At 36.0% G+C, this 72,089-nt stretch overlaps 2 pseudogenes; one reads left to right on the plus strand and one right to left on the minus strand.

Moving 5' to 3' along the window:
- Nucleotides 1-27,497: 27,497 nt before the first annotated feature.
- On the minus strand, nucleotides 27,498-29,519 carry LOC132363740 (cytoskeleton-associated protein 2-like; annotated as a pseudogene).
- Nucleotides 29,520-52,108: 22,589 nt separating this feature from the next.
- Nucleotides 52,109-52,921, plus strand: LOC132363742 (nucleophosmin-like; annotated as a pseudogene).
- Nucleotides 52,922-72,089: the final 19,168 nt, after the last annotated feature.

The following is a 72,089-nucleotide window of genomic DNA, read 5'->3' on the forward strand; positions in this document are numbered from 1 at the left end:
TAAGATGCTTTTTAAAACACCTGAAGACAAATATCCAGCAGGGTGTTAGATATATGATTCTGGAGTTGCAGGGCATGTTTGGATCTTGAGGTACAGATGTGGAAGTCATAGCAAACAAGTTCTATTTAAGCTGAAGCTTAAAAAAATGTCACCTAGAGAGCCCAGGACATTTAGTGGTTGAGGAGGAGAAAAGGAACTAGCAAAGGAGACTGCAATGAAGCACCTAACAATGCAGGCACTCAGTTACAAGCACATGGCGTCCTAGACATTAAGAGATGAGAGAGTTTTGTGAAGAAAAGTGAGCAGCTATGTTGAAAGCAATGGAAAGGTCTGGTTAAGGAAAGAATGGTGACCACTGCATACTTTTTTTTGTGACCCTGACAAGATTTTTCTCTGGGATAGAAGGGATGGAAACTTGATTGGACTGATGTAGAAGATCATATGACATGACTCTTTATTTGTCAAGAAAATTTACAATGGACTGGGAAGGAATGGAACAGTGGTAGGAAGATGATTCAGGTCAAGGTCATGGAAGGTTTTATTTGATTTGTTTTAAAAACCCAATATTAGTGCTTGTTTGTATGCTGGTGGTAATATTCCATCAAGAACTGAGAATTGGTTGATGCAGGAGAGGGAGTGTTTGAGGAAAGTCTTTGAGAAGACATGGGATGCCCCAAGTGGAGGAATATAATACATATTTAATACTGTACTTCATTTTGGGATACATAGCATTATGCTAAGAGAATGTATTGATGTCATTGTGCTCTATGCTTTAATACTCAATTTAGAACTAAAAAAAATAAAACTCAGCAAAATAAGATTTCAATCAAGTTAAGATTTGGTTAACATTCTCTGATTTCTTTTTTGGTTTGGAACACACAATTTCCCCTGTTTTGTCTATCCTTCAGGAATATCTTGCCTTCATTAAATAACTACTATAAAGTTAAAATGAAAAGAATGCATTTTCTAAAGGTTATACTATTTGAGGTTGTATTTATTGAAGGAAGAAAACATATAAACAATTTTATCCTGTTGGAAAACAGTTTCACCTGAGCCACAAATAAGACTGTGGAAACAAAAGACAGAATCTGAGAATTTGGTTGCAGGGTCTTCTGTTCAAAAGAATACAGTTCTTGAAAAATCTGCCGCCACAGTAACAGCCATTCCCAGTCCTATGATCTACAGAGCACAGGACCCTGTTAGGTGTCACAAAATTGCACACCAGTCACTAGGGAAAGGTTGAATTTCTATAGTCAGTTCTTGAACAGCCACTAACAATCATTCGGAGCTAATGACATTCTTCATCTAATGTGGTGAATGGAGCTATTGAAATATTTAAGGGCCAGAGCAAGAAGTGAAGAAAAAAGCGGTGGCTTCAAAATCCCTTGAAACAAAGGATGTCTTACAAATGAGAAGAAAACTTGAGATTGTGAAAGCCTGAGGTCAGGTCTCAGGGAAAAAGAAAGTGAAAAAAGCAGATTATTTTCCCAAATACTGGCATTTAAGCTGCTAGTACTTCCACGGGGGTGACCACCAAGGTCGTGAGAGGATCTCCTACTCTTGCTGGTAGATCTGCGGAGCTTGGGCTATCCCCTCACTCCTTCTCCTACCTCCTTCCAACATAGATAACAACACTAAAACAGGTGTATCAGCGAGGATCCTTTAGGTGCAAGTCACTGAATAAACTAAAAGTGGCTTCAACTATGAGAATAATTCGCTACCTCGCATAACAGGAAGTCCCAAGGTCGGCTCTATCAGAGTTGGTTACCTCCTCAGCTCCATGATGTGAGGGCTCCTGGTCACTCTCTCTGGGAGTCTCTTCACTTTCCCCTTTTGGGCACAAAAAGAATACAAGTAGCTCCTAACACAGAGGCCTCACGTGGCAGTGTCAAAGGCAGGAACAAGCAAGTCCCTATTTTATTTCTCCTTTTTTAATTATGAGGAAAACAATCCCAGAGGCCTCTCACTAGACTTTCCTCTTTGTCTTGTTTTTCTAATACATGACCATGTGTAACAAATCACTGATAAGGGAAATGAAATTATGATGGCTGGCATAGACTGATGAGCATCTACCCCTGGGGGTAGGGAAGCCCCTTAAAGATACACAAAAACCTAGTTCCTAAATAGAGCTGGGTTTCTGCCAGCAGAGCAGAGAGGATCACTGTGACCGCTGAGAAGAGGGGGCAGTGCAGGCACAGTGATGAGCAGAGTGGCCGGTGCCCAAATGCATTTAGTAAATATTAGCTGCTATTGTTGTCCTATCAAGCCGCGCTTCTGGGAAACACAATGGAAGACCCCAGCCTCACACCCCAGACTACGTACTCTGACCTCCGTCCAATCTGGCATCAAATAGTACAGTTAACCCTTAGCTGTAGATTTACTTTCTTTCCTTGACTGTAAATCCTTTTCCCTTGTCGTCCTGTTTGTCTCAAAAAGTAGTAGCTAATGAGTTGTCTGCCTCCAGCCTCATCGATTTTCAAAAATTTTGCATATTGTAGCCAAACTGATCTTTCTAAAGGCAGATCTAATCATGTCACCATCTTCCTTAAGAGCTTATGACAGTTCCTCATTGCATTACATCTGAAGGTTGAACTCTTCAGGATCATGTCCATGTAGTTGTTCTTCAGTGCAGGTGGAGGGAGGCTCCTCTGTCCTTCAGCTCTGCCCTATGGAACATGCAGTCCCCTTGGTGCAGGAGGAGAGAAACAGAAGACTCCCAAGTAGGGTCTCCATTGTCCACAAAGAGTGAGGTGCCCAGCCCATCCGAAAGGGGCTGAGAAGCACCATCTTGCATTCACCCAGAAGGGGAGGAGGACATACTTTTAGGGAACACTATTGTAATAGATCCAGAGATGTGCCTCCCAGATCCCCCTTCAAGGAAGGGCTTGCTGCCCAGTTTCAGAGAATTTGTCTGTCTCAGCAGCTGAGAGCTGCCTTGTCTGAGGTCACGACTTTCCTGGGGTAGCCCACTTGTAACTGAGTGAGGCAGAGGGATAAAGACATGGCCGTTTTGGCCCATGCACATAACTCCGAGAGGCGCTGCTCACTCGAGGACTCCCAGCTGGGGTGGCCAGGGCTTCCTTGTGCTTGCTTCACAGTTGACTTCTTCCTCTTCTCTATCTTGTTTCACTGTTTCTTTCATATGTTTTGATCCTTTATGAACATCTTGTACCCCATACTCTACATGGTATCTGCTTCTGGAAATTACAACCTGCAACAACTAGTAATTTCTAGCAGAAAGTCCTTTAACCCTCAACTCTTTTTTCTGCCTCAAAGATCATTACCTAACTTGAATATTTTTCGCTCCAGATTTATAGAAATAGAGTTCCCTGAGTGCATCACGAAAATTTTGCAGATAAAAATGCAATTTATTAAGTACTTAAGTACTCTTTTTTGTTTTGTTTTTCTTTTCCACTCTCTCATTCTCTCTAAGGCTGCCCATGAGTAGATAGGTGCTTAGAAGAAAAATCATCTGCCCAGACCCAATAGTTGTTAAACCAAGGAGTTCACCGATCCTCCTTTGCCCTTTATAACTTTACAGCCTGTTTCCTTTATAACTAGTTTAAACCACCACTGCCTGGAGCACCCTTTCCCTCTTCCCTTTGAGGGGCTCACTGCTACTCAGCTCAGCATCAGTACCTCCAAAAAACTTCCAAAGTTATCCCCTATCTTTGCATAGGCTGTCATCCTGTGTTGCTCTGTTAGCTAATACCGCAAACATTTATCCCCATCTTGGTACCTATCAATACTGTATTATAATCATCTTTGCCTGTCTAGCATCTCTAATGGCTGACCAGTGCCTGGTACATCTTTCTTTACCTACTTCTCAAAAGGGTTTTGAGTGATTCAGTGTCAGCACATAGTAGGTACTGAAAAGCATTTACTGAATGAATTTAATAATGCTCTTTTTTCCTCCAGCTTTGCACTAACTCTGTCATCCTAGGAGATTGAGTTAAAAGAGGAAAAAATAGTGCTAGAATGTATTGCAACAAACATCTGTGAGTCTAAAGGAATTTGGTTCATTAATATTTCTTTTCCAGTTCTGATAGTTGGCTATGCTCGTGGCTGACTACACAGTGTGACGTAGCACCGATAAGTTGGGAAGGGCAGAGGTGTCTAGTGAATGGAGAACTCTTCCTAGACAGAACTATTTTCTGTTCTTTTTTTTTTTTTTTCACAAGTCCACGTTCAACATCTATGACATGCAAGACCCCTCAGGTATTACTATCTCAGTCAGTTTAGATAATCACATTCAAGATGTATGTGTGTAACAGGAATTATGATATGAGTATTCACATTCTGGTTCCCTTCCCTGCCCCCCAATTCTATCCCCATTAATTTTATTTGCAATTAAGCAGACGAGGGGAGAAATATTCTGAGCAAAATGTTCCGTGAGGTAAGATGAAGGTGAGTGTGGGAAGAGGATGGGAGTGTAAATATTCATATTGATATTTTGTGGCCATTGTATGTATTTCTGCATATGGTAGTCAATTTCTGGCTTGTGAAGTAAGTTGATTAAATATTTCCTGCGAGTTTAATAATCAGCATTTGCAGGAGGAAGAATAGGGGTGATCTGCAAACTCCATGGTGAGAAAAAGTGAAATGAGGGATGAAAATGCAACCTACAGGGGGATCACTTTATATTCCATGACAACTGTGTCATTGTGCGAGTTACTCTCAAAATATGAAGTGAGAGGAAAACGTAAGGGCAGAGTATCTAAAAACTGTGATTGGATAGAAGGATGAAATATTGCCTGATTAAAAATGTATCAGGGTTAGAGGATAGGAAGGAATAGGCATTAGTCAAAAAGAACAGGAATACTATCTATTAGAAGGAATAAATATACACAAAATTAAAAGCTGTATGGAGCTTATGGTCATTTAGAAGACACTGATAATAAACACTGAACTTGGTAGATATTCACTAACCTTTTCTATTAGGGATCTCCCAAGTCTCCATGATTCAGTATCTGAAGGATTAGTGCCTGGTATGATTCAGGGCACCTCCAGGACTCTGAATTAATGCTGTCACTAGTGTTCTTCCTGATTGATGAGTGTCATACTGATCATCACCTCTGATGTGCATGAATATTTAAACATAGCTTCTCTCTGTAAGCAGCAAAAACCTCAGAAATTTTATTAAATTAAATTTTAATAGAATAAATCAATTTTAGTGTCCTTTCAGTGAATTCGGGGTTACTAAAGTAGGAGGTGATTAAATTCGTTAAATTCTCTTGGCAACTGCCTGCTGCTACCAGGTCTCATTCCTTTAAGGCACAGGGCTGTGGCCTTATCTTCACAGCGGCTCATTCAACAGATCCCAGATGTCTTCCTCTGGTTTATTTTGGGAGCTTCACCCTGTAAAATGAGTTTAGTCCATCATCTCCCCTTATCCGGCTGAAGCACATTCTGTCAAGGGATTCTACTTTTCCTGAGGTACTTAGCGCCTACTGACAATAATCATTTTTCTTCTGAACAGATAAAGAGAGAGAAAGAAGGCAAAAGAGCATGAAAAATACTTTTTACTGATTTTAAACTAAAGAACAAATGACATTGTCCACCTTATACAATCAAAATAGCTCTGCTTTTAAAAATAAGTTTCTCAAACTTGATGAGCAGCTGATTCTGATGATTTCAATTGTAGTAGAGCACGGTTTACTGAGGGTTTGGAAAAATGATCAACTAATAACATTAAGTCGTACAGGGAATTGGTAGGTATTACATTCTTTTATAATAAAAGTGTTCATAACATAAATGTTTTTCTCTGGTCAAGGAATACTTACTAATGGAGAAATACTTAACCCTTGATAATTACTAAGTTAAAAAAAAAAACGTTGACAATTAAAAATCCATTAACAATCCTAAGTCTACACTGCTATCTAGGTGTACTTCAGAGAGTATTATTGTTTGGATAACAAAAGAAAATTATGCAAGTGGAAAAAAATTGAACCACTCTACAAAAGAACCATGTTGGGAGATTATAATATCCTTCATGGAATAGTACTTTATTAAAGACCAGAAAAAATCTTTTATTAATGGTTGCATCCAAAAAGCTGCCATTAATCTATGACACTGATGCCAATGAGAGCATCATCTTCCAGGTAAAAAGTTCATTTAACTGAATAAAAAGGGAACATTTTCTAGCATTTTTATTTCATTTCTTATTGCTATGTGCTTTGAATAAAACGATCTCCTTTATTTTTCATAGAAAATGAAAAATACATGTACATTACCTATGCAATACAAATAAATACATATTTTATTGATTTCATTTTCTTAATTGTTAAATATACAAATATAAAGACATGACATGATTTGTGTTTATCTAATAATTAGTGATGTTAAGCATCTTTTCATGTACCTCTTGACATTCTGTATGTCTTCCTTGGTGAAATGTCTCTTTAGGTCTTCCACCCACGTTTAACTGGATTGTTTGTTTTTTGATACTGAGCTCCATGAGCTGTTTGTATATTTTGGAGATTAATCCTTTTTCAGTTGTTTCATTTGCAAATATTTTCTCCCATTCTGAGGGTTGTCTTTTCATCTTGTTTATGGTTTCCTTTGCTGTGCAAAAGCTTTTAAGATTAATTAAGTCCCACTTGTATATTTTTGTTTTTATTTCCATTACTGTAGGAGGTGGGTCAAAAAAGATCTTGCTGTGGTTTATGTCAAAGGGTGTTTTTCCTATGTCTTCCTCTAAAAGCTTGAATGTGTCTGGTCTTACATTTAAGTCTTTAATCCTTTGGAGTTTATTTCTGTGTATGGTGTTAGGGAGTGTTCTAATTTCATTGTTTTACATGTAGCTGTCCAGTTTTGCCATCACCACTTATTGAAGAGGCTGTCTTTTCTCCACTGTATGTTCTTGCCTCCTTTGTCATAAATTAGGTGCCCATATGTGTGTGGGTTTATCTCTGGGCATTCTATCCTGTACCACTGATCTATATTTCTGTTTTTGTGCCAGTGCTATACTGTCTTGATTACTGTAGCTTTGTGGTATAGTTTGAAATCAGGGAGCCTGATTCCTCCAACTCAGTTTTTCTTTCTCAAGACTGCTTTGGCTATTCGGGGTCTTTTGTGTTTCCACACAAATTGTAAGATTTTTTTGTTCTAATTCTGTGAAGAATGCCATTGGTAGTTTCATAGGGATTGCATTGAATCTGTAGATTGCTTTGCATAGTATAGTCATTTTCACAATATTGATTCTTCCAATCAAAGAACATGGTATATTTCTCCATCTGTTTATGCCATCTTTGATTTCTTTCATCAGTGTTTTATAGTTTTCTGAGTACAAGTCTTTTGACTCCTTAGGCAGGTTTATTCCTAGGTATTTTATTCTTTTTGTTGCAGTGGTAAATGGGAGTGTTTCCTTAATTTCTCTTTCTGATTTTTTGTTGTTGGTGTATAGGAATCACCTCATGCTGGTCAGAATGGCCATTATCAAAAAATCTAGAAACAATAAATGCTGGAAAGGGTGTGGTGAAAAGGGAATCCTCATGCACTGTTGGTGGGAATGTAAATTGATACAACCACTATGGAAAACAGTATGGAGATTCTTTTAAAAACTAAAAATAGAACTACCATATGACCCAGCAATCCCACTACTGGGCATAAATCCTGAGAAAACCATAATTCAAAAAGAGACATGTACCACAATGTTCACTGCAGCACTATTTACAGTAGCCAGCACATGGAAGCAACCTAAGTGTCCATTGACAGATGAATGGATAAAGAAGATATGGCACATATATACAATGGAATATTACTCAGCCATAAAAAGAAATGAAATTGAGTTATTTGTAGTGAGGTGGATGGACCTAGAGTCTGTCATACAGAGTGAAGGAAGTCAGAAAGAGAAAAACAAATACCATATACTAACACATATATATGGAATCTAAAAGAAAAAAAAAAAAGGTACTGATGAACCTAGTTGGAGGGCAGGAATAAAGAGGGAGACATAGAGAATGGACTTGAGGACATGGGGTGGGAGGGCGAAGCTGGGGCGAAGTGAGGGTAGCATTGACATATATACACTACCAAATGTAAAATAGTTGGCTAGTGGGAAGCAGCAGCATAGCACAGGGAGATCGGCTCGGTGCTTTGCGATGACCTAGAGGGGTGGGATAGGGAGGATGGGAGGGAGGCTCAAGAGGGAGGGGATATGGGAACATATGTAAGTATATGGCTGATTCGCTTTGTTGTGCAACAGAAACTAACACAGTATTGTGAAGCAATTATACTCCAATAAAGATCTATTAAAAAAATTTATACGATATTATGAATAACTTTATGCTAACAAATTTGGAAAGTTATGGAATGGACAGATACAATTTAGCAAAACTAACACACACACACAAAAAAAAAAAAAAAAAAAAACACATGAGAACCTACTTTGTCCTGAACAGTATTTAATAACTATGTCCTATAAATGGGTGTGACCAAGAGAGTTCCATGTTGTGACAAGGTGGGCAAGGTGAAGATTACAAATAACATTTAGTCAATTGTGGGCCTGCAGAAGCCAGTGCTCAGGTGAATGTCAAAGTCAGGCCACGTTTCCCAGCTGTGACGACAGCCTTTCTACTCCATTTTTGGACACTCTTCACATTTTTAAAAGTACACCCACCAGGTGCCCCTCGCTCCCTCCTGAATTTTCTCTTTCCCTTTTGTCTTTCTTTCTACCTTTCCTTCCATCTGGCTTTCCCTCCAATTCTCTCTCCTTCAAACTAGTATCCAGCACCTGCTCTGAGTTCAACCACATTCTGACCTGGAGAGGTACAAAGGTGAATAAGTCAGCCAATTATTGTTTCCAGGGGCCTTTATTTTTGCCTCTCTTCTCATTTTAGACTTAACATTTGCTTTCCCATCTATCACAATAGGGCTTCAAACTATTGAAGTTTCTGTAACTGTCTCCTTCCAAATCAAAAAGTTACTCCTTTCTTCTTCCATTGGATCATGTCAGAATATCTCCCATTTATATGCAAGGGATGCTAATGGAATAAGGATGTCCCTCACAGACAAATTTTCATATTTTCAACATCCTGGGTTGTGTTTATGCTTAAAAGATGTATCGACCTGTAAGAACTGTGGGCTGTAGGTGAGACATATTTTTGAAGATGTAGGTCTTGAGAAAAGGGTTTGTGAATGTTGTTCAGAGTTGAGCTCATGGAGAGGGAGGGTTTGGGAAGCAGTTAGTCCTCTGGTCCATTCCCAGCTTGGCCATTTACTAGTTATGTGAAGCTGAGACCCTTGGTTTCCTCATCAGAATTCAGTAATGGGAATTAAGTCAGATGCAATTTGTAAGGTGTTATGAGTTAATGTCTGTGTTATAATTCTTAAGCTATTCCTACCCTAAATTTCTTCTCTTTATGTACGTGTCTAAAACCTCATTAATGAGGAGTTGAATCCTTAGCATATATTATTATTATTTCTAGATGCTTCTCATTTTATGCCAGTGTGTATGGCTTAAAAGCAGTGTGATGTGCTTGAGTTGGCTGATTCTACCTCTGAAAACCTGACTGTGAGCCTTTCTTCCCAAATTCACCTTGCAGTGTCATTAAATTGATAGCTTGAAATAGGTCATATTGGGAAAATTTACAGCATGGAAATGAACAAACCCTACAATAAAAGGCTCTGTTTTCTTCTGGAGGGGAAAAAAAAAATTGTTAACCCTTTACTAGCACGATAGTGCCAAGAGTCCAGGCAGAGATTGAGAGAAAAGCCTTTTTTCTTTTTCCAAATAACAAAATAGGATACTACATGTCCCAAATTCTCATTTCCCTATGACTGTGCTTCTGCTAGGAAGGGAACGTATTTCCAAATTCTCTCCAAACCCAACTCTACCTTCTGACCAAGGTGGCCTTAATGTTCTCTCCTGCCTTTTGTTTCCACAGTTGAGTTCAATTTATCTCCATGACTGCAGTAGTCTTGACCCCTAAGCAATAGTCTTGAATGAAGTCTTTCTTGCTTGTTTAACTCCATCAGTGCAGTTTTTCTTTGACACTGCCCCGATTCCAATCTTTTGGCAATATCAATCTGTAGTCACACCTTCTTAAAGCATATATTTCATGCTCCAAACATCAGGTGACTCTGAGCTGTCAAATTCTTTGACCATTTATTAGATAGTCTGCCTTATCTTGTCTCTATGATAGAAAAAAAGGCAAGTTGTCTGATATTTACAGAGAATCCCAGGTAAATTTTATTGGCATCATTTATTTTATTTTATTTTTTAAAATATTCTCTTTCTATTTATTTCTTTGTTTTGAATTTTATTTTATGTTATTTTTATACAGCAGGTTATCATTAGTTATCTATTTTATACATGTTAGTGTATGTATGTCAATCCCAATCTCCCAATTCATCCCACCACCACCACTGCCCTCTGCCCCTCTGCTTTCCCCCCTTGGTGTCCATATATTTGTTCTCTACATCTGTGTCTCTATTTCTGCCTTGCAAACCGGTTCATCTGTACCATTTTTCTAGATTCCACATATATGCATTAATATACAATACTTGTTTTCCTCTTTCTGATTTACTTCACTCTGTATGACAGTCTCTAGGTCCATCCACTTCACTTCAAATGACCCAGTTTCATTCTTTTTATGGCTGAGTAATATTCCATTGTATATATTTACCACATCTTCTTTATCCATTCATCTGTTAATGGGCATTTAGGTTGGCTTCATGACCTGTCTATTGTAAATAGGGCTGCAATGAACATTGGGGTGCATGTGTCTTTTTGAATTATGGTTTTCTTTGGGTATATGTCCAATAGTGGGATTGCTGGGTCATATGGTAATTCTATTTTTAGTTTTTTAAGGAACCTCCGTACTGTTCTCCATAGTGGCTGTATCAATTTACGTTCCCACCAACAGTGCAAGAGGGTTTCCTTTCCTCCACACCCTCTCCAGCATTTGTTGTTTGTAGATTTTCTGATGATGCCCATTCTAACTGGTGTGAGGTGATACCTCATTGTAGTTTTGATTTGCATTTCTCTAATAATTAGTGATGTTGAGCAGCTTTTCATGTGCCTCTTGGCCATCTCTATGTCTTCTTTGGGGAAATGTCTATTTAGTTCTTCTGCCCATTTTTTGATTGAGTTGTTTTTTTTTTTTAATATTGAGCTGCATGAGCTGTTTATTTATTTTGGAGATTAATCCTTTGTTGATTCATTTGCAAATATTTTCTCCCATTCTGAGGGTTGTCTTTTCGTCTTGTTTATAGTTTTCTTTGCTGTGCAAAAGCTTTTAACTTTCATTAGGTCCCATTGTTTGTTTTTGGTTTTATTTCTATTACTCTAGGAGGTGGGTCAAAAAAGACCTTGCTGTGACTTATGTCAAAGAGTGTTCCTCCTATGTTTTCCTCTAAGAATATTATAGTGTCTGGCCTTACATTTAGGTCTTTAATCCATTTAGAGTTTATTTTTGTGTATGGTGTTAGGGAGTATTCTAATTTCATTCTTTTACATGTAGCTGTCCAGTTTTCCCAGCACCACTTATTGAAGGGACAGTCTTTTCTCCATTGTATATCCTTTTCTCCTTTGTCATAGATTAGTTGACCATAGGTGTGTGGGTTTATCTATGCGCTTTCTATCCTCTTCCATTGATCTGGATTTCTGTTTTTATGCCAGTACCATACTGTCTTGATTACTGTAGCTTTGTAGTATAGTCTGAAATCAGGGAGTCTGATTCCTCCAGCTCCATTTTTTTCCCCTCAAGATTGCTTTGGCTATTTGGAGTCTTTTGTGTCTCCATACAAATTTTAAGATTTTCTGTTCTAGTTCTGTAAAAAACGCCATTGGTAATTTGATAGGGATTGCATTGAATCTGTAGATTGCTTTGATTAGTATAGTCATTTTCACAATATTGATTCTTCTAATCCAAGAACATGATATATCTCTCCATTTGTTTGTGTCATTTTTGATTTCTTTCATCAGTGTCTTATAGTTTTCTGAGTACAGGTCTTTTACCTCCTTAGGTAGGTTTATTCCTAGGTATTTTATTCTTTTTGTTGCAATGGTGAATGGAATTGTTTTCTTAATTTCTCTTTCTGATCTTTCGTTGTTAGTGTATAGGAATGCCAGAGATTTCTGTGCATTAATTTTATATCCTGCAACTTTCCCAAATTCATTGATTAGCTCTAGTAGTTTTCTGGTGGCCTCTTTAGGATTCTCTATGTATAGTATCATGTCATCTGCAAACAATGACAGTTTTACTTCTCTTTTCCAATTTGGATTCCTTTTATTTCTTTTTCTTCTCTGGTTGCCATGGCTAGGACTTCCAGAACTATGTTGAATAATAGTGGTGAGAGTGGACAACCTTGTCTTTTTCCTGATCTTAGAGGGAATGCTTTCAGTTTTTCACCACTGAGAATGATGTTTGCTGTGGGTTTGTCATATACGGCCTTTTTTATGTTGAGGTAGTTTCCCTCTGTGCATACTTTCTGGAGAGTCTTCCTCATAAATGGGTGTTGAATTTTGTCAAAAGCTTGCTCTGTATCTATTGAGATGATCATATGGTTTTTATTTTTTGTTAATATGGTGTATTTTAACAAATTTTAACACCAACTTGTTAATGTGGTGTATCCCATTGACTGATTTGTGCATATTGAAGAATCCTTGCATCCATGGGATAAATCCCACTTGATCCTGGTGTGTGATCCTTTTAATGTGTTGTTGGATTCTGTTTGCTAGTATTTTGTTGAGGATTTTTGCATCTATATTCATCTGTGATGTTGGTCTGTAATTTTCATTTTTGTAGTATCTTTGTCTGGTTTTGGTATCAGGGTGATGGTGGCCTCATAGAATGAGTTTGGGATTGTTCCTTCCTCTGAAATTTTTGGAAGAGTTTGAGAAGGATGGGTGTTAGCTCTTCTCTAAATGTTTGAGAGAATTCACCTGTGAAGCCATTTTGTTCTGGACTTTTGTTTGTTGGAAGATTTTTAATCACAGTTTCAATTTCATTACTTGTGATTTGTCTGTTCATATTTTCTATTTCTTCCTGGTTCAGTTTTGGAAGGTTATACCTTTCTAAGAATTTGTCCATTTCTTCCAGGTTGTCCAGAGTTGCTTGTAGTAGTCTCTTAGGATGCTTTGTATTTCTGTGGTGTCTGTTGTAACTTCTCCTTTTTCATTTCTAATTTTATTGATTTGAGTAATGTCCCTCTTTTTCTTGATGAGTCTGGCTAATGGTTTATCAATTTTGTTTATCTTCTCAAAGAAACAGCTTTTAGTTTTATTGATCTGTGCTATTGTTTTCTTTCTTTCTATTTCATTTATTTCTGCTCTAATCTTTATGATTTCTTTCCTTCTAGTAACTTTGTGTTTTGTTTGTTCTTCTTTCTCCAGTTCCTTTAGGTATAAGGTTAGATTGTTTATTTGAGATTTTTGTTGTTTCTTGAGGTAGGATTGTATTGCTATAAACTTCTCTCTTAGAACTGCTTTTGCTGTATCCCATAGGTTTTGGATCATCATGTTTTCATTGTCATTTATCTCTATCTATTTTTTGATTTCCTCTTTGATTTCTTCAATGATCTCTTGGTTCTTTAGTAACATATTGTTTAGCCTCCATGTGTTTGTGTTTTTTACATTTTTTTCCCTGTAATTTATATCTAATCTCATAGCATTGTCAGAAAAGATGCTTGATATGATTTCAGTTTTCTTAAATATCTCAAGGCTTGATTTGTGACCCAGGATGTGATGTATCCTGGAGAATGTTCCGTTTGCACTTGAGAAGAAAGTGTAATCTGCTGTTTTCAGATAGAATGTCCTATAAATATCAATTAAGTCTATCTGGTCTATTGTATCATTTAAAGGTTGTGTTTCCTTATTAATTTTTTGTCTGGATGATCTGTCCATTTGTGTAAGTGGGGTGTTAAAGTCCCCCACTATTATTGTGTTACCATTGATTTCCCTTTTCATGGTTGTTAGCGTTTGCCTTATGTATTCCGGTGCTCCTATGTTGGGTTCATAAACATTTATAATTTTTATATCTTCTTCTTGGATTGATCCCTTGATCATTATGTAGTGTCCTTCCTCGTCTCTTGTAACGTTCTTTATATTAAAGTCTATTTTATCTGTTATGAGAATTGCTACTCCAGCTTTCTTTTGATTTCCCTCTGCATGGAATATCATTTTCCATCCCCTCACTTTCAGTCTGTATGTGTCCCTAGGTCTGAAGTGAGTCTCTTGTAGACAGCACGTATATGGGTCTTGTTTTTGTATCCATTCAGCGAGCCTGTGTATTTTGGTTGGAACATTTAATCCATTCACATTTAAGGTAATTATTTATAAGTATATTCCTATTACCATTTTCTTAATTGTTTTGGGAATGTTTTTTTTTAGGTCCTTTTCTTGTGTTTCCCACTTAGAGAAGTTCCTTTAGCACTCACTGTAGAGCTTGTTTGGTGGTGCTGAGTTCTCTTAGCTTTTATTTGTCTGTAAAGCTTTTGATTTATCCATCAAATCTGAATGAGATCCTTTCTGGGTCGAGTAATCTTGGTTGTAGTTTCTTCCCTTTCATCACTTTAAGTATATCATGCCATTCGTTTCTGGATGTGGAGTTTCTGCTGAGAGATCAGCTGTTAACCTTATGGGAGTTCCCTTATATGTTATTTGTCATTTTTCCCGTGTTGCTTTTCATAATTTTTCTTTTTCTTTAATTTTTGTCAGTTTGATTACTGTGTGTCTCAGTGCGTTTCTCCTTGGGTTTTTCCTGCCTCGGACTCTTTTCACTTCCTGGACTTGGGTGGCTATTTCCTTTCCCACATTAGGGAAGTTTTCGACTATAATCTCTTCAAATATTTTCTTGGTCCTTTCTCTCTTCTCCTTCTGGGACCCCTATAATGCAAATGTTGGTGTATTTAATGTTGTCCCAGAGGTCTCTTAGGCTGTCTTCATTTCTTTTCATTCTTTTTTCTTTAGTCTGTTCCGCAGCAGTGAATTCCACCATTCTGTCTTCCAGGTCACTCATCCGTTCTTCTGCCTCAGTTTTTCTGCTATTGATTCCTTCTAGTGTATTTTTCATCTCATTTTTTGTATTGTTCATCTCTGTTTGTCTGTTCTTTAATCCTTCTAGATCTTTGTTAATCATTTCTTGCATCTTCTCGATCTTTGCCTCCATTCTTTTCCCAAGCTCCTGGATCGTCTCCACTATCATTATTCTGAATTCTTTTTCTGGAAGGTTGCCTATCTCCACTTCATTTAGTGGTTTTTCTGGGGTTTTATCTTGTTCCTTCATCTGGTACATAATCCTCTGCCTTTTCATTTTGTCTGTCTTTCTGTGAATGTGGTTTTCGTTCCACATCCTGCAGGATTGTAGTTCTTCTTGCTTCTGCTGTCTGCCCTCTGCTTATTGGCATCATTTAAAATGTGCTTAGTCAGTGGATTCTTTTTTAAATATAAAAACACTATTATCAAAGGGCAGATTGAAAAATAGAAAGTTGTTCCCTTTTAGTTCCCCAAACTTTTATCAGGTTCTGCAGGTTATCTCACACAGCTGTGCTTTATGAGAGGCAAGGAACTGTATTTATTCAGCAGCTTCTCTGGGGCAGTGAACTCTGAGCTCTTGCCAAGAATTAACATAAGTAACCAGCACATTCCCGTTTGTCAGGCACTTTTGAGTCTCCAAGTCACCCTCAAAGGAGGCATAACACAGACCATCCTATAGTGCTTCCACCTATTTCAGTTCTGTGCTTGCTGCCCTATGTATCACTTTAAAATGCAAATATCTCTTTTAATATTTGATGATTCATGCCTGCTTCTTCCTTTCTCATTAAATTATCCCTCCACCCACCCCACACCAAGGTGGGTCTCTGTGGATTGCAGACCAGTTTCCAAGAACCTTAATAAGAACTGAAAACCTTTCACTTTCTACCCCATGTCCTCTCCTTTTTTATTTGCTGTGGTCTCTGTGGCTGAGAACTATTTCTGGAGCAGTGCAGGCTAACAGCCAAGCCTTAGTGTGCTTCTTTCTTCAGGTTTCACCTAAGTAGATCTCAATATCATGCTGGCCTCGGGAATAGAGGCTCCTTAGAATACTTTGCTGCCTTCCCACCTGCCTTTAATGGTAACTAGAAATAGATTTAATGATCTCCAGGTGCATCTATAACCATCCTCAAACAATCTGGATTTCAATTATTCAGCTTACTGTGGCCAGGGACCAGGACTCACCTTTCTTAGGGAACTGTAAGTTCTACTTACTCCCTATTTCCTCTCCCTTTGGGCTCTTTACTGCCCTTCCTGTCCCCTGCCCCTCACCATCAAATCAGGAGAATCTTTGGCTGTTATGGTATCATTGTAGGAAATCTATCTCTAACTCTCTTTTTTCAAATCCATTCAGACTCAGGTTTTTGCCTTTAGAATCCCAAATGGCTTTTTTTGCTCTAAAATTATTTTCATTGAGCAATGAATGTCTCACAATGTGTGCATGAATGGTGAAAAGGCCACCGTCTTATAAAAGAAAAGGAAAAAAAAAGGTTAAAAGATGGAAACTTCTGCTGATATTTCAAAATATTGTGCTGCCATATACATATTGACATAAATACCGACTGAACAAGGTGTTTTGGTGTAGATGCTATCTTTTATTATCTTTAAGTAGAAACCCACTTAGAAGATATAAAAGCCCATACTTTACTTTTTATTTGAGGTTCCTTAACCTCAAATAAAATGGAAGTTGATTTGGGTGGAGATTAAACATAATAAATACTTTCCTACCCATAAATGAGTTCCATTTAAAATAAATATTTTTAATCAAATCATCCCATTATACACTTGAAATATCGTACAGTTTTATCTCTCAATTATACCTCAGTTATGCTGAAAAATATGATTTGTTTTTCAGGAGCACTTTTGTATTGGTGAATGTAAATTATGATTTAAATGTGGCACAGTGACTGTTATGTGTTGTTTGAAATACAGGCAGGGGATAAGCACGTACTTCATAGAGTTTACAAAATGCAAATGGGTATGGTCTCAGGTGGTCTTGGCCTGCAGCGGCTTGAAGCAGGATTTGAAGCCAGAGATTGAAGTCAGGCCACAGCAGTGAGAGCACTGAATCCTAGCCACTAGACCACCAGGGACCAGTGGCCAGTGACAAGGCCTTGGTAGTCATCTTCCAGAGCAGATGGAATGTTGTTGTAATTAGAGACCAGGGTGACTGTTAATGGCAGGTGGCATGTCATATATATCATGACATTTGGATAGTAAAAACAAAGATGTTTCTAATAAAATTTTCATATCAAAGCTCTAAAAGCAGACACTCTCATTTGAATAACTTTATAACATGTTTCTGGGTGACCAGTAGCAGAAAGTTATTTTGCAGTAGTTAACAGTTTTCCTGTTACAGTCAGCAGAGTCCCTACTGACTAATAAAAACATGCCAAGTTCTTTGAGGTTATTTTGGTAAGTTATTTAAGTTCCCTCAGCCTGAATTTGTTTATTCATTAAATGTATATAGGACCTGGCTCTGTAAGCACACAGTAATCACCTGTTTCTCAACAAGTAAGTGCACAGCTACCTTATTAATAGGTAGGGTTTTTTTTTAATAAATTTATTTATTAATTTATTTATTTTTGGCTGTGTTGGGTCTTTGTTGCTGTGCACAGGCTTTCGCTAGTTGCGGCGAGCAGGGGCTACTCTTCATCGTGGTGCATGGGCTTCTCATTACGGTGGTTTCTCATCACGGAGCATGGGCTCTAGGCGCACAGGCTTCAGTAGTTGTGGCATGCAAGTTCAGTAGTTGTGGCTTGTGGGCTCTAGAGCGCAGACTCAGTAGTCTAGGCACATGGGCTTAGTTGCTTCATGGCATGTGAGATCTTCCTGGACCAGGGATCAAACCTGTGTCCCCTGCATTGGCAGGCGGATTCTTAACCACTGCACCACCAGGGAAGTACCAATAGGTAGGTATTTAAAAGATAAAGTGAGATAAAATGACATCATGTAAGCAAAGGTTACATCATGCACTTGGCATTCATTAAGCACTAACCACTTGAGCTTCTTTCTCTCTTTTTCACAAAGCGTCTTCACATCGAATACCTTATTTAGACCAGACAATTTCCAGTTTTTATTTAGGGTACATGTTACCTTCATTTTCCAACAAAACACTGAGATTCAGAGAAACTAATTGGCTTTCCAATGTCCATGTGGCAAGTTCATATCTGAACCTTGAGTAAATATTCAGATCTTCAAGGTTGTTTCAGGGCCTAACTTCCAGCCCTGTTTCCACTATTATCCATCTGCTTCCACTTTGGGGGTCTGGTTTTCTCCTCTATAAATTGAAGGAGTTGAAGTTGTTGGGTATGGTATCAACTAATATATGGCACAATCAACCACATAATCTCAGTATCCCACAGCAATATTCATTTACCAGTTCACAGATCTGTAGGTCACCTGAAGGTCTCCTGTTCTAGGCTGGGTACATCCCTGGCTGGCTCAGCCCTGTAGGTCTCTAATCCTCCTCCTCAGCTAGCCCAGGCTTACTCGCCTGCTCTGACAGATGTGAAAGAGAGCAGGCACAATAACACAAACTATTTTCTGTTAACAGTCCATTAACCCAAGCAGATCATGTGGCAAACCCGAAAGCAAGGGGTAGGGAAGTATCTTCTGTCTCTTTCCTGGGAGAAGGTACTGCCAAGTCATATGTAATGGATGTGGATAAGGGAAGGGTAAAGAACTGAGGACATTAATGCTGTGTACTTCAACTGCTAAGATTGCTTTTAGCTCTAGCATGTTGTGATTTTCCTCCAGTTTGTTTACTCTTTCCTCATTTACTTTCTTAATGTTTTAAAAGTTGCCTAAGGCAAATAGGATTTCGCGGAGGGGCAGAAAACTCAGGTCATCTTGCCATTCTGTGTTTTTTTATATGTTAATCTTGCCGCTTCCTGAACATACTGTTCCAGAAGGCGATATTAAAGGACAATCTCATAGGAGGTTGGAGCACTACATTCTCTTCATTGTAAATATGCTTTCAGGGTTCACACAGATGCAGGCCTTTTGTTTAAACAGAAAAGAATGAAATAATTAATCCTTTCTAGATGCAGAATATAGGGATTTTGATCTGAAAAGAGTGTGGAAAGGTTATGGGGGGGGGGAAGGAGATGTGGGGAAAGGTGCAGGCTCATTTCCGTCGATCACTGCAGACTTCTGCTCAGATCCATAGGGATTGCCATATTCAGTCCCAAAGTTCAGCCTCCTTTCTTTTCACTCAGCATCTGTCATCAATCTGTCTATCTTCTGAAGATACATTTCCTCCCTATTTCTAACTATTCTATCTTTGAGCTTTTGTTTATTTTTTATATTTTTTAAAAGTATAGAAATACAGTGTACTCTTCAAAAACCTTTGAGCAATGCAGAAATACATATGGGAGAGTATTAAATTTATTCTTTGATGTTAGAAATAGTCACTTGGGCTTATTTACTCTTAAGGAAATTTACTGACAACCTACGTAGGGAAACAGATGAAAAATAGCAAATATTGGAAAGGCATAAATATTTAAGATTTCAATGTTGGGAGTTGGAGGAAGCGAAGGGGTCACTAGCTTGAGCCTATGCTGTATTCATCCCAGCATTCAGGCATGTCTGGAAAACTAGTGGTTTAGGGCAGGTATTTATCAATTTATGTGGGAGAATGAGGAGACTTCTAATAAAGAATTAATTATAAGACAAGCTAACTGAAGCAGTTAGGTCAGTGATATAGAGAAAGTATTACGATTATAGTAAAGTAATTTCTCTCACATTAGCTTCCTGCCCAACATGACAAAATCATAAGATGGTAGACTTGTAGGAAAAAAGAAGAGCAAGAACTAAAGAGACTTAGAGTTTAAGGCATCAGTGAATTTGTAGAATTTGTGTGGGGAAATTCAGTAGCAGGTGGAGTCACTGGCTTTTGTGTAGAAATCAGTACCTGAACCTTACATGTATAGCTGCAATGTGGCCATTGGCATCTCAGGAGCTGGGGTCACCATCCATACTCACAGTACTTACAATGCTTGAGGAGCGTAGGGGTGATCCTGACACAGCACTGTCACCAGTGTTTGAAACTACCAGCACTAATTGTGACTTGAGAAAAGCATCCCCTGTATCAGTAGTCACCAGCAAGTGAAACTTTGAGGTGGATCAAATTAATGATTTCTGCCAGTTGATAAATTGAAGGGAGGGCCCATTGAGGGAGGAGCTAAAACTGTCTTTGTAGGGCTCCCAGCTACTTGGAAATCTGTGAGTAAGGGATAAGAAGACACGATAAATCTCTTTTTATTGCTTTAACCTTAGTGGGAAAATGGTAGGTTGTATCTGAATGGACCCAAGTAGAAATTAGGATTGCACTGGGTGGTTCTCACTTCCCCTGTTCTTAGAGAGGACAATGGTGATAAAAAAAATTCAACTTTTCTATCTTCACAGAGCTTATTATGCAATGCCAGAACAAAATCTTAAAATAGAGCAATTTGACATACCTCCAAGGAGAATGATAAACTTCAATTTGGATGCCAGAGTCAAACAGGGAATAGATTAGGATGAAGGAATGACAAATAATATCACTCTTTTCCTATTCAGCATGTGGACAGGCTAATTCGCAAGATGGAAAATTTTTACTTGATGAGACCATGGGGAAGACTTCTCTGAAAATGATTATATGTTTTCATTCTGGATTGCTGGGGAAATAAGCCAGCTGGAACAAGTCCACTCAACTCTTTCTAGTGGAAGGGCTGTATCCAAAAGTTTCCATGGTAATAGTGACCTTCATTTCTTTGCAAGAAGATTGCAACTTCTTATAGAACCCATTGTTTTCAGGTGTTAGTCAGCTATCATTCCCATAAAGCTCCTGTAAAAACCAAGCACTAAAATCTTGGTGTCTGTGCAGTTTGTGTATCCTTTAACTGATAAGCAAAAATGAAAAGTATTGGAGGATTGGGGTCCCTTCACTGAAACAGAAACACACACTTTGTTCCAGCAAATCTCCCAGACCCCAGCACTGTTCTTTGTGGAATAATTGGAAGATAGAGGATGATTACCTTCTCTTATAAGCTCTATAGCTTTGTACATTTCCCCTTTTCCCAGTTAAGTCATTTCTTAATCCGTACTGTAGGACTTATGGAATTTGTCCCAAGTCCTAGTGTAAGACAAATGGTCACCAAAAGCAGCAGCATCTTGCACAATATTGAGAAAAGATCCCTAGTAAGGTAGTCATCATTGCTAGGCTACCTGTTAGCCATTTCTCTGGCTTTTTGTGTTAAAAGACTTCTTAGTGTGTTTGGATGGTGATGTGTCCATCACCAGGGAATGAGCTGTATTAGTCTGTGCCAACCATAGCAATTCCATGCTCCTTTGCCAACAGTCATGGAATCTCATGGTAGCTAAAGAGGAGTCTCACTGGAGTGCTTTTTATTAAGGTTTATCTCATGAATAAAACAAAGGATGGTATAAGATAAAGGCCCTATATGACATCATCTACTTCCTTCCTGCTTTGTGTGCTGTTAAGAATATGATGGTTGGTACTACACCAGCTATGCTTTGCTCAGAAAACCTATCACTAACACCTGATAATGGTAAAATAGAAACTGGAAAGAATCTAGGTTCCAATTGTTCAACCACTAAACCAAAGTTTATTGTGGACTTCTTTTTTTTATATGGAATAAAGAAACATGATTCTTGCTTAAACCACCTTAGTCAAATATCCGTTAACCTGTAACTGAGAGACTCTAACTGAAATAACTGCCTTACAACAAAGATGACCCACCCAGTGACTACAGTTTTAGAAAAAAGATTACTGTATAGGAGCCTTTATCCCATATTTAGGAATTGGATTTGAAAATTTGGAGTAGAGAAAAAAGAGAAAGTGAGGAATTTAGAGCAATTGTGAAGGTTTATTTTTCCCCAAATAGTTTTGAAAATAATAAAGGAAGTGATAGTGAGTCAAGTGGTACCTTATTATTTCCTTCTTGCCTCTGTTATAAGAGAAATAGCTGAAGCATTTTATTTTATTTATATTTTGGGGGGCCTGATTCATAATTTAATAGGTATGCTGGTCTGGGTCCCTTATTTCTGCTGCTCACGGGCCCGCTGCTCTGGGGTCAGGGTTTTCTGCTCAAAGGCATGGATGTGCAGGAGCTCTTCTGCTAGGCAAGTGTTCACAAGCCAGTGTCTCTGAAGCAGCGGCTTCCCCTCGAACTTGGCTGACACCACGAAGACTCGGAAGCTGGACACGCAACGTGGGAGTCGTGTCCTCCACTTCCACGGGCTCCGCCTCCAGGTCCCACTGCAGCTTCTCCGGGAGGTACTCAATGCTGAGTTCCATCGCGGCAGCCCGGGGTGGGGGGAGTGCAGCCCAGCTCGGACTTCTGCCACACTGCTTCCACCCTTACTAGCTGAGGCATTTTAAAAAAATTCATGCTTTATAATCTGGAATTGCATTTATACCAGAGGAGTGATTCAGCAATGCAAAGGGCAATGGGTATGAGTTAGATGGGTCTTGTGTTTATAGTATCACCGGGCTAAAATCAAGTTGTCAGCCGGTGATGTGATCTCTTTAGAAGCTAGAGGTCCTCCTACAAGATGAGTCAGATATTGGCAGAATTCATTTCCTTGTGGTTGTAGGGCTGAGGTTCGCATTTTCTTCCTGGCTGACAGCTGGAGGTTGCAGTCAACTCCAAGAGGTCACCTACTTATTATCCTTGCACAACATAGCAATTTACTTTTTCAAAGCCAACAGAAGTACAACTCTGTGACATCTATACCCTCTTTTAAGAGCTTGCCCACTTACTTAGGATAATATCCCCTTTGATTAAATCAAAATCAGCTGATTAGGGCACTTAATTACATCTGTAAAATATGATCATTTTACCATATAATGGAACCTAATTATGGGAATGCATCGTGTTTATAGGTCTCACGCACATTCACCCAGAAAACCATATAGGGCATGTACAGAATGAACCAGAAATCTTGGAGACCATCTTAGAATTCTGTCTACCACAATGTTGTCTTTATTATGTAGCTGAAGAAACTGAGGCTCAGAGAATTAAGTAATTTGCTCAAGTTACATAATCAGTAAACGCAGGACTATGATTAGAACTTCAGTCTCTCTGATTCTCAAGCCTATATTCTTTCTGTTTGTAGCTTCTGCTGAAGGAATTTATAAACATCTAGCTGAACTTTTATAAAGAAACATTTCCTATAATTATCAATTCCATTAATAAATCCAGAAATAAAACATGTCAATATTCTTTTTATTTAACATATTGTCTTTTTTATCTTTATTTTACATAGATCTATTTTTAGGCTTTTATAGTTTTCTTTATGAATTAATTATTTTAATGCAATTTTTAACAGAAGTTAGCTTTCTCAATTGTGAATTCTAATGACAATGGACTTTCAAAAGCCTATGTCTCATACTTTAAGTATTATATAATTGATTAACCTTCAATATAAGATTTATTCTCAATTTTTAAGAAAAGTTGACTATATTTGTCCAAATGAGAAGCAAGGTAATTAACAGTGATTATCAAACAGGCCTAGATTGAAATTACAGTGTTATAACTTACTAATTATGTTGTCTTGCCAGGTAAGTTACTTTTCTGGCCTAATTTCTTCTAATTTGTTTATTTTTGGCCCTAAGAATTTATTAGGGTCAAAAATAAACAATGTTAGATACTAAAGTGGTAAGGACAGATTTTAATCAGCAATAGGGAAATAGGGAAGAGACTAGTGTGAATTGAACCCAACTTTGATTTGTACAGAGGTGACCCAGCATTCTAAAGGGAGAATGAGGGAATAAGGAGGGAGGTGGGCAGGGTTCAGTAGAGCCAGGGAAGTGTAAAATTACAAAAAGCAGTAAGCGGGGGTAGGGGGTGGGGGGGGTGGCGGCGGGGCGGGCGGGGGTGGTCTATATGAAACCAGTATGGTTTTGCTAACCAGAGTTTATAGAAGTTAGGCTCCTATCCTCCCATGGAGACTGGGAGACAGGGGCCCTATCTTCAGGTATTGGCTGGAACAAACTAAATTCTGTTGGCAGCTTTGAGTTTTTGCAGGCATGAACTATTAGTGGAACCAGGATCATCCTAAGGATGTGGCCTTGAGCTGTTAGAAACTCTGCTGGTATTCAAGTCTTTATAGATCAAGGTTGAGGTCTAGTTGAGAAAGGGGTCAGAGGAGCCTAGCTAGAGTTTGTTCAAGGAGAGAATAATGTACCTAAATGTCTGACACAGATAAGCTACCTCAAATATTAGCTATTTTAAATCACACTTGCCAGTTTTACTTTATCAGCAATTAAATTTTATTTTGTAATTTTAAGGTTTGTTTGCAATTATAAGCAATTAAAATTTCAATTAAAAGCAATTTTAAGTTTTAATTTTATTAGCAAGACACAGTACAAAAGAAGACTTTACTACAGTAAGGACACATAAAATATAAAAACAAAAACACACTAGGCCAATTAACAAATATTTTTCTGCTTCCGAGTTGAAAAGAAAAGATAAAAATAAATTAATTTAATAGATACTTCCCAAGTATAGCTTTCTTACTCCACAAGCCTTTATAATTGTGATGACTATAATAGTAATTCTTTCCATTACCATTTTATTAGTGGTATTCATTTTGATTGATTTGTATTTTTTTTATTCATAAAATCTTCCAGTTGCTCTGCTGCTTTTTAAAATGACTGTTCTTTTTGAAATAGTTGGTACCTTAAATAGGCCAATCTTTACAGAATTAAAAGCCCTGTATGTTTTAAGAAAAATGCCATCATTTTAATGCAGCAAAGGGAAAAAAAAAATCATTGAATTCTGGTCTCAAAAACAACATGTGATGATGAGCAGTGCTGGGCAGATCATTGCATTCCTCCTCTTGCACTCTATCACAAAATAGTAACTTGCCAGGAGGCTGTGGCAGTTATTAATGTTTCATTTTGTTCCTAGATCCAAATTAAACCCCTGAAAAATATAAAACTATGAAGCTAAAGTTGAAATTCAAACATATAATCATGTAATATATTTTTAGCATTATTTTAATACTTGCTTTAATATCTTAAACACAAGGAAAACTCTTCAAGAATGAATTTGTACCTTTTCAATAAAATCATATGATGTAATAGAATCATGCTATTACAGAATACATCATCCATTTATTTTTCTGGAGGGACTTTGGGTCATCTAGCTGAACTTCTCTTTTTACAGATGAAGAAACTGAAGGGAGCAAAGGTTAAGTGCTTTACTTAAGGCCAGCCAGCCTCTCTGAGCTACGTTTTGTAGTTCCCAGTCCCCTCCTGTTCTTGCCCTACCTACTGGGTTACCTATCACTCGCTCTTCTTCTTTTTCTTACCTGATTTTTTTGTTTGTTTGTTTGTTTCTCCATCTTAGCTTTTTTCCTTTGTGTTTTCTGAGGAAAGAAACCAACAATGTTTACTACAGTAAACATTTTAGACTGCAAGAATTTAAAATGCAGAGGAAATGCCTCGAGCCATAGAGCCCAGGGTATTGAGCAAGTCACATTGCAGAAGTGCATTTTCTGTAGAAGGTCTAAGCATAAATGCTAGAAAACAGTGCTTGCATTAAATGTGAAAAGTAAGTCAAATCACAATGCTTTTGAGCCCCTCACAGTTCTTCCGGTTTCTGAACTCTTTCCAATTCTTCTTCCACAGGACAACCAATTGGCTTTCAAATGTAATATATTGAGGATATACTATTTTAAAAATCTTAACAGACTTCCAATGTTTCTTATACATAAAACAAAAGAAAACAAAAACAAACCTCACAAACTCATTCACTGAGCACTGAAGTCCTTTCGGGTTACTATCTTTATTTTCAGGCTTGTCTCACATCTTTGGCTTTCTCAGTTTCACAGTAAAGCCACCAGTTTCCTTGCCATTCCCTGGCAGCTGTTCCCTTCTCCAAAGGGAACTTTGTATATTTTCCTTTTTTACTTGCTGAGATCTTATTTATCTGTTCATCCTTTAGCTTTCATTTTATTGAATTTGGATTGAGTTCTTTCTTTGACCTTCCTCCCTTCTCCAATGATTTTTTAAAAAATCTACCTATTATTTTCTAGTTATGATTATCCTTAATTTTTTCTTTTGCTTTTTTCAAAATTGCTAGTATGAAAGTTGAAATACAAAATAGTATTTATAACATATGATTCAGTATAAAGAATAAAAATACAAACACCCTTTTATTCACTATCTACCTTAAGGAAAAAAGAAACACAGAAAATAATCCAAAACGTTGAGGTTTCTAAGGGTTCATTCCAGATCCCATCCTACTCCTCTACTCACAGTGATAAAAATTCACTAAGTGTATTAACTAATACTTTTTGAAACATCTACCACATAGGGTTGTATCTCTAAACAGAATATTCTTTGGTTTTGCACGGTTTTGAAGTTCACAAAAACAGAATCATATTGTGTCTTCTTTTTTTTTTTTTATCGTTATATAGATGTTTTCATTTATTGTATACATATTAGGTACACAGTTTAAAAGGAATAAAAACCCTACTCTCTAGAACATAAGACAATAAATAGAACAAAGATTGGCACTATTATACAAATGGAATTAATGAACATAAATAAGTATGTGATTTTCAACCACATTCATATTATGCAGTTTTAAAACTATCTAATCTTTTACAATGACTAAATCCTTATTTGAAACTGTAGAGTTGGTAAAGGATGTATGCCATTTAAGTATTAGACTTAACAAAACAATTAATTAATTAATAAGTAGAGACTTAAAACAATTTTACTGGTGGTATTTATTGTGGGGAGCAGAGACCTACTTATTGTGTATGACTATCATGTTTTAGGAAACATGATGAAGTTTTTATATTACAAGGAAGAAATCAATTTTAAGTATTAGTTATTTTAGAAATACTACCTAAGCTAGGATGACATTTATGAAATATTATATATTCCTTCTCTAACTCCCTTCTATTAGTCTATAAACTATATCAAACAAAGCAATAGAAGTTAAAATTTTTAACATTTAAATAGTCAAGTTAGAAAAGGAACTAAAGAAAGGAACTCAGATTTAAAGTTCTGAATGCCCACTAGGTGTGGCATATTTTCTTTCTTCCAACAAAGTATCTTCTCTTAGAAATGGAGTATTTAGTTAACTATTCCTCTCGCGGACCTCCACTACAATAAAAAAAGAAGCCAAGAGACCACAGATGCAGACTCACTGGCATTGCTGGAGAGTGACAATGAAGAACCAGGGGCAGAATCCCAGGGACACAGGAGAGCACAGCAGTCTGGGCTACTAGAATTGGGTGACAAAGCAAGCTAACTCTGTCTTCACAAAATTTACCTGTGTTAGAGAAAAAGTCAGTCTATTGAGATCCACAATGTAGGATTAGCTTTCCGACGCACAGAAGGCAACACCTGCTTTAGAGTGGACATTAGTAAGAGCGCTGACTGCTGTGAATACTTAGGTACTTGGCAACTCCTGACCTAAGGGACATGCAAAGCCACAGCAAACAAACCAACCAAATGCCCTTGGAATAATACAACCCCACTGCTATCAGAGCTTCACTTCTCTTCTGTCGTGTCAGTCTCTGAGTACATGTGGCACACAAAAGCGTCAGTTTCACTTCCCAACTCTGTTAACTGTTCCCTTGAAGACACACAAGGATGATGGTCTTTTAACGTATCTGGCAATTTAGAAGTCTTCTCTTGAAGACGTCGAGAACGTCTAACTGGTGTGAGAAACTTTAGCTCTTTAAATGCAGAATTTGTTTCGTTAAACTGCATCTTCTTTTTCACACTTTGCAAGTATGGAGTAGTAGACACATTATATTTAATTAAGCAACCCGACCTAGTTTCTGTATTGGGGGTTTTAATATCACTGTTTGGATCTTTTGTTTTGTCATCTTGCTCTTTTTCACAACCTTGAAATACCACATTCCTAGGATGCTTATTTTCTATGTCTGGTTTTTCTGACCCCAGGTTAAGACTTATATCGTCAATGGTGGCTTCTTGGATTTGTTCCTTGGTTGCACAAGCCTCCTCAATATTTTCTCCAAATTTAACTTTTTTCTTGACTCTTCATTGTCAGAATGTCAACAATTGCATGTCGCATCTCGTCAGTAGGCTGAGCTCCTGCCAGAATGACCTTCTCATAGATTGCAAAAACATTTTCAATAGACTTGTAAGTGGTTCAGTATGCGCAAGGCATATCCAATATTTAACAAGTGTTTTGGCATCTGGAATATTTTTAATCAGGTCATTCAGTGTAACTAATACTTATTCTTTTGGACATCCCTCATTAATCAGGTGTAGGCATTCAGAAAATGTCTTGTTTACTTTTTCAGTAAACAATCATTGTTCATCTTCTTCTGCCATGGTAGTCCAGAAGGACCCAACTAGTTTTTCATTTTGTGCTTCGGGCTCAGGCTGGGTAACCACTGAGCTCAGAGGCCTTTTCATTACTCTTCCTTTGCTAGCTTTCCACTCACTCAGATGAGCCTTTCTCTCCTCTGCAGTTTCTCTGGGCTGAGTCCATCTACTATCAATAGCTGTTTTCACCATGGTATGTCTGCGGTGGTCAATGCTTTTTGACTTTTCTATCAGTTTAGTATTAGAAGACAAAGCAGGCCTGGCTACCATTTCAGATGTCATGCTTCTTGATAGTGTCTTCTTTTTATGTCCTGAGAAGAAATGGTTTTGATAATAGACGAAAGTATATTTAACTGTAATAATTCTTTCTCTCGAGGCCCTTTCCGAACTGTAACACTGGCAGACTGATGCCTTGTTTCATGGCATCCTGGTTATTACTGTGGTGACTGCTAATAGAAGTTCATACGAGTTGACTGCTCTGAGATGTAGTGCTCACAAATTTAGTGGCAGTCGTCATATGTGAGGCTCTATCACTTTTCACTGGTACACTGCTGGTGTCTACAGGCTGAGACTTTGTGGCTTTAGAGACAGTAGCTGAAAGTTTCTTCATTGTTGCAGAACTCTCATCTTTGACTTGTAGAGGTTTTCTAAAGGAATTAATCTTAGACTGAACAATTTGGCTATGATAAGATCCAAGCACAGGTTTCTTGGGCATGTTAGCACCTTGCTTTGGTTTTTCTGTAGTCATTTGTTTCTTTTACTGTTGTTTTTAAGGTGAAATGCTTGGCTTAACATCATATGTTGACTTTGGGGGTCATCTTTAATTGGTAACAACGGCAGAGTTTATTATCCTCAAAATTAGGTGTATCAATTGCTGTAGTTGAATTGGTTAATTCATTAGAAGGTTTTAAAGGAATACAGTTTTTTTCCATTGTTATATTATTCTTGATCCCTGTAGGTCTGCCGACATTCTCTTTATCAACCATTTTTGCCTTAAGTTTCAGAATTTTTGTCTATTCTTGGATCTGGCCTTCAGATGTCTTCACTCTCTGGTCTCTACCACTGGATAATATCTGATTTTCCTGTTTGTATGCAAAAAGTTTTTCTTTTTAACAGATGCTCCTTGAGTTTTTGTCTTCTTTGCTCTCTGAATGCAGACTGGGCCCTCTGACTCAGGGGCAGCTGCAGGTCCTGGGGCACGGCTGGGGTGCTCATCACAGCTCCAGGCAGGGGAACGCATCTCCAGCTCGACTGCCGCAGACTCCCTCAAGCCAGCGCGGCTGCACACTGCCCATATTGTATCTTCTAACTTGCTTTTTTTCTCTCACCATTCTGTTCCTGAGATTCATCCACTTTGATGTTAAGGCATGATTTATTTATATCAATACTGTATATTATTGTAGCATATGACTATACCACAAGTTATTTATCCATTCTCCAGCTGATATTTTTATGTGGAGTAAATACCACAAATGATCTCATTCTATGTCTGTGTCCAATCTCCTCTGACCTGATATTGAACTTGATACAAAAATTATATGATCATCTTAATAGATACAGGGAAAGCATTTGACAAAATTCAACATCCAGTCGTAATAAAAACTCTTAACAAGTTAGGCATAGAAGGGACGTATCTTAACATAATAAAAGCTGTCTATAACAAGCCCACAGTTAACGTCATACTCAGTGGTGAAAGGTTGAAAATTTTTCCCCTAAGGTAGGGAAACCACTCTCACCACTCTTATTAAACATAATATTGGAAGTCCTAGCTAAAGCAATCAGGCAAGAAAAAAATAAAAAATAAAAGTATCAGAATTGGAAAGGAAGAAATAGAATTGTCTCTATTTGCAGATGGCATGATTTTATAGATAAAAAATCCTAAAGACTCAACCAAAAAAACTGTTAGATCTAATCAATGAATTCAGTAAATTTTCAGGATACAAAATAACATATAAAAATCAGTAGCATTTCTATACACAAACAACAAAAAGACAGTTTTTTCAATAAACGATGCTGGGATAATTGGATATTCATATATAAAAGAGTGAAACTGGACCCATATCTTACACCACTCACAAAAATTAACTTGAAATGGATTAAAGACTTTAATGTAAGACCTGAAACTATAAAACTTTTAGAAGAAAATATAGGAATAAAGCTCATTGACATGGGTCTTCACAGTAATGTTTTTGAATGTGATACTTAAAGCACAAGCAACAAAATCAAAAATAAACTAGTGAGACTACATCAAACTAGAAAGCTTCTGCACAGCAAATCATCAACAAAGTGAAAAGACAACCTATGGAATGGGAAAAAATATATGTAAACCATATATCTGATTAGAGAATAATACCCCAAATATATAAAGAACTCATACAAATCAGTAGCAAATTAACCAAACAATTAAAAAATGGGCAAAGAACCTGAATAGACATTTCTCCAAAGAAGATATAAGAAAGGCCAACAGGCACATGGAAAAATGCTCAACATTACTAATAAGTAAGGAAATGCATATTAAAATCACAATAAGACATCACCTCACACTTGTTAGAATAGCCATCATATAAAAGAAAAGAGATAACAAGTGCTGGTATGGATGAGGAGAAAAGGGTTTGGTGGGATTGTAAATTGGTATAGCCACTGCAAAACAATATGGATGATCCTCAAAAAATTAAAAATAGAATTGTCATATTATCCAGCAATTCCACTTCTGAGAATATATATGAAGAAAATAAACACTCTAACTCAAAAGATATCTTTCTTCCCATATTCATAGCAGCATTATTTACAATAGCCAAGAGATGGAAACAACCTAAGGTGTACATCTATAGATAAAATGAATAAAGAAGTTTGCATTTCTCTAATAATTAGTGACATTGAGCATCTTTTCATGTGATTGTTGGCCATCTGTATGTCTTCTTTGTCTATTTAGGTCTTCTGCCAATTTTTTGATTTTTAAAAAATTTTATTAAGCTGTATGAACTGTTTATATAGTTTGAAAATTAATCACTTGTCAGTAGCATCATTTGCAAATATTTTCTCCCATTCTGTGGGTTGTCTTTTCATTTTGTTTATGGTTTCCTTTGTTGTGGAAAAGCTTTTAAGTTTAATTAGGTCCCATTTGTTTATTTTTGTTTTTGTTTCCATTACTCTAGGAGAGGGATCCAAAAAAGTATTGATGTGATTTATGTCAAAGAGTGTTCTGCCTGTGTTTTCCTCTAGGACTTTTGTAGTATCTGGTCTTTCATTTAGGTCTTTAATCCATTTTGAGTTTATTTTTGTGTATGGTGTCAGGGAGGGTTCTAATTTCATTCTTTTACATATAGCTGTCCAGTTTTCCCAGCACCACTTATTGAAGAGACTATCTTTTCTCCATTGTATATTCTTGCCTTTTTTTTCATAGATTAATTGACCATAAGTTCATGGTTTTATTTCTGGGCTTTCTATCCTGGTCCATTGATTTATATGTCTCCTTTTGTGCCAGTACCATACTGTTTTGATGATTGTAGCTTTATAGTATAGTCTGAAGCCAGGGTGCCTGACTCCTCCAGCTCCGTTTTTCTTTCTCAAGATTGCTTTGGCTATTCAGATTCTTTTGTGTTTCCATACAAAATTAAAATTATTTATTAAAATTATTTATTATATAAATATAAACATTATTAATTATATTATATTATATATAAATATATTATTTATATATAATATATATAAATTTATATATATATAATATATATAAATTTAAATATGATATATAATATAATATATATATTATAATATAGTATAATATAAATATATATAAATTTATAAATAAATTTATATAAATAAACATAAATATATATAAATATAAATATATTAATAATAAATAATAATAAATATAAATATATATAAATTTATATATATATAAAATATAAATATATATAAATTATTATAAAATAATAAATATTATTATATTATTATATATTATTATATATTACATATATTATAATATATATTATAATATATATTATATATATTATATGTATTATATATATAATATATTATATATATAATATATATAATATATTATATATATAATATATATAATTATTATATATATAATATATATAATTATTATATATATAATTATTATTATATATTATTATTATATATATTATATATATTTATTATATTATAATAATATATATTAATAATATATATTATAATATAATAATATATATATTATAATATAATATAATATAAATATATATATGATATATATAAATTTATAAATAAATTTATAAATTTATAAATAAATTTATAAATTTATATAAATAAATACAAATATATATAAATATAAATATATTAATAATAAATAATAATATATATAAATATATATAAATTTATATATAAATTTATATTTATTATATATAACTTTATATATAACTTTATATATAATATATATATTTATATTTATATATTATATAAATATATTATTAATTATATTATATTATATAATATAAATATAAATATATTATTATTATTTATTAAAATTATTATTTCCATACAAAATTTAAATTATTTGTTCTAGTTCTATGAAAAATGTCATTGTTAATCTGATAGGGATTACATTGAATCTGTAGATTGCTTTTGGTAGTATAGTCATTTTGACAATATTGATTCTTCTAATCCAAGAACATGGTATTTCTCTCCATCTGTTTGTGTCATCTTTGATTTCTTTCATCAGTATCTTATAGTTTTTTGAGTACAGGTCTTTTGCCTCTTTAGGTAGGTTTATTCCTAGGTATTTTATTCTTTTTGATACAATGGTTACTGGGATTGTTTCCTTAATTACTCTTTCTGATCTTTTGTTGTTAGTGTATGGGAATGCAAGAGATTTCTTTATTAATTTTGTATCCTGCAACTTTACCAAATTCATTGATGAGCTCTAGTAGTTTTCTGGTAACATCTTTGAAAGTTGCTATGAGAGTCGAACTTAAATGTTCTCACCATAACAATTGCAATCACAAAATGGTAGTCTTGTGAGTTGAAGGGTGTGCTAACTAACCTTATTGTGGTAACATTTTGCTATATATATGTAAATATATATATATATATATATTTATATGTATGTATGAAATCATCTCATTGTATACCTTAAACTTACATAATATTTTAAGTCAATTATACCTCAATAAACCTGGAAAGAACATATGTAAAAGAACATATGTATTCTAGATATTTGCTATTTGCTTGTCCTTTTTCTGCCTTTCATCCTCTACAAACTCATATTTCAAATTTAGGATCAGCTTAAGTTTCCCCCAGTGAGTTCACTCTAAAAGCATCAGAGTGGTGTGTAAGTGTTACTCGTTTCACAGAGGAAATGGGGGAGAAAATTATATATCGACTTAAAAATTGTATGAGACATTTTACTTTCCCTGTATTCCTTTTTGCCTCTGCTGTTCCCAGGCACTTCCTTATGTTAGCTCAGTTTCTACACAGTGCCCAGCAACATGGTCCGTCTCCATTTCTTCCCAGAATGCCTTTCTGACCTCTTTCTCTGTTAGGCTACTCTGATCCAGTTCCTGCCTTCCAAATTGCATAACCACACAAAGTTCCATTTCTTTTTCTTCCTTTAGTTTCACTTTGGAAATGCATCGATTCAGGTCTTTTTTTTGCACATACTTTAATTGCATGAACTTTAATTGAAGAATATTCATGTCCATTCTAAGAAAATGCCAACCCTAAAAAAGAAAATCCTGAACACAGTACTTTTAGTTTAGTTTTTTTTTAATTGAAATGGAACAAATTGAAAGGAAAAAAAATTGTTCCAGATGTTTGAAGAAAGCATATGTGATTTTGTTGACTACAGTAGAGAAAATCTCAGCAGATGCAGTGAAATAAGAAAATTTATGTTTTCTTTATAAATACTTCTGAAAGGTAGCATGTAGTCATAATGAATGACTTCAAAGATATGTGCTTAAACATTAAGACTAATTCGGTATTATCAAAAGCAGCATGGCCACATATTCCCAATAGTATTTAACAGTAAGGTAGAAAATTCACAGAAAATACACATCTGACAGACTCACATACCATGCCCATAAACAGAGACACAGACCCAAACACACACATACATACATGCTCCACACCCCATACAATTACTTCCTTTCAACCATACTACATTGTCTCAGCTCACTCGGTTTTCTTTTTCTATCAACCCCAGTTATTTTTGAACAATTTCTATAATTCTTGCCAATATTTTCCTCTCACAGAAAGGCTCACAGGATTGACTGTGGTGTCCTGTCCTGGCTTCACTCTCTTCCTGGGTCTCGCAGGTTATCTGTGGCAAGAGTATTAATCTAACAGCCACGAGCCTTTTCACTGTGTAGTTGCATCTTTCGTGCCAGAGGCACAGGCTCTTCTTCTCAGGCAGAATCATGAGTGTGGCCTGAGCTATTATTTGCATGTGATAATTGTCCATTTTATTTCTGTTACATTAAAAAATAGATTCAAGTCAAGGATGTTTTCATTCCGTGTTTAAATATTTGTTCACTTATATCCAAGTATCCAAGTATATTCACTGTCTTTTTTTTTTTTTTAAGCATACAATGGTATAACCTGTAACAATGGCACACATAAAACTCTAACTATATGTTATTGCCTTAACTAAAATATACCCAGAATAAAGACACTACCAGCAATTTACAGGATTATAAGAATGAACTTAGTGAAGACAGAATGAACTGTGTGCACATTTACACGAGCATAGCACTCATCGTTTTGCAGCCTCTAGGAAACTGGTTGGGAAGAGAGCAAACACTTTCTAGGTATTAAAAGTTAATTCAAATTGAATCAGCTTCTCCAGAAGTATGAGGTGTTCACATTGGACTTAATGTTGCTTTTCGCTATTTCAATATGAGATATGTCCTCGTATGTGGCTTTACTCCTAGTTCTTTCCAATTGCTATATGTATATAATTATAAATTGGTCACATTCATTTTCTAGAATTTCATATAAATGTATTGCTGGAAAGCCATCTCTCCCAAAACAAGTAACCATTATTTATCTTCCAAATTGTTTTTTAGCAAGGAGCTACTGCAGAAACTTTCCCTCTATAAATACAGAAACAGAAAGTTATTGTTTAGGTGCACCAGGTGTGCTGTATTCTCTTGACCTTATGCTATTACGGAGATACTACAGTTAGATAGTGGAACAATGCAGCTTCCAGTTTGACTAAAACATTTTAAAGAAAAGAGTATTTTTAATGAAGTAGCTCTTAAAAAATTGCCATCCAATTATGGGCAAAATCCTAAGGTAATATTTGTGTTCCACAAAGGAATCTGTGATTAGGCAAATTCCTGAACTAGCATTTGATATTCATCATGTCACTTAATTCTGAGCCACATTCTTACCTCTCAAGTGAGTGAAGATGAAAAGAAACCAAAGTTTTTTTTTTTAATATATCCATTAATAGTTGAATTATACACAAATTGATTTGAATTTGTCTCCTCCTTAAATTATGAGTTTAGTTGAAATTTCTAGGAGCAGAATTGTTGAACATATATAATATTTGCTTGGTCACTACACCTTTTGAAATGTTCTCTGGTGGATATGGGTGCTGGTGTACTGAACTCCTTACCATAGGCAATTTCTGATGTCTTAAGAAATGTTAAACAATTTGTGGGGCAGATGTTATTTCCACATGTGGCTTAGAAAAGCATTGTATTTCTGGCATATGGGCCTATCCTGATTTTAAAGGAGAGGAAGGTTTTTATGATTTTATTTTTATGGACACATTTAATTATATATCAAGGGGATCTACCACACACATTTTCACAGAGGGCATTACACAGTTTTATAGTGTGCCTTCAGCTTCCTAAAAAATTACCAATATCACAATTACAGTAAAATTACTGTGCAATTATAACAACAGCTTCTCTAAACACTATTTGTAGATCTAAAATTGTTTTTATGAGTAATACATAACATTACTATCTCATTTTAGAAATCTATATTGAATAAAGCCCATTTGCCAATACTAAGTTTCATTCGTATAAATTCTCTTTTGAAGAAATACATGTTTAAGTTAAAAATATTCCTCCTGCATTCATAACTATAGGATAAAGCTCATCAATATGAACAAACTCTAAAAATAGACATTTAAATAAAAATAAAGATGAAGTACTGATTTCTACTCTCTTCATTATTATATCTGTTACTGGCTTTATATCCTGAGTTGTGTTCTGGTACTGGTGCTGGGTCAAAAAAGTTCTTACTTCAGTTTAAATACATGTGTATAGCACATGTATTTTTCTTTTCTCTGAATACATTTTGATTGAAAAATAACATAAGAAAAACAAGCCTGCCACTCATATTTGCAAGGCCTGCTACAAAAATACAAACAGAGGCCTACATTTCAAAATCTAAATATTTAAAAGTTACAGATCTAGCTAATAAATTGCTAAATTAAATAGTTATATTCTTCTCTCTCAACAAAAATACCTTTATACTGAATTAAATGAAAACTATATGTAAAGCCTAATTTTATATGACTAAAAGTCATCAAAATGCCAAAGATGACTATATTGAAATATTATTTAACATGTTGATGCTCTAGCCATATTAGTAAAAATTATAAAATGTAAAATTCACACATGTATTATAATATATAACATATTGTATGTAATTTATTTTTCTTGTCTTGTTTGGTGACTACCATTCGATATGCAGAGACCTAATCTTCTTCCATAGTGCACTCCACCTTCTCCATCAGCTTTGCCTGGTATCCCCATGTTCAAAGCTCTTTTGGTCAACATCTCTAGAGAGAGCAAACTTTGTTCTAGAATTCCTTTGGAGTACAAGAAGGGTTAAAATGTTCCAGATTCAGGACTATGAAAATCTTCACCTTTGAACTCTGTTCTGGATGCTTGTCTTTAGAGGTACCCACTGGCTCCAGTTGCTGAGTTCCAAAGTTCTTAACAAATACATAGAACAATGTTCTTAATAAATACATAGAGCAAAGCGTTCTTATGTTTTGATATAAGTTTATTTGTGTTAATTTTAAGTAATCTGCAATTTGTTTTGATTTCATCTTCAGTTGTGAGTTACTTGGAAGAGTTTTGATGTCCATTTGGTTAATTTTCAGTTACATAGAAGCAAAGGCTAGGTGTGGGTTGGTTGTGAAAGTGGTGGAGAGACATGGAGATATTTGTTGTCCGGGTCTCTGGGTGAAATCAAGAGGAGAGTCCACTCTTTCTCAACCACTTGATCTGGTGGAAATATTGCCCATCAGAGCTCCTGACACCCAGTAGCTCTCCCCAAAGCCTTCCAAAGGACTGAATGCAGGAGAGAGACTAGTTCTTTAATTTTCTGTACACATAAGATGTCCTCTGGCACGCACAGGCTGGGAATTCACAGGCAACCACAGAGTCTGTGGTCTTCACCTCAGGATCTAATCCACATTTCATATTTCTCCATCCAAATGGACTAGATAATCTGGCACCTGTATCCTGGAGAATTCATGTCTTCAGATCTACACATATTATCTTCAGAATTTATCAGAAAGATTATTTTAGTTGTATGGGATTGTAGCAAAGAATGGGGAAAAAAATCTATAGCAATGTGTGCTCAGATTGCTATATACAGTGGCAATTGAAATGCATGCCTAATCGAAGAACACAATCTAGGTGAGTTACACATTAGTACAAATTTTATTCTAAAGTCCAGTAGACTTTAAAAACAAAAAATGGCATATTAGCAAGCTTACCACTGAAACCTCCTTGGGAGAGCACTACACTGGAGATACAAAGAGTTTTAGTGACTCCAACAAAGCCAGTTATTTCTTCACCACGGGATCAGATTGCTGTGTTTGTTTCTTTGTTTGTTTTGGTTGACACTATGTTGAAGTCATTAGGTTACTATTTGAACACATGTAGTACAATATATACCTTTATACATGCACAATACGTTAAACCCAGTGAGGTGCTCCTGCTGAGGGGCACAGTGGGATGAAGACTCAGGAGAAACAGAAAATTTGTGTCTCCCCTCTCATGCCTAAGCTTAGGTAAAGAGAGAAAAGTTGTTCCAACTATTGAAATTGATATTTTTAGCTTGCTAGTAACTTTTTGAAACACACAGAGTTGAATTAGTGCCAGTGAAATGTATGTTCAACTTGATGTCACTTTGCTTCCCATGTTTCAAAGAAGGAGATTAAAAAAAATTCTTTCTATCAACTTGTATGTAATAGAAGAAGATATACAAGTGTTGTGGGGTATCATAATGAGACCAGTTGGATACTCATATTTTGGAAAGAATCAAATATTGTTATTCCTGATATTTTGGGAAAACCTGAACCAGATGTATGGTTTTTCGTTGTTGCATTTGTTTTCTTCTTAAAAGAAAAATCAGTACATGTAAAATATATTAGTTCTTACTTTTATTATAACTAACAGAATCCCATGAGATTTGCTTTAATCTTAGTAATTTATTTACGCATTAATTTATCTAAGTATATTTGCTCTTAGCTTTTGGAATATAGCCAGAGAGCTTATGCTTAACATTTTAAGAAAACAGTTACTACTAAACTCAAACAAGTGCAAGTTGTGACTCAGATTACTACCAGAAGTGGAGTAGCAAAAATATCTTTTATATATGTGTGTATGTATGCATATCTGTGATTTTAAAATTAAAAACCATAATTTAAACTCTTTTTCCAACCTCACCATGCACTTTTCTCATAGTTATAATTTTCTGGAAGGGATTGAATCTTAATTGTAGAGTGCAAGTGTAATCCAGGCTAAATATGTTCTTTCTAAATGTATTTATGCACTAAATGGGTTTACTGTTGTACTCTCCGAAGCTTCACTGATAACTCATGATTGAGTATTAATGCTGAAGTAAAGATGCTAAGCTCTTCTACATAATGCCATCCAGAATAAAAATACAACAGACAGAATGAGCAGGGCAAAATAATATGCTTCAAAAACAAATAAGTACTTTTCTACAACTACAAAGCTGAGTAATTAAAATTGAGGTTGCCATCAAGCAGCAAGTATCCTTAACTCTCTGACTATAAATGGAAACAAGGAATCATTATTGATCTGAATACCAAAATCAGAATAAGAACAATTTATAAATCCTTGCAGTTCTGAAAACTTAATTATATGGTAAATATCATTTAATCATATAATTTTATTGCTTAAAGGAATCTGAGTTCCCCCAATCTCCTCATTTTATATATGGGGAGATTGTGAGCCATCAAGATGAATTGACTTGCCCAAAGTCACAGAAACAGTAGTAAAGACCAGAGTTTAATACTCAGGTATCTTAAATCCTGTCTTGTGGTCTTTGAAGTGTACCAAGCAAGGAGTGCAACAAAAGATTGTTTTAGGGCCATGTCTATAGTTAAGGGCAGAGTTTGTCAATAGGCAGACCTGTTTCTGTCTCTTCAGGTTTTGCCACTTAGTAACTCTATGACCATGGTAGTTTCCTCTCTTAGTGTCAATTGTGTACCCTATAATATGGAGATAATTACAGATTTTATCCCAAATGGGTTTTTTGAAGAATAGATGAAATGATTTATGCAAATGCTTAACATGTGATAGACACATGGTAAGTACAGCATAAATATTATTTGTTATTGTTTATTATTGTTTATCATCAGAACATTCTAAAATTTCAATGTGTGCCTTTAAAAATCATTTATCTCTGTGAAAGAACTGAAGTTAAGACATTTAGTTTCTCTCTGCTTTCTTAACCCTGTTGAGATTTCCTATTGATCTGTGTAATTTAGAATGTCCAGTCATAGAGACAGAATTACATGAACAACTAAGTCTTCTCAGTTAAGTGCTTTGAATTAGTCATTAGAATTAAAAATTACCCTTTGTGATATTATGAATTATATTCATATTATTGAACACAAATGAAGGGCAATTATGCATTTTTAGTAAATTTGGCTGTGATCCCTGTCTTTCCTTTCAGCTGCTGTGCAGTTTGTCTTAAGTTTTCCACAGGTCTCTATTCTTCATTCTTATTAATAGTATTCTAGACTGCATGCCTGAATCAACTCAACAACTCCAGTTGGCTCATCCATTCTCAGCTTCTTTCATCTCTTGTTAGTCTGTTTAATACTTTTCTGCCAGCCTTGTCCAAAGAAATGAGTGCAGAGTGAGCCCATGATACTTATTCCAGCATTCAAGGTTTGCCATCCCTTGTACCTTGATGCTTTCATTATACTTTACAACTTAGTTCCCAAACATATAACTTTCACTCCCAACAGCCTTTTATATCACTATCTCCCAAATACTACAGATACGTTTTTATTTTTTGATCTTTTGGTGTTCTCTTTATCTTGCCAAGAATTTACCTTAACCAAGGTTTCCTTGGTGATTATTGTCTAGCATTTGGTTCTATATTGATTGTACTGATATTAAGATGCTTTAATGCCTTTATTGTTTTATAACTTCCACAAATTTTGTGAGCTCCTTAAATGATACAACAGCCAGGAGGCAGCGCAGAATGGGCCTTCAACCAATGTTGTTCAATTAACTTATTGAAAATAAGATAGTAACTTTAGGTATGAAATGTAAAAACTTTTGCAGAGTATAGTGTAGGATGTGAGAGCATATGCTTTTCTAAATGTAACAGAACCTCTTTTCTAAATGAATCCTCAAATTTTCATAAATACCCATTTCCAGATTTGAGTTCACTTCAGGAATCATTTGGTAAGCATTTCAAATCAATTTCAAAGAGATTTTAAGTTTCAAGCCAGCACATTTTCTCTTCTACAAACCCATAGTGTTTTTCTCACTCTATAAAGAGACACATTATATGATTGGAGGGATTTGAAAGCAGATATAGCTGTACTTTAATACTTAGCAAGGGTTAAAAGTTGACCTTGAGCCTTGGAGAAGGTATTGGTAAGATATGGAACGTACACCTTTTCTCTTTACCAACTGTGGAACAAGTGACCTTAATGTTTCCCTAGGATGTTTTGGATTTAACATCTGCTGTGAAAGATGGTGCAATCAAAATGCAGCCTCACTTCTTCCAACCTCTCAGGAGACCCTGCAGGCTGCCATTAAATAGTCATCCAGGTGTTAGTCTTGAACTCAAATGTGCACCAGCCCCTGAAGTCTGAGATGAAATCTGGCTAAGCAGTTCATGAAGAATGTTCTGGATTGTTCTCCTGACATGTGAGCTCTTCACCATATGAATTTGTTTTATTTCTTCTTCTCAAATGTTATTAGCAGGAAGACATAATAGATTTGGTTCAGTAAATTCATTTAAAATATAGAAAATAAATTTTGAATTTTATACTTTTTTTTACACCTCCAAAAGTGATTTTATAACTCAAGAACAGCTAACATAAAATTTGCTGACCCCTTTGAATATAAGGTCCTAGACTGACATGATGTATCATCCTTGGAGGAGTTGCTTGATAAGATATTAAACTAGACTGGAACAGAAAACCTGGGAGCACATTTTTCTCTCATGTCCATTTCATATAAACTGGAGTGTCATTATGCTATTTACATTTTTGTATTCTGTGAAGCCCCTAAAGTTTCCCACAGAAAACATAATATTTGCTAAAGGAATAGATGAAAAGAAAGTTATTTACACATTTATTTTGGTGGAAAACATACATGTTAGAAAACTAGACCTGACTAATCTTTTTATTATTTTGATGACAAGTAAGAAAATAATATTTTAGGAATAAGGAGGTTCACGTATTGGCTAAAAGTTTTAAATTCATTTTATTTAACTTCTAAAATTCCACTTATTGAAATTGGCTTTACATTGAGAGCCTCTCATTACCTATTTACATTGAAAGATGAATTCATATATTCAATTATAACATCATTCAGAAAAGACCATAAATCATATGTATTCTCATAAAGGGATCAACAGATTTTCATAAAGGGATCCTCACATGACCACCACCCAGATCAAGAACGAGCATTACCAGCACACCAGAAACTTCCTGGTACCTTTCCCCATTAATACCGTTCCTTCCTCCTCAAATTAACCATTATCCTGATTTTAAACACCTTATATTAGTTTCAACTCTTTTTCTGAAGTAAGTATAATTTTACATTATATATTCTTTTATGTCTGTTTTTTTTTTAGTTAGCATTTTATTTATGAGATTCAGCTGTGTGATTCCTCTAGCAGTGGCTTGTTCATTTTATCTGCAGCATAGTAATTCATTTAAGATTTTTATACACAGTTTATCTAATTCATTGTTGATGACTATTTGGATTGTTTCCAGTTTTCAGCTATTGCAAATAATGCTGTTATAAAGCTTCTTTTTTGTGTCTTTTGACAAGGGTACATATATACATTTCTTTGGGCTATATGTGACTATGACTATGAGAATAATTACTAGTTTGTAGAATATCCTTATGTTCAGCTTTAGCAGGGACTGCCAAATAATTGGAAACCTTAGCCCTTAAATGAGCAAAGTACTCTTATATTTGGGTATACATCTACCATCTAAAAATTTCCCCCTGCATTCCTTAATGTTCTGTGCTCTTTTTTCAAGTATATTATAAAATATTTTTAACTGTAGTCACCATGCTATACATTAGATCCTCAGAACTTATTCATCATATATCTGGAAGTTTGCACCTTTTGACCCAAATCTCCACATCCCCTAGCTCCTAGCCTCTGGTAACCATCAATCTACTCTCTGTTTCTATAAGCTTGACATTTTTAGATTCCACTTATAAGTGAGATCATACGGTATTTATTTTTGTCTGACTTGCACCTAGAGTAGTGTCCTAAAACTTCATCCATGTTGTTGCAAATGGCAGAATTTCCTTCTTTTTTATACCTGAATAATATTTGAGTTATATATATATATATATATTTATTTATTTATTTATTTATATTTATATATTATATTATATCACACTCTTTAACCATTTCTTGCTTGATAGCCATGTTTTGGCTATTGTGAGTAATGCTACAATGAACATGAGAGTGTTTTGGGAGTGTACTATCTCTTTGAGATAGTGATTTCATTTCCTTTGGATATATACCCAGAAATGGGATTGCTGGATCATATAGTAATTCTACTTTTAATTATTTTGAAACCTCCATACTGTTTTCCACACTGGTTTTACCAATGCAGGTTTTACATTCCTACCAACAGTACACAAGGGTTCCCTTTTCTCCACATCCTTCCCAGCATTTGTTATTTCTTGTGATTTTGATAATAGCCATTCTAAACCAGGAACTTATACTTTCTAAAAAAACGATGATTAATATGTTTTTCAGTTTTGGAAGTTTCTAATGTTACATCCAGAAACTCAGAGATTCTCTCTTTAGCCATATCCAGTCTACTATTGAGCCCATCAAAAGTGTCCTTCATGGCTCTACTCTGTTTTTTGATCTCCAGCATTTCATTTTTGTTCTTGCTTAGAATTCCCATCTCTCTTATTACATCATTTATCTTGCACATTAACTACTTTTTCCATTAAAGCCCTTAGCATATTAATAATATATTTTTTAAAATTTCTGGTTTGATAATTAAAACATTCTTGCCATATTTAACTCTGGTTCTCATGCTTGTTCAGTCTCTTTAAACTGTTTTTGCCTTTTAGTATGCCTTGTAACTTTTGTGGAAAGGTGGACATAATGTACTGAGTAAAAGGGTAATTGGCCTTTAGTATTGTAGTGGTAAGATGTGGGTGGAGGGAAAACATTCTGTAGTCCTATGATTAGGTTTTAGGCTTTTGATAAGCCTGTGCTTCTGGACTGTGAACTTCATCTGTACTTCTCTATATCCACCCCCCCAACACACACACACTACTTTAGGTGGGACAGGATGGCTAAAAGGAGCTAGGAGCTGGATATTTCCTTTTACCCATATGTGGAAAGCTAGAGCTGTCTGGAATTGGCTATTTCCTTCCTTCCAGGTAGGTTAGATTCTAATAAAACCCTAGTAGGTTAGGTTCTGGTAGAATAATCTCTCCTAAGGACAGGCCTTGTAAGAACAGAATGCTCTGGAGTATTTTTAAATTGTTCTTTTTACCCTCTCCTTGCTGGAAGCATGAGGAGATTTTTCTCAGATATTCACTATGAGAACCTGGTCAAGCCCAGAAGGTCAAACTCCAAGTGTGAGGACCTCCCCATGACTGTTCCCCCTGAAGCTTTTAACTCAGGTTTATCCACAGTGAGCTTCAACATTTCTTCAATTACAGTTTAGGTTTTCCTATCCGGTGCTGATTCCTGCAAAGGTTACTGCTCAGGGGTTTCCGTTCAAATAGGTGTGAGTCTCTATATTTGCCTGTTTGGAGGGCAGTGGTTCGTTCTGTAAACTCACTTCTCTGATATATCTAAGAAGAGTTGTTGATATCTTAGTTTAACAGATTTTTACTTGTTGGGACAGATTTGTGACTTCTGAGCTCCTTCCATGCCAGGCTGGAAACTGGAAGTGGTACAATTAATTTTAATAATTTATTTCATTGAATCAAATATATCCAAGACATTATCATTTCAACCTGTACCACTCGCCTCATTTTAAGTGCTCAGTAATCACATGTGACTAGTGACTCCTGTATTGGGCAGCGGTACTAGAAACCCCTACACTCATGCTCAGTTCAAGAGTTACCGTGGGAGAAGAATTATGAAAGATGATCTCATTCTCTAAAGTGGTGCCCTCCTGAGGTATTTTAAGTATAATTTTGACTATGAGTACTTTGATCATATCTGCTAAATTTATATTCCAGTCCTGTGAAAGGTGTGAAACATTTCTGGGAGTGGCAGACCCATGAAAGTGACATTTATGATGCATTTTGTAGAATGGATGAGACTTAAGAACCCAGAAATCACAGAAATGGAATTGGTAAAAATAACAGCATGAGTAAAACTACCAGAGCAGAAGAATGTCAAGAGTATACAGTGAAAAGAGATGCTTCCATCTGTCTGCATCTAATCTACCTCTATAACCCCAGTATAGGTGATCCTCACATATGGGAGCATTTTGCTTCCAGAGTGCACTTTCACTTGGCCTGTTTCATCAGAAGATCAAAACCCATTATTGTCAATTTGAGAGTATACAGCATGTGTTTCCCAAGAGTTCCAGAGGTAGATAACAATTTTACTTAGAGTGGAAAAAGCACATCAGTGAATAAAAGGAAGAGATCATTTAATCTAAGGAAACTTTTAACAAGTTAGCCTCTTGGCTTGTCTTTTGGGAATTTAAAAGTCTTGTTAATTATACTAAATTTCAAACCAATGTTTGAATTCAAAGTTAAGCCCTTTATTTCAGGGGCCCCCAACCCCCGGGCTGTGGACCGGCCTGTTAGGAACGGGGCCGCACAGCAGGAGGCGAGTGGCAGGCGAGTGAAGCTTCATCTGCCCTCCCCATCGCTCCCCATCGCTCGCATTACCGCCTGAACCATCCCCCCACCACCCGTCCGTGGAAAAATTGTCTTCCATGAAACTGGTCCCGGGTGCCAAAAAGGTTGCACCGCTGCTTTATTTGAAAACTTTTATGTTGCTTTGTTTGGGATATAGAATGACTAGAAACAAAGTGGTGAAGATGTTATTAGTAGCCCTTTAGAACTTTCAGCTTTCCTGGTGTGTGCTCTTACATGTTTCTTTCCTAAGTGTTTTCCTTTTGGTAAAGAATCAGGCTCTAATTTACAGATGCCACAGATGAAAAACATTCTTCAGCTGGAGTCTAGCAATTTAAAAATTGCTAACTGATTGTGTAAATATTTGTTTCTCACATTACCAGTGTATACATTTTAAGGAGGCAAGGTTTGTACATGCAACGACAACACAACAACAAAAACCTCTTGTGCAAATACTATAATGCATCAGTTCAGGGCTATGCATTTATAGGATTGAGTTAACTGTGTGTAGTTCAATGTAATGCTTCTTACATTTCTATATCGGTAATACCCACATTTTGGACAGCTTCTGTCGTATATGAGACATAGAGGGGGAAACTTCATTTATGCTAATGTAATATTTTTTTATAATGATAGAAGTTACTGAAATCATCTCTTTATTGTCATTTATAAAACAAATACTGTCCAATCTCTTACTTCCTCTCAGTCTAGAGAGATTTCTTCAATATATCTTTTCATTTAAATATAGTTCTTCATGTTGGAACTAAAGGTACTATTAACACAGGACTTGAAGTGAAGATGAGAAGGAGAATGGTGAGCAAAAGATGGTCATAATTTTTTTCAAGTTAATTCCAGAAATACTTGCAAAGCACCACTTATGTTCCACTCTCTGCAACTATAAAAGAGGGCCTTTGACCTCTAGGTGTTCACAGTTTAGCAAGGACAGACAAGAAAACACATACCTAAATTATAAAAGTATAAAAACAGTGCTTTGGAGGCAGAGAGAATCAAGGGTTTTGCTGCAGAGAAGATATCTGGGTCAAGACTTAATGTGTTGTAGGAGTTCCTGTAGCTTACAATGATGGTGGAAAGGGGTGAGAATTCTTGAGACAGGCAATAACAGTTTTCTTTGGAGAATCTTAACTAGATCACCCTTTAACTTGGACAGAATTTGGGAATAAGGCAGGGTCTGATTTGAAGAAAGAAGGTAGAATAGAGAAGCAAAGTAGGATGAGAATCAAAGACCTATTTCAGGGTCATTAACAGTGGTGGATTTGGGAGAACAAACAGAATGTAGTGGTGTCTAGAGAGAGTCCCAAGGGGAATTGCTAAGTGAAAACAGATCAGTTTTTGTATCTATGGGTAGGGAGAAAGCTGCAAAAGTGGGCAGAAAGGAGTAATTTATGAGACTTTAGACAACCTAGTTTTCTCAGGAAAATAGAAGGGGTTTTGGATAATTGCAATGCAGAGTATAAGCTGAGGAGCAGTAGGTGAATTTGAAAAGTTGGCGAAGCTAAAATCATAAAGGACCGTAGATGTCATGCCAAATCACTGCGATCATATCTGTTGGTTAATGAAAAGTTTATGGGCAGTTTTGCTTTTTGGAAAACCACTCTGGTTTTACTGTGGAAGGTGATTTGAAGGAGGGTAAGGCTGGAAGCGGGTGGACAGGTCAGGGATCTAATTTGATAGCTCTAGTGAGAAATGATGAGACTGGAATTCTGGTAGGAGGGTTGCAAAGGAGGTGGGTGGATTCAGGAAATGTTGTGATGCCAAAAAAAGAAAAAATAGATCTTAGAGACTAATAGGTTAGAAATTTGTGAGTGTGCTAAATGTGTTCATTGCTAAGGAAATGGTCTCCTATTGTACAATCAGTGTGAAAGACATCAGGCTCACTGAAAATTTGGATTTCAAATGGCATGAATTTATTATATTTTAAGAGATCAAGAACACATCAAATAAATTCTGTAATAGATCTTTAAATCAGAGTACACAACTGCTATTAATTTTTTTCATCCACCTATTAAATTTTAGCTTTTAATGGGTAGGGCTTGATGCTTGCTTTATGTTGATAGACTCAATTTTTAAAAGGTATTGATATGTGGAGGGGCCATGTCATGGAAATCTGGGGATAGGAGCTGCTTTTGTAAGGCAGGGTGGTCAGCTTCATTGAAATAAGTAGAAGCAATCTGCTTTCTTTCTGTAATTAACATTGCTTTTTCAAGCAGTGTCCATCCTTTCTCTTATGATTATGTAAAATGGACTGGACGCCATTTTTTCTTTTGAGCAACGTGATGACAAATGAAATTGACCTAGATGCTCTGCATCCAAAAAGACCTTTAAGGAGCCAGGTGTGATGCCTTGTAGGGAGCAGAGGGCTTTTGCTGTCCATTTCTCTTAGCGTCTACAGCTGTATAGAATGTAGCCACAGCGATTAAGCAGGGCTGAGGGAATTGTGAATAATCCCAGGAGTGCAGTTGCTCTAGAATAAAAAGGAGCAAGTTTGGCAATCTCATTTAAATAATAGTTATTTCTCACATGGATGGCAATTTTGTTAAAGCTTATGAGAGCCGTAGTGCAAGTGGGGTTCAAAGTGAAGCGACCCAGTTTTCCAGATCAACAAACAGCTGAAACAAGTGACTTGAACTCTTTCTCTTCGATCTATACGTAAGCCTGTTTGTGCTAAGCCTGGGGAAAAAGGAGTAGTGTTAGCACAGCATTTCAAAAAACAATTGGATTCAAAACCTGACAGATATGGATTTAAATCTCAATTTATTATTTGCTCACAGTATGATGCTGAGGAATTTACCTTACCTTTACCTTATGGAGATCATGGTATCAACCTCTCACTTTTTTTGGGGTGGAGGGGCTTGTTGTTGAGGTATTTTTGAAGCCAATCCAGACATTGTATAATCTCCTATATACTTCAGTATCTGTATTATATATAAAGTATATATTTCTAAAATATAGGGACATTTTCTCATATTTGCACAATGCCACCATCACACCTACCAAAATTATCTTTTAAAATTTGAATTAGTATTTAAAAGGACCATACGTAATATTTTATTGTTATGTCTCTTAAATATACTTAGAACAATTTCTACTGTCATTTTTTTTTTTTAATGCCATTGATTCGATAAAGAAAATGAGTCAGTTGTTGAGGTAGACAGAATAATGGCCCCCAGAGATGATCACACCCTAATCCCCAGAACCTGTGAATGTTACCTCACAGGGAAAAGGGGTATTTGCTGATGTGATTAAGTTAAGGACATTGAGGTGGGAGGAGTTACCTAGGTTATCCAGGTGTGACCAATGTAATCACAAGGGTACTTAAAATGGAAGAAAGAGACGGGAGAGGAGGTTCAGAGGGAAATGTGGTTGCAAGAGAGTGGTCAGAGAGATGGAATATTGCTAGCTTTGAAGATAGAAGCAGGGGACCACAAACCAAGGAATGGGGATGACTTCTGTGAGCTGAAAGAGGCAAAGAAATGGATTCTCCACTGAGCCTCCAAAGAGAAATGCAGCTCTGACCATACTTAGATTTTATCCTGGTGAGACCTGTGTGGGACTTCTAACCTACAGAACTGTAAGGTAAGAATTTTGTGTTGTTCTAAGCCACTAATTTTTTTTTTTTTTAATAGCTTGTTACACCAGCCATAGAAAATTAATATAGTTGTCTTGCAGAGCATTTACATTCTGGGTTTGTTTGTTTGATTCTTTGTGGTATAAGTTAACTTTTCCTATCCTTTGTATTCATTGTAATATAATTCAGCTAGAATCTTAACTACATTTAGGTTAGACTTTTTTCTCTGTGGCAAAATACTTCAGTGGTGGTGTTTTAAACTTCATATTGTGTGTAGTCATCCAACGTGCAACGTCTGCTTGTTTTAACTAAGATTCATCACTGGGTTCAGGTGGTGGTGTCTTGATCCCAGCTAACATTTTATCTATTGGTATAATGTGCTAGTATAATCTACTGATAAACATTGCCTGGATCAATTATTCCATTAGTGGTTATAAAATTATGATTTTAAAACTTTGATCATTGCACATTTATTGTTTGGAATTTATCTGTAAAGAATCATTTTCTTTTATAAACTAAGTTGATTTGGTTACACTGAAATAATTTGTGCAAGAAAGTCAGGATAAATGTTTAATTATTTCCTTTTACATGTCAATTTTCAGAATAAGGAGTTGGTGCTGTTTACTCTTTGTAAAATTAGTTGGAGTTTTGGATTTCTGTCTTTCCTTATCCTTTTTAGAAAAATCACTATGAACTAATAAGTTTGTTTTAATACTAGTGTGTTGGATCATTTGCATTAATTAATGTATCATTTGTGTACTCAAGTTGTTCCATCTTTGGCCCCTTCATCTTGGCTCTGTGCCATTTGGATAAGACCCAAATTCATTGGTGGCTTCTGTTTTCAGTTGTAATAAGATAACACATTCTCATCTTGTATATTTCCTACCCCAAGTCTGTAATTACCATTTCTCCAATCAAATATATTGACATACATATTGCAGGTTATCCCACTGAATATATATTTGTTATTATAATTTACTGAACAATTCTCTACAATTGGGCATTTAGGTTCTCTGCAATTAGCCATTTAGGTTTCTTCACTTCTTGTGCAGCTGTGTTGTCTGAAACACAAGTAAATACATTGAATTTAATATTACTTGTGATTACATTTTAGCTATTTTTCAGAGATAGAAATTTAGGAATCTAATGGCCATAATCATATAACATCACCACATTTTTGAGATACATTTTACACAGTCAGTATTGTGTGAAGCATTATGGAGAACAAAAATGTAAAGCAGGGCCCTTGCTCTTAAAAATCCAACATTGCAATTTGAATGATCCAAATGCACCATATCTACTAAAGTTAAGCAGTAAATACGTTAATAAAGAGACCTTGCTCATTTCAAAGTTTCTTGACTGCCTTGTAAAAAACAAAAAAACAAAAAAAACCAGTGGGACCCTCCCAAATTGCCTAATACTGACATAGAGAAATTTGTGGGTGGTTGAGTATTCATTATGTATATGAGTCCTAGCAATTAAGAGAATGAAATGGAAAAAACATTGTCAGAGAAAAATTGGACCACACAAGTTAAACAGGCAAGGAAGGTTTTGTTCAAAACTGTTACAGTATGGGAGAGTTTGAACTTAACTCCATTGAGAGCTGGAGACTTTTTAAGAGCTGGAGTGGGGTGTGGAGAATACAGGCCACCTGAGTTTGCTAATTGGCCTTGCCCATAGGTAAGCTGTACTTTCCCGTATCTTCATGGTAGCAGGAGTTTTACAAACTGGAGCAAGGTGTCCCTTGAAGTTAGGCTCCTACCCTCCCCCAAAGACTGTTAGATAGAGGTGTTATCTTCCTGGATGATTGCATTCTAAAGAGATGGTTTCCAGATACTTGCAAAAGACTTCTCCCAGTCTTAAAGCTGGCGAGAGACTTTTGAAGGAGATGTATACATTACAGAGGTGGCAGAGTAAATATTTGCCATGGTAAGTTTTTTAAAGTAAGTGCTCTAAGTAAAGGGAGGTCAGGGGACCTATGGTCAGGAAGAAATTTGTCTAAAATTTAGTCAAGCTGAGGGGAACATTAGGCTGTCTTGGTATTTGATAACTTAGAATTTTGTGAAATTATTTAATGATGAATTCCATGATTATAAATTAAGTCTAATTTCAATCATATATTCTGTCATAATCTGCATTTATTCATTTCCTCATAATTCAGTGTGCGTGGTAATACTTTGTGTAGAACACAAAAAACAATGGGAACTAATTGTAAATTGAAAAATTTTAGAAAATTAATGAAAGTGGTATTAAGTGTAAATTACAAACAAAACTGATAAAATTATAGCAGAGATGGGGCAATTAACAATTGAAAAAGAAAATCTGCATGGGTATTGATATAACTGAGTTTCAACAGAGAATGATTTGAGTATTAATAGATTAAGGAAGACTTACTGAAAATTTGATAAAAAGTCAATAACAAAAACATAAAGAGGATAAAGTCAAATGCAAAATGATGAGTGTAGATTTATCTTATCATAAAATTTGTCAGAAAAATACACCCTGGAAACATTTGAACCATAATTATTCTAAAATATTAAAGAATCATAATCACAACCTAAAATTCATAATTTTTATAATTTTAGTTTGATTTGTAAAGGTAATATCCTAATCGATCTTTTTATTCACTATTTAATCATTTTACTCTATTTTATGTGGATTAACTTTTATCCATACCAATTATTCAGACAATAAAGAACTCATTTTCTAAAATAGAAAATTTTAACAAATACTGAAATTTTGATAATAGGTAAATGATAATGGCTGAAACAAAAGGCTAGAACTATCTTTTCAGTTGTGAACTAAAAGCCGACAAAGATTATCACTTTAAGGTGGATAATGATGAAAGTGAGCACCAGTTATCTTTAAGAACCGTCAGCTTAGGAGCGGCACAAAGGATGAATTGCACATTGTCGAAGCAGAGGCGATGAATTATGAAGGCGGTCCAATTAAAGTAACACTAGCAACTTTGAAAATGTGCAGCCAATTTTTTCCCTTGGGGGCTTTGAAATAACACCACCTGTGGTCTTATGGTTGAAGTGTGGTTCAGGGCCTGTGAATATTAGTGGACAGCACTTAGTAGCTGTGGAGGAAGATGCAGAATCAGAAGATGAAGAGGAGGAGGATGTGAAACTCCTGGGTATATCTGGAAAGCATTCTGCCCCTGGAAGTGGTAGAAAGGTTCCACAGAAAAAAGTAAAGCTTGCTGCTGATTAAGATGAAGATGATGATGAAGATGAAGAAGATGATGAAGATGAGGATGATGATGACTTTGATGATAAGGAAGCTGAAGAAAAAGCTACAGTAAAGAAATCTGTACGAGATACTCCAGCCAAAAATGCGCAAAAACCAAACCAGAGTGGAAAAGACTCAAAACCATCAACACCAAGATCAAAAGGTCAAGAATCCTTCAAAAAAACAGGAAAAAACTCCTAAAGCACCAAAAGGACCAAGCTCTGTAGAAGACATTAAAGCAAAAATGCAAGCAAGTATAGAAAAAGGTGGTTCCCTTCCCAAAGTGGAAGCCAAATTCATCAATTATGTGAATTGTTTCTGGATGACTGACCAGGAGGCTGTTCAAGATCTCTGGCAGTGGAGGAAGTCTCTTTAAGAAAATAGTTTAAAAAGTTCGTTAAAACTTTCTGTCTTATTTCATTTCTGTAACAGTTGATATCTGGCTGTCCTTTTTATAATGCGGAGTGAGAACTTTCCCTACTGTGTCTGATAAATGTTGTCCAGGTTCCATTGCCAAGAATGTGTTGTCCAAAATACCTGTTTAGTTTTTAAAGATAGAACTCCACCCTTTGCGTGGTTTTAAGTATGTATGGAATGTTATGATAGGACATAGTAGTAGTGGTGGTCAGACAAATGGAAATGGTGTGGAGGCAAAAATATATATGTTAAATAAACTTAGTATTTTAATACAGTAAAAACAAAACAAAAACCAGCTCCTCACCCTGAAACACTGATAGGTTTTGATTTAAAGAAAATTTGATGTATTGCCTTTGTCTTTAAGAAATTCATTCTGTAGAAACTTGCTTATGAACTATTTTGAACAGACAACTAGAGAAAATACTTCAAATCCTATGTGTCTAACACCTAGATTTAATAAATGAAACTTTCCTTACTCTTTGAATCTAGGAGTAAATGGTTCTTATGTAGTTTTGACTTCTCAACTCATCCAGATTGCCAGCCTCTGAGAATTTGGTGAAAGCTATGGATTGTCTTTCAGAAAGATTTGCACATATATAACATTTTATATCCAACGTTAGGGCATTTATGGACTTTTACAAAGTCTAAGTTAAGAACTCCTGCTATAAAGAGCCAGTCTGGATAATCCGTTGTGAATAGACTTTGGGATGTCCATTGACACAGATAGTAAAAATTTGGGTGAATCCGTAATAACATAAGACCGCTGGGATGTTTAGATTCAAACTTAGGGATTTTTAATAAGTGGGGTAATTTTAAAACAAGTTTTAAAGTAAGTTATTGATCCTGAAGTCAAACTGGCAATTTTTTTCAAGTGGTATGAAAAACTGTCATATATATATATATATATATATATATATATATATATATATATATATATATATATATATATATATATACACACACATACATACATACATACATACATACAAACATACATATACACAAACATTCATACACAGCAGGCATGTGGTGGGGCTGTTGTGTGTGTGTTATGTCAGGTTATCCTTTGATGGAATATGGAGAATGCAAGGGAGAAGACAAGTTGCTAGACATGGCATTTCTTTCACAATGCTCAGCTTAGATAAGCCCTTGTGGTTTCTATACTAAGCCATTGTGGTAAACACAGAGAAGAAAAAAAGTAGGTACCATTTTTTATGAAAACTTTCAAGTATTTTTTTCAATATTTTATAGTAAAATGTTCTATCCCCAAAAATGCTTGATGAACTTTTTGTTGAATTTCCTTTCCCAACCTCACTTATTATGTATATATATTATGTATAATATATATGCTACATAATGAAAGCCAAATAAAAGCAGGAAGGAATATACTCAAAGTATCTTCATAGGTGAGTTGTTAACCAAGATGCATTTTTACCACCTTAATAGCTGAACATAGTCCCAAGTGCTTTTGATACGTAAAATGATTCCAGGTGCATCAGAAACTCCTTCTGTAGGTGTATAACTGGGAATTCTCCAAAATTCCTTCTATGTAGAACATGATGCCTATTAAAGGATAAATAATAAATATGTGCAAATTTGAAGCTTATGTAGACATTATAAAAAACTAAATGGTATTTTCAACATTATTTAGGATGTTGACAAATAAGATTTCTTTCAGAGTAATATATTTTAATCACTGAAATTGTTTAGGATTAATGGTACATGGTGATAATTAAAAACAGACCAAACTGTAGTTAACTTTTCTTAATTTTTCTACAGACAACGCATCCTACGATTGTCTATTCTAACCACCGGTCCTTAGTTAAATATTATAGGTCTCAATTCTCGCATCTGTAACATAGAGTCAGATTACACGGTTCCTAAAATATTGTCTCTAAAATGCAACAATTTAGCATTTAGCAGTAAGAATTATAAGAATTGTTGCAATGTGTGTGCATTTATGGAGTCCATAAGCAGAGCACAGATATGGGAAGCATAAGCCCCCTTCAGTTCTAATCACTGCGCTGCCTCACAACATTTAAGCAGGTCCTTTAACCTTTTATTTTACATCAATCTTATTTTTGTCTGTAAAATGAGAGTTGAGCCAGATGACTCTAACGTTTCTATCTTGTCTGAGTGTTGTTTATTTCTGTATCTTTATGCAGATTCTTCAAAATATTAATCATACTGTTCATTGCATACAGATACATTCATTTGCTTAGTTGTTATGGAGATAATAAAGAATGACACTTTTGTAATAACTAGTGTAGATGAAGAAATTGAAGTTCAAAGAGATGAAGTATCTTTCCTGCTTCATAAATGAAAAATCTGCATTTATTATATAGTGTTAAATGTCACTGGAATTGATTATCTTGTCTATTTGGGCACAGGTTATAGAACTGAATTATCTAAAATAAGCCTACTTTTTTTTTTTACATTATGTTTATAAATAGTTGTGTCTCGGTCACATAACGATAGCATTTTGGGGCTGCTATAACAAAAATACCACACATTGGGTGGCCTTAAAAAACACTTTTATTTCTCACAGTTCTGGAAGCTGGAAATCCAAGATGGAAATGCCAGCAGATCTGGTGTTGGGTGAGGGCCCCCTTCCTGCCTAGCATACAGCTGCCTTCTAGTTGTCTCCTCCCAGGGCTGGGAGAGCAAGTTCTAGTCTCTTTTTCCTCTTCTTAGAGGACACTAATCCCATCATAGTGTTTCACCCTCATGACCTCCTCTAAACCTAATTACCTCCTAAAGTCCCCCACCTCCTAATATGCCTTTGGGGGTTAGAGTTTCAACATATGAATTTTGGAGAGACACAAGCATGCAATCCATAACCAGTTGCACCTAACTAGTACTCTTCCTAAACTTGTTTTGGTTTGACTTCTCTCTAAGGCTTCAGCCCAAACTTACAGACAATCTTCATGATTTGACAACTGCCAATCTTACCAGAGTTAAGGCTAGCCTGTCCTCATTCTGCAAATGTCTCCCCACATCCTATGCTCTAGTCTTATTTACTGAAGTCCTGGCTGTCTTTGATCTCCTTGTCTTAGTCAGCTCAGGCTGTCATAACAAAATACCACAAACTGTGTATCTTAAAGAAGAAAAATTTATTTTCTCACAGTTCGGGAGGCTGGAGGTCTGAGGTCAAGGTGCTGGCATGTTAGGTTTCTGCTGAGGCTTCTTTCCTGGGCTTGCGGACATGCATTCTCTCTGTGTCCTCACATGGTCTTTTCTCTGTGCACATGCGCCTGGTGTCTCTTCATATTTTTATAAGGACACCCCTCCTATTATATTTGTGTTCCACCTTTATGACCTCATTTAACCTTAATTACATCCTTAAAAGCCCTTATCTCCAACTACAGTCACATTTCAGGTTAGAACTGAACCTATAAATTTTGGAGAGGGGAACAATTTAATCCAAAGATTCTTTAAGCTGTCTGATGTCTCATGGAACTTGTACTAATCCTATGTGTTCCCATCTCTGACTGTATCTCTCTGATCCGCATTTGTCTGTTTATTGTCTTTCTACTTCACTGGACTGTGAGCTTTTAAAAAAGTGCATCATTTTTAAGTCTAAAACTCTAGAACAGTGATTGCATGTAGATTTATTAAGCAGTACATGAAAACTTTCCTAATTAGTTGATTAATAAAATAGTTGTATTTCGTATAACATTTTTAGGAAGGGTAGAAAAGCATGCTGCATGTCTTTATCCTAGATATTAGCAATTGAGATTGTGCCTTCTTAAGATCCTCTATTTTAAAGAGTATCTATGAAGAGGTTAAGGCACAAGATGCAAGAGGGAAGAGATATGGGAACATATGTATATGTATAACTGATTCACTTTGTTATAAAGCAGAAACTAACACACCATTGTAAAGCAATTATACTCCAATAAAGATGTTAAAAAAAAAACTCTTGTGGAATAGAAGCGAGAGAAGTCTCTAAAACAGCATTTTAGAAAAAATGACTACATCAAAGAGGACTGCAGTATATGAATTAAGTTGGCCTGAAGCAGAGACGAGGGGATAATGTGTTTCTAAGGTGGCGTGACCACAGAATGTTCTTGATAACAGGTGTGTTCAGACTATGAAGTCTGGATGAACAAGAGCCACCAGGGGGATGTGTGAGGTGAGAGGAATAAAATATACAGGAGACTCTTGTAGGAAGAAAGCGGAGATGGAATGATTCCACTGGTGTTTTATTTCCTCAAGCAATTTCTTGATACTGCAGGGACACTTTTCTAAATGACTTGCTTGCCTCAGCCTTTTTTAGTTTTGGACCCAAACTTTTGCCTCCAGACTTTGTGAATCCAGTCTGCTGATCCATTCCGTGACATTCAACTTAACACCATAAAGAATTTAGATCCTGAGGCTTCTAAAAGGATAAACGACTCGTGGTTATAAATAATTTTCATTCTTGTAATTTCATGTCACAGTGATCTTTTAAAAATTCTTAGTTGAGATAACGTTACTCACCTGTTTAATAGCCCAATGGATGTCTCCTTTGATTCACAGTAAAAGCCAGAGTCATAAGGATTCCTTGGCAAAGCCCACCGTGAGCTGAGCTTCCTTACTTCTTTGACTCAGGTCCTGTTGCTCTTTCCCTTCCTGTCTCCAGTACATCAACCTGCTTTCTTTCTTTGCAAAGTACTTGTTACTTTCAAGTAAACTATCTAAACTGTTTATTCCTTTTGTGTGTTGTCTAGTCTTTCCCTTAGAACACAGATTCTACCGTGACAGAATGTTCTCTGTTTTGTTAAATGCTGTATCCCTAGTGCATAGGAGAGTGTCTGGCATGTAGTAGACACAACACAAAACACCACTGTTGAATGAAGAAATAGGATGCAAATTGACACATGGAATTTGTTCTGGAAGTAAAATAAGATGCTGAATTTATGACAGAGTATTGGCAGAGGAAAATAAAATCTGTAACATTGCTTTTAGCATTGGATTTTCACCTTTGTATAATCATGTTGAAAAAAGTTGATTTCGTTTTGCTTTTCTTAGACTACTCTTCATGTTAATAGGATAGTCCTAGGTGATGTAAACAATCCATGATCATATTCTTCACTGAATTTGCATTGGTAATAGTCTCTGTGTCTCCCACAATAATACCTTTCATTTTTTAAATTATGTCCTGCGGAATGCAAATAGAAGAGGAGAGGAAGAGGAAAGGAGAAAATATACAGGGAAGAGGAGGAAGCTAGACCAATGCTCTTTGTTGCTCTATTTTACTCATGCCAGCACTTTCTTATCTGTCTTTATAAGGGATACCTTTCTATGTCCTGCTGAGGAAGGTGGGCTGAACTCTACTCCCCTTAATGCTAAGAGGCTTTTATATGTGAGATACAAGCTAAAGAAAGAAAGAAAGAAGTAGGTGCTTTGTAGAGAACTTAGAATCGTTTTCCTTTCCAAATTACAATTTATTATTTTTATCTAGGAAAATAAAACAGTGATTTCACCTAGAATATTATTTTCAAGGCATGATTTTCACAGTTTACGATAATCTTTTTCTACATGTAACATACATTTTCAGAGAAGCTGGCTTTGAAAACTCAGCAGGAAGGGAAGACTGGATGTCCTCCCTGCAACCTTGCTTCTTGTTACTGTCACAAGATGTTGAAGGACCAGACAGCACAGCAAGGGGCGGGGCATGCTTGGGAGAAACAACTGCTCAAAGACAAAAAAATATAAACCATCAATTATGTATTAGAGAAAGGTTTCAATTAATGATCACACAGATGCAGCTTTGTTTACACACAAAAATTTAGTCTCCCCACACTTTGGGCTCAACCTTGAAAATATAGGCTCATTAGTCAGAATCTTTTTCTAACTACGCTTCCAATTAGAAATTCCTTTGAGAACATGGGCCATTCCATCCATTGGGTAACACACAGCTTAGGAGGAATTTATTGACCCTGACTCTGGGAAACCTCGTTGCAGACCTTGTTAGCACAAGGTGGAAACCCGTGCTACCTTGTTAAGCAGGATATTACTCTGAAAATCCTTTTCCTTGTCACTGGGACATCATCCAGACACAAATCTCAGATGATCCTTTCTTCATTATGGAGCTAAAGAGGGAGTCAAATGTGAGTGAAAGAAATCAATTGAACAAGTTGGCAACTGCTTTAATCCATAGACACATAGTAATGATAATAACTAACAACATTATTGAGTTTACGAAAGCCCTTCTCATATACTTCATTTTGGTCAGTCTTCTAAACAGCACTATGAGTTAAAAGAAATGTGTATTTGTTCTTGGTACTGGTTGCTACCAGTTTTACCTTACTTGTAGCAAAAATGAGATTCTGCTGGAACCCAGCTGGAAGGCTTAATAGTTTTTCCTTTATGGTACATATTACTTATCAGCAATCATAGCAAAACTCGGGAATAAATTTTATCTGGAAGATTGGTGAGGTAATGGATCTGCTTAGAGGTACAGCTCATGGATGACTCCTGCTCTACTGACAGAGCTTTAGACTCCAAGGAGGCTATTAGTATGTAAGGCAACAGCAAAATATATCTAAAGTTAAAAGAAACTTATAGGAAGAGAAACAGTAGCTGGCAACTTTAACAAAAAAAAGAGGTCATATTAACCTAGTTTTCTGGAATCAAACACACACTTAAGCATGGCTAAATTTTTGTTATTTAGGATAATCTCTAACACCCCAAGTGTCGGGGCCCCCCAAGACCACCTTCAGACTAAATGTTTCACTTGATGGACGCAAAGGATTCGGAAGCTCTTGTATTCATAGTTACAGTTTATGACAGTGAAAGGATACAGGTGAAAATCAGCAAAGGGAAAAAGCACATGGGGGAAGGTCTGAGAGAAACCAGGTATAAACTTCTAGGTATCCTCCAAGTGAAGTCTCCCAGGATCACTTAATCATCCCATCGATGATGTATATCCCATCAATGATGTATGACAACATGTGGGAAGTGTTGCCAACCAGGGAAGCTCACCTGAGCCTTGGTACCCAGCCTTTTTTTATTAGTGGTCAGGCAGGTGGGCAGGCATTCATTACCTGTGACTTACATATACAGCTGGTCTGCTACTCAGACTCCAGAACCTCAAAGAAAAATAGGTGTTTACCATAAATCACATTGTTAGCCTAAACTCTCTGGTCAAATTTGTACAGAATAGCCTGAAGCTACAAGCATACAAAAACACCGTTCTCAGGCAAAATCTTCCAAAGCTCAGCAGTCATGAGCCAGTTAAGGGCCAGTCCTGGGGGGAAAAGAAAGCCTTTCTTGAGAATGTGCAGGGTTTGAGCAACTCTGGCCTGCTAGGTTAACCCTTTCCTGAACGCTATGCTATCCTAATGTAGGAACACTAAAATCATTAAAGAAATATTCTTTGAAACCAGGTTCCTCTCAACCATTGTAAAGTTGTTCAAGTGGTCTGTACATATTGATCATTGGAATCTTTTATAAGTTTAATATATATAATGCAATTAACTTATTGTAATATTTTCTTTGAAGATAAATAGAACTTATTGTATTATTCTAAAAATGTACCTTTACACACTCAAATTATTTTATCTGTCTATCCTTTTACTCACTAAATGGGCTGACGCTTTATCTGGCTCCTTTAGCATCAAGGACACAAAACTCAAGCCTTTTCTTTGCCTTTCCTTCCATTTCTTCACCAACCCTATTTTATAAGCCTGCATGTTTATCTGAAAATGAGTAGCCACACCATTTTCATTTTTTCTAATTGTATCATTATTTACTCTTTACCCATTTGTCTTTCAAGATCTGAATTGTTAGCAAATGATAGGATGTATTGATACATGGTTTTAAAAATAAAAGTTTCAGCCAAACAGGTAAGAAATTCCTCTCTACAATTCCAATTTTCAAAAAACTTAGAAAAATGCAAGATGTTTAAAAACTAATTCCATACCTAAACCTTACTTAAAGAATAAGGAAGCTATTTATAACCTTTTTTTTTTTTTTTTTTTTGGTAATCCATGAACTGTGAACATTCAAATGTTTTACTTCAGAAGTTTGAATATATATGGTTATAGGATGCTGCCCAAAACTCCTTTGGATGTGTTACATAATATTTATTATTTTTGTACCTTGTTGCTTCTCTAAATGGAAAATTTCTAAGTTTTGAATTCTGAATCACCAATGAATTTTGGATCTTTACAGAGATCCAGGCTCTAAATCACTCTAGCACAGTTCTGGGACTCATTTCCCAGAGGTGGTGTTTTCAGCTCTTTTACTTAGTATTTATGGTTTTTACCTTCATATTTCAAAATAATGTGCTTTATACTATAGAATTTTTAATTTTGGACAATACATATTGATTTACTAATAAAGAGGTGAAAGATGGGCACTTACTTCTCTCGTTTCAAAACTTTACTCTCCATATTTCTAAAACAGATTGGGAGATGATTAAATTTAATGCCTTTGTCATTTAGTGCTGAGACACATAATATATTATGATTTTTATTCTCTATAATTTTAGTATTTACCTGGAGTAAATAATTGCCTTTTATTATTTGCTTATTTTTTTAATGTAACTTTCACCAATTCAATCAAAATTTATCAAGGAATCAAGAATATCCTCTGTATATAATCCAAACCATCAGGTCATCTATCAGTTTGGTTTTTCTTGGAGCCCTCCTTCATCCTATGCTCTGGGATGGTTTCTCTTTAAACCTTTTTCAAGCTGCCAACCCCAGAGCTTCCTCATATAAGCAACCTTGGAATTCTTATGTTGTCTCTTGTATTTCCTGAATTCTTTGTATTCTTGTTACCAAACTGATCGACTAGACCTGCACTGAGGTTCTAGCCTGGGCCAAGACCCTTTGTCTCGGCCAGGGAGCCTCTCTTTCCAATCATATTCATGCAGCCAGTGACAAAAACTGATTCTGAGACTGGAACAGCACAAGCTTTATTCAATGGCTGAAGAATGGAGAAGTGGGAAGTGAGTTCACAAATGAACTTCTCAACACAATTCGGGTGGAGACACCAAATATATAGGAGGGTCAAAGTAAAAGGGAGGGAATTGCAAAGAGTGGGAGGAATATTCATGAGTTGTCTGAGAACAGGGGCGTAGTTTGAACCTAGAACTGATGCAATTCTCCTTTTTAGTCCTTGTATGGGATTTTCCAGTTGTTGTCATGGCAATTGTCAACTGTTGTGGTACTGGTGGGTGTGTCATCTGGCAGGGCAGTGTATTACAGTGAGCATCTAATGAGGCTCAAAGATTACTGGAAGTCACATCTTCTGCCATCTTGGGCCTTGTTGGTTCTAACCAATTCTTATTTTATTCTCTTTGCAGCTTCCTCCTGAATCTTAGATAAGAGTAATTGGTTTCCACTCAAGGGAGGGGCAGGGGTATGACTCTGGGGCAACAGCCGTAGTGCCATTGTGCCACCAAATGTTGTGCTATAATACAATTCTGATAATCACTCAAAGTTAGCACAGATCCCCAAAGTTAAAGGACGTGGTTCCCAATTGTCCTCACTTCAGACAACAGTTGCACTTTGGGGGTCCCCAGGCCACTCGCAACTTTGACCAACTGTCTACAAATTCAGTAGATTCAATGATTTGCTAGAATGACTCAGAGAACTCAGGATAGTGGTTTTTTTTTTTGTTTGTTTTGTTTACTATTAAATTTTAATTATAGAGGATAAAATGAGCAAGGCCTGGGAGAGTCCCAAACCCAGAGCTTTCATGCCTTCTCCCCATGGAATCAGGGTGCATCACTCTCCAAGCACATCAAGGTGTTCACCAACCGGGAAATTCCAGTGAGCTTTGGTGTACAGACGTTTTTTTTTTTTTTGGTTTCATTATGTAGGAATAATTGATTGAATCATTGGCCACATGATTGAATTCACTTTCCAGTACTCTTTCCCTCCCGGCAGTTTGGGCTATCTCAAAATCCAAACCCACTGATTACATGGTTGGCCTTTTTACTGACTAGCCCCCAGCACTCATCTCATTAACATAAACTGAGGTGTGATCTAAGGGTTCATGATTAACAAAGACATTCCTATTACTTGAGAAATTCCAAGGTTTTAGTCTCCCTTTCAGCAACCAGAGATAAAGGTCAAATTCTTTATTATACATGTCTTTCTCTTTCTTGGTTTATTATATTATTTTGGTGGAATGCGTCTTCTAGAAGCTTTCCATGGTTCGTAGGAGCCAGTGACAAAAACTGATTCTGAGACTGGAACAGCACAAACTTTATTCAATAGCCGAAGAATGGAGTTTTTCTGAGACACTGTCTGAAAATGTATCTCTCTTTCACATTTTATGGATAATTTGACTGGGTATAGACATCAAGTTTGGAAATAATTTCCCACCAAGATTTTCAAAGCATTGATTCACTGTCTTCTAGCTTTCAATGTTCCAGTTAGTTGAATAATCAGATGCCTTTCACAAAACTGATTATTAGTATGATATTTAGCTGTCACCTCTTTCCCCTTTTTACTCTCTGAAAATTTTTTATACCTTTCATTTTTTCATTGGATTCTGAGATATCATTGTACTGTGAGTTGGTGTGGCTCTGTGTTTTTGGGTGTTTTTGTTTTTTTGGTTTTTTTTATTTTAATTTTTGTTTTTGCAAGTCATATCCTTATTTTTTCACTCATGTCACTTGTCCAAAGCTGCTCTTGGGTGGCTCTGCTCAATGTTGTCTTTACTGTGGTACCTAGTCTGCCAGATCTCACAACAAAGGAAAAAGAAATATGCTAAATCAAGAAATGGCTTTAACTACTTCTTTTGGGAAGTGCTACCTCTGGTTACTTCTTACTGAACAAATCAAATCACATAGTCAGTATTGCCATCAACAGTATAAGGAGGGTCACAGTGGACAAGGTACAATTTCTCATGCCAGGTCCTAACATAATCACACTATTTTTAATTTTTTAATTCTATTATGGGTCACTCAGATATTTTGGAAGTCTTTCATTTCCCAGCCTGGGAGATAAATCTGTTTTAGGAGTTGCATAGGGAATTGGAACATTTCCCTCTTTACAATCTAGATTTACAATGAATTATCATATTTTAGTATAGCTGCCTCATACTCAGTTGTGCCCAGTATCCCCAAGTCCAGAAAATTCCTAGATCTAACTTTCATAGATTGAGTTTCTAAGTGTCTGCCAGGATGGATGATAAGTAGTCCTGTGTTGGGTGGAATTGGGGAAAAAGTCTTAAGATGTTTATATGTATATGAGTTTTCAAAAAATTCTCCTGTTTTGAGACAAACCTGACACCCTTTCTTCAGAGGTACTGGAGTGTCCAGTCCTCAAATTATGCTGTGGCTATGAGTTTGCTTCTGATTGGCTTACTGATCTGCAGGCAATTATATATATATATATTTTCTATTATGATATGCCAGCTATCTCTAGCTATTCTGCTTCCTGTTTTCTAAAACTTTAATCTGCTATCTTTTTTTGATATCTTTAACCTGCTGTCATTTTGTCAACTTCTTTCTTGTTGTTTTGTCTATGTAACTTTATATCTTTTAAATATGGAAAGAAACAGAAATAAACAGAAGTTTAACCAATTACATTTATTGAAAGCTTCATGCTAATGGCCATATATTATCATCACAACGTTTTTGTATCACATGGCATCTACGTTTGTAGGTAAAGTTGTTTGCTTTTTTGTTTCTTGCTTTGTGTTCTATATATCTATGCTAAGTATTCAGAAGACATTCATCTATCAGATTACTCAATATATTATTGTCTTTTACTCTTACCTTAGAACTCAGTCTTATATCTTTTCTCAAATCTCTAGAATACCCTTACTTGTCATAGAGTCATACAATATTGAGGTATGTTGAAAAATAAGGTTGTATTTTTGCTTTTATGTACCTCTCAGTTTTTAACATAGGATTGTTTTTTCCTAGATGCCTTCAGGATAATACTTTATGTTAAAATGGTTCCCTTGACTAATAGAAAGAATTAAATTGTGTTATAAAAATCTTTCATTTCCTTGCTGGGTACCATATATAATTTTTATGTCATGTCCTAAGGGCAATAAATTGCAGTGTTTGGAATTAACATTGCTCTTAAAAGCAGAACTGTTTGGTTAAAGGATTTTATGAGACAAGGTACTTAATACTCACATGGTACTTAAAAGGTCTGGTTTCTTTACTGCCCTCATATTGAGTAACTGATCCCATAGTAATTGAAACTTCATTGTGAACTACCAAATAGTGAATAACCAACGGCTATGGTATACTCATCACCTTGGTACATGATGATGGTATTATTGCCTTAGTTATTGCCTTAGTCACAGAATAAGCTACTTTTATAGTTTGAGAATGCAATGCTACTTCAAGCATGTCCAGATCTCAAAGACTGCTCCTTGACTCTTACTTGAGTTTTAGGTGACTTATGTAAATGAAATATTTTCAGGGGAATTTATCCTGGATATTCTAGAAATCATGATAAATGGGTGGAACAGAAATACATTCACAATTTTCTTCCTTTCTTGAAGGAACACACTAAAGCAATGTACATAATTGGGATCCATGTTATGCGTTGGTGGTCTAGGTAAAATATATATGTCTATTATATATATTAAGCTTAACTATAGCTGAAATTTTTCTTGTTATAAAACAAGTATTCTGTAGATCATCATAATTGTTTTGAATATTCTGAATGAACTGACCATCATTCTGTGGGTTTTATACTGAGTTGGTCTATTAGGAATAAATATGAAATATTAATTTTTTTGTTTCCAAGCATGACATAAAAAGTATGTCCTTTCATATCCCTTAACAGAAGAATTTTCATTTCTTCTTTAAGTAATAAAAGTCTAAGTCATTATGAGAGTTTAGTCTTGAACTGAATTTAAATTTATCTTCCTTCTCTTCCTGATCATAGGCTTGAGTTGTATGTCTGCTTGGAGTAAAGGGGGAAAGCATGGACACCTATGATAAACACATCCCTCATATCTTTCAGCTATTACCAGATTTGGAATCACACAGACATGAGAGAATATTGTTCTTAATATAAGAGAATTTGTATTGATCATGGGGAAGTGTCAATTTGTCAGAGTTCATCTTCTGTGGTAGATTCTACCTCCACCAACGTGATTGTTTGTTTTTTTTGTTTGTTTTTTATTTTGGCTGTGCTGGGCTTCACTTCATTTTGGTACACGGGCTCCTCTAGTTGTGGCGCGTAGGCTCCAGAGCATGTGGGCTCAAGTAGTTGTGGCACATGGGCTCAGTAGTTGTGGTGTGTGGACCCAGTAGTTGCAGTGCGTGGGCTTATTTGTCCCGTGGCATGTGAGATCTTAGTTCCCCGACCAGGGATTGAACCCTCGTCCACTGCATTGGAAGGTGGATTCTTAACCAGTGGACCACCAGGGAAGTCCCCCTGTGATTGTTTTTGTGTGGGAAGTTTGCAAGTTTCTTTGGGAATAGTGTTCCGTTTCATCCAATTCCCTTTGATTACTGAGGAACTTTTCAGAGAGGATTGGTTGATTCTCCTTCATGTCTCCAGCTTATTCTTGGGTAAATTGTCTACTCAATAGACTTGATGGTCCTGGGTGTTTTCTAGTGCTTGCCACCTCTTCTGATGTTTGTGACCCTTTTACAAAAGTGCCAAGTTCCTTTTCTGCAGGTTTTGAGGGAAGGCTTCCAATAACTAAGATTGAGATGGGGAGGAAGATTGTTCTTTTTCACAAGAATACTATAATTGGTTCCTTTATTCTTTTTTTTTTTAACCCAGGCATTTCCAAGAAGTTTCAAGTCCTAGAAATTCATAGACTAGAAATGGATACTGAGCTCAGTGTTTATATCCTGCCTCAAATTGCAATGGTTATATGTCAAGTGCTCTTAAGAACTACCTCCTTACGATCAACCTCCCTGTAATTGTGGTACAGGTTAGAACTCAGGATTCTACAGCACATGAGTTACCCAGCCAGGGATGAAGTGATCATTTTCCTTTCTTCTTAGTGCCTCAAATCTTTGTGAGGGGTTAAGCTAGACCTTCCTACCATGAAACTTGACTTGAGGAGATGGGAAATGCTTCCTTACTTTATCCAGAGGGACACTTTTTCTCACCACTGACATAGTTCCCATAAAGTGGAAAGCTTTTATATTTATGTTATATCTCTCCTTTTTTTTATTCCCCCTCCTCTTAAGTTTATCAGGAAGTGGAGTGTAAAGTGGTGGCAGGGAGCCATGAGAGAGGAAGATGCGGATAATTGTAGTAGTGAAGATTTTATTGACCCTTGTTAGACCCTCAGGGATTGTGTCTGGCTCGATTATGTTTAGTAGTCTTTAAATGTGGAATAATTGGAACTTTTGATTTCATTCTTTCATCCCTAGTCAAAACATCCTGTAATTTTAGTTATTACAGTTAAATAAACTGCAATGTTCTTGTAGATGGTGTCTAAATCAGAAGTCAGCAAACTATGGCCCACAGACTAAATCTGCTTGACAACTTTTTATTGGAACATGGCCACACTCGTTTGTTTATTGTATGTGGCTGCTTTTGAGCTGCAGCAACAAAGTTGAGTAGTTGTGACAGTTACTGTATGGCTTGCAAAGCCTAATATGTTTATTTTTCTGAACCTCTATAAACAAAGTTTGCTGATCCCTGGTCTAAATAATTTCTCTTTGCATGTTATTGAATTTCTCACTATTATTATCACTTTTATAATTCAGTACAACATAAAATTAGAGTATTGTATGTACCAAGGAAAGGCGCATGTGTCTTAGATGTGGGATCTGTGTTGGTAATTTTTGCAGAAATCACTATACACTACAGAAAGAAGTAGAGAAAAAAAAGGGACCAGTATAAAATCAGTGATTGGGCATTGTCTACATAAGGGGTGTTTGCATATTGGGGGTGGGATGATAAGAATAAATTAAGAGAGATCTTAACCATTTGATGTGATGATGATTGAGCATTCAATTTGATTCCCAGATTTTGACGCCTCTATCTGTGTGGAAATTTAATAGATACTTCGAAAATCGAAAAGTATGTGGAAATCCATTAGAAACATACCTATTACCCATAAGGAGCTCTACAGTCTTCTCAAATTTCACACACAACAGCAATATAGTAGGTCCAAGTTTATTTTAAAAAGCACAAAGGTTGTCTTCAAAAAGATTACTCTTCTAATGATAACCAATCATTATGCTGATAACTGACCACTTCCAAATATGAAAACTATATTCAAAATATTTAAAATAAAATATTCACTCTCCCCCACCGAGAAAAAAGACCAAATTCAGTAGTTTGATAAGATAATATTATTATATATTGTTTAAGAACAATCTTGGCCTTAGGAGGTACATTAAGAGTTGGAAGCAGAATTGAACAGTAAATTATTCAGTACTATGTTTTTATAGTGAGTTTAGTGGAAAGTTATGAAATACACTACAGAGAACCATATGTTCTCTTCTGGAATCTGAGACTCTGGAATTCTGTTAAAATCTAAGACCATGGAACTAAGTAAAGGGGTCATTACTGAAATTCCCATAAGGTGTATATCTAGCTGTAGAGCCTGGTGTTGATGGTGACTACTGAATCTTATCATTGCGTTACAAATACTTGTTCCATCATCCCCAATTCTTGCCTATATTGTACCTAAATTCCTACCTCTAGGTTACAACTTGTTTTCCACTCTGATTCTCTGTTATCTCCCCTTATTTTAGAAGTTTTATTCTGCTATGATTTCAAGACTCAGTGGCTGATCTCTGCTACTGATGGTCAGAATCCCAAACATCAATTATTCTCTATCCTCAGTACCTAATAATAGTTTAATGAATGAGAAGAAGTGACCTCATGGTCCATTTATGGCTTATTTATGGCTGGCTATAATTCTGGTTTCTTGCTGCTAGGCAATGAAAAAATTGCTCTAGTGGCCATCATTAGAATAATGCAAACCATTTTCTGCCCTGTGAATGAGGCTGTTATGTGTCAGGTGGTACACCTAGGAGCCCGCTGCTAAGGACCTACCAACCAGGCCTATCCTATTCCAATGTGTGAGCTCATTCAAGCTTCAGAGTTTTTCTTTTTCTGCTGTCCCATGTTTCCATGGGAACCATCTTGCCCTGAGGCTTTGCCTGAAATATAACATATCTGACATAGTACTCACTATTTTATAAGATGGATCTAAAAAATGAGATCTGTATTGTGCGGTATAGGAATGAAAATAGCTGAAATCCCACAGACTCGTGTGCGAGTCCTGGCTGTGTGAAAAATTAAATAATTTCTGTGAGCCTTGCTTTCTTCATCTATAAAATAAAAATAGAAAACTCATGTTATTTTTGGAGTTAAAATGGGAAAATCAAAGGGCATAATGTACATAAAGCATTTATCTCAATTTATAACTCATAGTGCATACTCAGTAAAGATTAGCTCCCTCTGTTCACTTGGAAAAGCAATTTATATTCAGCAATGGCAATTGCATTGTATAGGCAGTTAGTGTTTTCAGAGTTCAAATAAGAAACAAACTTGAGAGTTCGATGTACTTAGCAGAACTTTTTGAAGATGGGAAATTCTTCTAAGACTTGAAAAGTAAAAATAACATCTAACATATATTGAACTTTAGTTAAAAGCTTCTCTCTTGAATTTAATGATATTATAAGGGGCAAAGCCACAGGTTAATGAAGACTGCTATAGCTGGCAGGGATAGGGTAGTTCTGGCCAACTCTACCTAGAAAAAGTTAGAATTTATTCTGGTTCTTGCTGTATTTAACAGAATCTACTGTAGTTCAAGTAGTAAAGGATTCAATTAAAGGATAGTGCAAAGGTTACAGCATTTCAGGAGAGTTAAAGAACCAGGCTTAGAGGCTGATGGTATTGGTTCACCAAAGAAGAGACTACTAACCCAGAAACTTAGAATTTAGGAAATTCTCTAAACACAAAATGGATTTTCTAAGTACCCTGGATGACTAAACATGGCAAATATCCACTAAAGGAGTAGTTTGTGATTAGAGAGCGTATGAAGCTAGGCCTGGCTTGTAAATAAAATATATTTTACTGAGCCTGTAGACTTCGAAAATTCTGGGATACTTAGAACCAGACATCAGCTCAGTGATGATAGTCACAGTAAATTGGTCTTTTTTCATGAATCTACATTATATCATGCTGGCATTTTGGAGAGAGCAATAAGCTTGTCTTCATATTCTACTCTGATTCTCAGAGTTTCGAACACATCAATAAAAAAGACAGGGAGAGAGGTGTAACGTTATCCACTTTATACATATGAAGCCAGCTGGAGAATATAATTTTAGATGGGCACTAAAAGCATTAGATGGACACCTTATGCTTTACTTCTCTCATAAACATGTTCAAACTATGGCATAACTGGATAATTTCAGGTCTTTTCTGGGGCAAGCTATTTGCACCAACCAGAATGAGGAGAGTGGAGAAACAGAGGGGCTCTTAGTTGCATTCAGGGTTTACTCAGTTCCTTCTCCAAACTTACCCATCAGGAGCAGAGTCTAGGAACAGGGCAGAGAGAGGCCAGTAGTGTTATTCTAGAAAAATATAATGAAAGCATGATTCCAAGGTAATGGTGATCACCCTCTAACATGACACTAATTCTATTTAGTGGTCATCACTAAGAGACAAATTGGAACCATATTTTATAAACACTTGACTGTCAACTGGAGTGTTTGAACATCGTAGCTATTATAGGTTTTCCTTTAATATCCCATGCACTCAGCCAGGCATTAACAATACTGATAAATAGGTGTTGTCCAAAGAGAATTTCTTGGATTATTTAGTCTACAGTATTTCTGGAAATAAAAGGCTGACTAAATTCAGCTTCCAAAAGGAACAGATACAGTGTGAAGAGCAGCCTACCAAACTTGAGGCCGCTTTTGTCCCTCTAACTTGTCAGTAAGCTCACTGGAGACAGAAGTCATGAGTTAAACTTCTTTCTTGACTCTGCTCAGCCCTTTGTGAGATCAACTGGTTTTCCAAAAAAATTCCTGATAGTTGTCCTACATGTACAGATTTTCATACTTGCACGAAGTACATGTGACTTGACATCTATATGTATTACAGGTAATAGGATGGAGAACATTCCACTTACAAGAAATCCCCCTACCGTGCACACTATTTATTTGAGAGTGATTTCTTGGTAAGCTCACTGAGATAGAATTTGAGTCGTTGTGAGCCTGAGTGTCAGATAATACTTGCATTTATGGGGAAGGGCATGAATCTGTGCCCCAGGTGATAAGAATTTTTGTTTTGAATCCTGAGTGGGAGAAAGGTGTAGGGAAGAGAGAGATGAGAGAGGGGTCTATGTATTCAGAGGGCAGGTGTCTGTAAGGCCACTTTCTCCATGCTTTATCTTTGCTAGTAAAGTTTACTGAAATGTATCCTTTTTGAGGACACCCATATTTAAGATGAATGAAAAACCATAATGTGAAAGAGAAACACATGTGTAACTATAGAAATTGGGGATAGGGATTATTCTTACAGCTTAGCAGAAATTTGATGAGGCTTACATTTTTCTGCACAGGGTCTCACAATAATCTTACCTTGCTTTTGAGGGCCAGAAATGCCCCAGCTAACATTTAGGTTGTATGTGTTTGTAGGCGTAACTGCTGGGGCAGAGTTTTCTCTTACCCTCTGATATTGTCTGCAATAAACAAGATGGATTTGCCTTTTGTTGAATTACTGAACTGGAGCCAGAAACTTACGGTCACTGGCCATAGCCCTTGTCTCTGCATCTCTATAAGATGAACATAGATATGACTCAGCAGTGATTTGATGGCCATTCATCTGCCCTTAGGAGAATTTATACAGGATTATAATGTCACTTGCTGCCACACAGACCTCAGCAATGGGCTTGTTGCCTGGGGGAATTGCTCTGTGGGGCTGCAGGGGAAGGGAAATGAAATGGATTTGATTGCAGGCAGCGCTCCAAGTTGGAGTTTTGTTTGTTTGGTGTTTTATGTTTGGTCTGTTTTCTGATTAGGGAATAAGGTTTTTGTGCCTAGAGTTTGATTTTAAAAGATACATATTTCCAATACACAAAGCTGCATGGATAGTGTGGATATTGTTACACACATAAACACATTTTGAGCAATGAACTGCCTTTGTTCCTCAGTTCTGTACTCAGACATGCTCAATCTAATTCCACTTAACCCACTATTTAACCCACCACTTATGTTTTCAATTTTCTAATGTGGTTTTTCTTTCAGATTCTTATTTATATTAATGCCTAATGAGCCTACAGAATTTCCAGGTTTATTGAATT

The sequence above is a fragment of the Balaenoptera ricei genome, chromosome 3 (genome assembly GCF_028023285.1).
Source record: "Balaenoptera ricei isolate mBalRic1 chromosome 3, mBalRic1.hap2, whole genome shotgun sequence".
NCBI classification, from domain to species: domain Eukaryota; kingdom Metazoa; phylum Chordata; class Mammalia; order Artiodactyla; family Balaenopteridae; genus Balaenoptera; species Balaenoptera ricei.